Source organism: Diadema antillarum, unplaced genomic scaffold, assembly GCF_040938485.1.
Source record: "Diadema antillarum isolate AM-2024a unplaced genomic scaffold, OU_Dant_1.0 scf00000086, whole genome shotgun sequence".
Taxonomy (NCBI): Eukaryota; Metazoa; Echinodermata; class Echinoidea; order Diadematoida; family Diadematidae; genus Diadema; species Diadema antillarum.
This window is the reverse complement of record NW_027270975.1, coordinates 2,892,417-2,964,505: the sequence shown is the minus strand read 5'-3', so window position 1 is coordinate 2,964,505 and position 72,089 is coordinate 2,892,417. Positions and strand designations below refer to the sequence as shown.

General features: G+C 39.0%; 1 protein-coding gene and 1 long non-coding RNA gene across 2 annotated transcripts in view; both read right to left on the bottom strand.

Moving 5' to 3' along the window:
* Positions 1-7,081, bottom strand: part of LOC139717996 (uncharacterized) — a 12,491-nt gene extending 5,410 nt beyond the window's left edge. Inside the window, exons 1-2 of the long non-coding RNA XR_011710016.1 lie at positions 6,840-7,081; positions 2,602-2,911 (exon numbers count right to left, since the gene is read on the bottom strand). This is a non-coding gene — a long non-coding RNA (uncharacterized lncRNA). The remainder of the gene's footprint in view (positions 1-2,601; positions 2,912-6,839) is intronic.
* Positions 7,082-12,544: 5,463 nt separating this feature from the next.
* LOC139717944 (laminin subunit gamma-1-like) lies at positions 12,545-66,857 on the bottom strand. Its single transcript, XM_071629428.1, has 6 exons — positions 66,662-66,857; positions 63,893-64,027; positions 59,184-59,348; positions 21,287-21,436; positions 13,534-13,686; positions 12,545-12,612 (listed from the first exon to the last, which is right to left on the bottom strand). The coding sequence occupies exons 1-6, from the start codon at positions 66,855-66,857 to the stop codon at positions 12,545-12,547; spliced, it is 867 nt and encodes a 288-aa protein (XP_071485529.1).
* Positions 66,858-72,089: the final 5,232 nt, after the last annotated feature.

The window sequence follows — 72,089 nt, the reverse complement described above, 5'->3', positions numbered from 1 at the left end:
TTGTTTTCATAGAAACACTGTATTTTGATCATTATGAGAGCCAATTTGCATACTATGCAAGTGAGGCCCAGATTATATACATGGAAATGTTTGCATCGCACTAACTGACATCGTAAACATAGATTTCAGAATTTTCGGTGTTCCAGTCTCAATCCTAGAAGCATCGTTTTCATGGAAACACTGTATTTTTATCATTAGGCCTATGGGAGCTAATTTGCATATTATGCAAATGAGGCCCAGACTATGTTTCATGGTGAATGTTTGCATCGCACTAACTGACATTGTAAACATAGGTTTCAACACTTCCGGTGTTCCAATCTAAAATCTAGAAGTATAGTTTTCATGGAAACACTGTATTTTTATCATGATGGGAGCTAATTTGCATATTATGGAAATTTAGCCACTTTGCCCCACTGGATTTCTTGGGACTTGAGTAAGGTATTTAGGAGCCCATAGCAAGTAGCACTGCAGTGGAATTTCCTACTGCAATTAGTAGCGGGTGAAACCCTATTTTGACTGGACTAATGTGATCTATGACAAAATGTGTATCCAGTTTCTGTTAACAGTGCTTCATTTCTTTCAGAAGTACAGTATTTGTTGTAGTAGTCCATCGAGTATAATGAGCTTGCTTTCAGTTGGTATCATACAGAAGTCCATGCAAGACCCGTTTCACCAACATTGATTTCATTGAGATCAGTGTCAATTAGTGTTTTCAGTTTCACTTAGCAAGTCCTAGTGACTGAAACATACCAATCAGAAAAGTGAGATAGCGAGAATGAAACCAGTGAAGTGAAAATGAAACCAATGAGAAGTTTGTTGAAACACCCTACAGGACTGCAAGAAAGGAACAGCCATGAACTAACCATTTTTATTGGGAGTGGGGGCTGAGGTGGAGGAGGGTCTCATCTTATGAGAAATTGACTTAATCTATGTTCTATGCCTAATTGGCTTGAACGAAAAGTCAGCTTGTCTTATGATTGTGCCAAATGCAAAACGAAAAACAACAAAAAAATCCAGCTACTGAGATGGAATATACATAATACACCACTAATAACGAAAATTGTGATATCTGGACAGCTGTTATATACAGGCAAGTTTGAGTGTAACCATGGTAGCTATGGTCTCTCACAGGTTAGGTCTCAACTCCAGTCAATTAAATTTACATACTTAAATTTAAAATGGTGTTTATCGTTGAGAGGGTGTTGCATTTTTTGTTTGAGAAAAAAACAATGTTTTCAGTATAAAGTTGCCATAGAAATGACCTAATTTGGGCTCATATTTTTTGAAAAAGAGGTCACAAATGGGCCCAATTTTGCTTGAAGAAAGGCAGGAAATAAGAAATACATACACTGGCAACTTATCTCATGATTAATGTCAGTTGTATAGTGAACACTTGAGATATCCTAAAATTTCCATTCATTTTCCTGGTTTGGGGGTGGCCATACTGATGACGTCATTTGGGCATGTTCCGACGCAGAAATTCTGGGTAAATTTTACTGGTAAGTTTGTTAAGACATATACTTTCAAAAAATTACAAAATTTGTTTGTTATACGATAGTTGCCAGTTGACCCCCAAATTCAGGCTCAATCTGCTGGCCTAAAGGGGATGGGGGCTATTGAAACTATCCTCATTGTACTACAAATGCATTCACAATTTTCTCAACCAAGACATCTGTATTAAATAATAAATTGTTAGAATTTTTTCCTGGCCTTTGACCCTTGACCTTTGACCCTATGACCTTAAAATTCCCAAGAGATTCACTGTCAGGCAGAACATGCATAAATATTAGTTTCATGATGATACCTTAAGCCATTTCCGAGATATGGAGGGAGAAGTGAAATTTAGCACTTTCACTTGACCTTTGACCTTTTGGCCTTTGACCTTCTTGGCCAAAAACTTCTTAGAGACTCTCTATTGGGTAATACATGTGTACACCAAGTTTCAAGAAAAATCCTGCAGGCACTGCATAAATATGATGGAAAAAAGTGAAATTTAATGATTTGACCTTGACCTTTGACCCCCTGATCTTTGACCTCATGACCCAAAAATTCCCTAGATAATCACAACCAGTCAGTACATGCATATGCGCTATGTTCCATGGAGATACCTGGAACCAATTCCGAGATATGGAGGGGAAAAAAATATGAAATTTTAATATTTTATTTGACCTTTGAACTTTGACCTCATGACCTGAAACTCTTACTAGAAAATCTTAATTGGGTAATACATGTATGCACTAGGTTGCAAGAAAATACCTCCAGGCATTGCATAGATATGGGGGGAAATAGTGAAATTTTGAGCATTTGACCTTGACCTTTAACCTTAAGCATTTGGACCCAAAAGTTGATAGGCACAACTTCACCTCCTCATACATATACCTGCAAAAGTTTCATTAGGATAACTCAAACAATTTTTTTAGTTATGCTGACCACAAACTTGATTACGGACGGACAGAAGGACAGACGGACGAAAGAACGGACAACCTGAAAACATAATGCCTCTGGCGACACTTCGTGGCGGAGGCATGAAAACTGTGTTATCTTAATATTGGTTAGATATTAATATGAAAAATTATAAGATTTCTGATTAAATGAACTTACTTGCACACTTGGTTGCTGTTAGGGATGTATTGGACCTAGGTCCCGTCCCTCCTGGACCCTCCCTGACCGCTGCTACACTGACCTCATAGTCAGTGTCTGGTTCTAGACTAGTAAATTCAGCAGATGTCATTGAGGGTGCTACCATTTTGTCCATCATTCCAGTTTCCACCAGGAATCCTGTAATAGGTGATGTATTCTGTTACAGGTGGGTCTCCAATATCAGTCTGCTCATTCCAAGCCATCCACTCAATGGTAAAAGAGGTGGATGTTGATGCAGTCACTGTTGGGGCAGCTTCAAGTACAGGCAGCACTGTGAAAGACATATCACAGAAACATCAAAAAGGAATTAAACAAAAGAAACTGATCTTAAGATGTCTGTATGTAATTGTAGAAGGTACAATGAAAGGACGAAACTATAAAAATATCACTGAAGGTGATTAATACCCCCGCCCCGTGACGACAGTCTCACCCAAGGAAATTACAGCACTTGGTGAAAAACATGCATTGAAGACAGTATATGACATGGCACAAACACACACTGAGATAACTTATTTCAAAAAACAGAATACATGCAATAACAGAGGTTAATGTGTATTGGTACTCGTCAAAAAAGTTGTAATCTTACCAGAGTATTTGTGTGTGCCACATTTCATAAGCTTTTGTCAAAAAACTGAGGAATTAGTTCAATCCACAAGATCTTTCCTTGATCTTCCGCCATTCATATGCCCGTTACCATGGCAACGCAGCTTCCGACACGTCCAAAAAAATATGTCTTGCACATCTTCCACCAAGACCAATGTGTGTGCCACATTTCATGAGCTTCAGTCGAATACAGAGGAAGTAGTTCAATCCGCAAGATCTTTCCTTGATCTTCCGCCATTCATATGCCGTTACCATGGCAACGCAGCTTCCGACATGTCCAAAAAAATATGTCTTCCACATCTTCCCACCAAGATCAAGGTGTGTGTGCCACATTTTCATAAGCTTCGGTCAAAAAAACTGAGGAAGTAGTTAAATCCGCAAGATCTTTCCTTGATCTTCTGCCATTTAATATGCCGTTACCATGGCCAACGTACTTTCGGGTACTGTCGAAAAAATGCGTCTTGCACATCTACAACCAAAGGCACACATCTGTACCAAGTTTCATGGAAATTGGGCAAAAAACTGAGGAAGTAGTTTTGCAAACACAAAATTTTCCATCATTTTGGCTCATAATATGTGAGCTGTTACCATGGCAACATACTTTTTGTCACTGTCAAGAAATGTGTCATGCTGACCTATATCCTAAGACAAACATTCAATATGAATTCCATGAGAATTGGAAGAACACTGATGAAGCAGTTTTGCCATGAAGCATTTTGCCCTATATTTTACCAATAACAATGCCGTTACCATGGCAACGCACTTTTTGCCACTGCGGAAAAATATGTGTCTTGCACATTAACATATTCAGATGAACATCTGTACCTAATTTTTATAAAAATTGATCAAAAACTGTGGGAGGAGTTCGCGACGCAAGATTTGTACCCATTTTTTGCCCATAATATGCCGTTACCATGGCAACGTACTTTTGAGTACTGTCAAAAAATACGTCTTGCACATCTACAACCCAAGGCACACATCTGTGCCAAGTTTTATGGGAATTGGTTGAAAACTGAGCAAGTAGTTCGCGACGCAAGATTTGCAACGGACCGACCGCCCGACCGACCGCCCGACCGTCCGCTGATTTCTATATACCCCCTTCAAACTTCGTTTGGCGGGGGTATAAATATAAGACTATACTGGCTTTAACAGAATTTAACATTATACTTGGGACTCTGGTATCGAAAAGAAATCCTGAAAGAGTCACATGTTTGTATACACACATCTTATGATTTTCTTTTCCCTTCTGAGCTGGGAACTGAGTCAAAAGTTGGTTTGAATTCAGATGTATTCTTGTAGCATGCAAAATTCATGTACTGATCGTGACCATGAATCCAAAGAATAAAGCGTGAAAGGTTCTGAAGTTATCTTTTGAGTGTTCACTCTCACATATTTGCTCTTTTTTTCTTTTATGGGGGTCACACATAATGCTTCACGTATCCATTGCAGTCACAATAGCAATTTAATGTGATAATATTGTCTGTTTGTAAGAAAAAAAGAAACATAAAAAAAACCCCTGAAGAAATACATTGAGATAAAAAAGATACTGATAAGAATTACAAACAGTCAACGTTAAAAGCCTGCATAAATCATTCTTATTCATACATGAGTGATATTTGCCTGATTTGCCGTGTAACCAAATTTCAATTAACTTTCATAAATGTCAACTTTAATCAATATTTCATTCATAATTAGCATCAGATGTGTTGGTCAGTTAGTCCTGAAATCATCTGCATCATCTGTACCATGCACTTCAAGATTTCAAGAAATTAAATCCTGAGACACTGCAAATTAAGTAAACATTGTGCAGGTCTTGTGATTTGATATAAATGAAACATAAACAAAATAAGATATTCTAAGAATGCATCTTATTCTTATTCTGAGCACTACGGGGAAAACTCCAATGCCCCATGCAGTCTATTCACTGTAACAGCAAGAAGCGTTCACTGTTTTCCTACAGGATTTTTTTTTTCAGTGGCAGAAGTTTGCCCCAACCTTGTGACACTTACTGTGGCAGCCCCCTCTCCCCATCCCACTTTAGCTCCACCAATTTCCCTAGTTTCTGTTCCTAATATCTTTTAGGAAAGTATAGGCTCATGCCTGATAGACTAGGACTATCTTCTACCATAAGTTGGTAGGTTAGCACTGTCACTATGCTATGCAAGAAAAGGCCTCAGCATTACAGTGAGTACACAGATATGCAGGATTAAGCAGAACTTATGAATATTCATGAAATCTCAAGTGTTATGAATAGTTAGTCATGTCTTCATCTGCATCATTACTTTATATTATGACACTACACACGCAAGTCCGAATTTTGAAAGCACAATTTATACTTCTGATTTCCTCTTTACTCTACAGGCTTTTTAAACAGAACATGAAGAACATGAAGAAAGTTTGCTTCAAATTTGTTAGGCATGCAGCTGTTCAGCAAATCAAATGGGGGGGGGGGGGGGGATCATACATACTTATATTATACAGACAGAAGATCTACATAATGCATTTTCATTTCTTTACTGTCACCTCTTTTGTTTCCACTGCAGTTTTCAGAGGTCACTGGTCACCTTCCCCATTGGGCTTTTGAGGCTATTCTTCACCATCAATGAACAACTTTAGGTCCCATCCAAAAAAAGGAATATATCCCAAAGAACCTTAATTCAGCAGTTTGGAATCCACCATAACATTTGAAAGTCAGCAAATAATCTTCTTTGTTTATTGGAGGACACACTGGTCCCTGCAAATCTGTGTATTAAAACCATCTATTGACAATGAAGGATTCTTTCCAACTCTGACAAATATCATCTCTGGTTATATCTTTTGAAGAAGATAACCCCCAATAGTTTTGTTTTCTGGTGCCAATCCAAAATATTTAGACTAATCTTGGTAACCCTACAGGACACTTAATGGCACTTATATTTATGTCACCAAGATATCTACATATCTGGCTCTTGAGAAGGAGAATTTTGTATCTCAACTTATTACATGATATTGGGGGCCCTCCTTTGAGACCCTAATGGTTACAGTATCCAAATTGAAAAGTTGACATCACGTTCCAAATTTGGCTGAATTCTACCTAGATGCATACAAAAAATTGATGAGAAAGATTACAATTTTCTCTCCTCATTTTTCCTCACCTCTATCCTTTGGCCCCTCAGGGATGTGATATACATACACCGTGTACATTGTGAACACCCACAGCTTTTATGCTATACCAATCAGATCACTTGTGTGCTGCAAACTTATTCTTATCAGACTCTGGCTTACTAAAGCAGAAACAGTTGTAAAATTTGATTGTTTTTAATCAAGTCTATTGGCAGGTTATTATTCCATATGAAAAACTTGAAATATTTCTTCACTGGGGAGTGATTATGGAGTATGATTGAAACAGATATTTTTCTATGCAGAAGAAAATGATAAAGTTTCAAAGACTATAATAAATTATCGAGTAATGCAAGATGCATGACAATTGTATGGAGCACGATGAAGTGTAATTGTAACCTTTAGCAAGCATCAGGCTTGAGTGAGTTGCAAATGTCCTGTGTCACACATCTCATAATGGCTAAAAATGCTTGACACATTTTAAACATATGTCTTACCGTATGTCATTGCATCAGCTGTAAAGGTTGCTCGGTCTCCATATAGGGCACACTGATATTCTCCAGAGGCCACTTGATTAACTGTATAGACTATCATACGCTTAACTCCAGATGCATCCAAGGAACTCTGATTGTGACTGATGCCAAAACCATCCTGCCCACCATCCCTGAGTCGGTAGAAACTGATATCTCCTGCATCAGGTGGTGGGTCTCCTTCAACAATACAGGTGAAGGATGAAGGCTGGTTTGGATTCACTTTGACATTTATGGAGACACTAATAATTCCTGAAAGGAAAGAAAATAACAGGTGCGCTATAATACATAAGAACTACTCACTGTCTCACAGTTTAAACACACAATTTCTGCACAACCTGGCTCAAGTGATCCATTTCAGAGGTGATTAGATAACAATTTTACACAGCATCCCTGTATGCATTGTTTCTCATCTTCTTCCCATTACAACTTTATGAGCAAATTTTAAGCTGAACAGGGTGCATCGCTCTTAAACAAATATCAAGTTCATTTTTGGGGGGTAAAAAGTTGATGTTTTCACATTGTGTGACTGCTCAATTTTGTATCTATGAACCGAAGGCTATTTGTAACATTTTTATAATGTTAATCCATGAATACGTGCAAAAAGTCCTAACTACTCCCACTTCACTTTCAAATCATTTATAATAACACTGATGATAATAGAAATGGTAAAATAATGATGATGATGATAATGGAAGTCTGTCGGGTTCGGCAATGATGTCAGTGACGCCAAAGGCGGATGCGCAAACGCAGCCACATCACACAACAGCAGAAGAAGGGTCAGGGATCCTCTCTTTGTGCGCTTTTCACTTCTGGTCCAAGTTCTTGAGGTGCTTTTCCTCAAACAGTCTAACACCCTTTTGGACAGCTGGACGCCAGGTAGTGTGGTCGGAGGCAAGCAATTGACATCCATGGGCTGAAATGCTGCAGGCATCAAGGGAAGTTTTCAGGCTGTCCTTGTACCGCTTCAGTGGCCTTTCAAGGTTTCTTAATCCTAAAGGCAGCTCAGAGAAGAAGATCATCTTTGGTAGACCTGCATCATCCATTCGGACTACATCGACCCACCAGAGCTGGGCCTTCATGATGAGGGCTTCGATCCTGGGCATTTCAGCTCTGTGAAGCACCTCAGTGTTGGAGACTCTGTCCTGCCAGGGAATTCCCAGGATTGGAGGTGGAACTGGTCAAGTACGCAGATTTGGCTCCTATACTGCATCCACGTCTCACAGTCATAGAGCAGAGAGGTAATGAGTGCCTTGTAGACTGCCAGCTTGGTGGAGAATCTAATGCCTTGTTTGCCCCATATGTTTCCAAAGTCTGCAAACGAAGTTCCTGCTTTTGCAGGCCTCTTGGAGACTTCTTTGTCCATGCTGCAGTTTGAAGACAAGCAGCTTCCCAGGCCAGGTGCAGGCTGAAGCATCACTTCTGTTTTTCGCAGGCTAATGGTTAGTCCGAAGGCTTTTGCTGCTTCTGCAAAACAAGTGGCAAGTTTTTGCAGGTCTGGTTCACTCAAAGCTGTAAGCGCACAATCGTCTGCAAACAGGAAGTCTCTCACTAGGGCCTCAAGGACTTTGGTTTTTGCTTCAGACGTCTAAGGTCAAAGAATTAGCCGTCACATCTGTAGTGAATAGTGACACCAGCATCACACTTGGACAGGGCGCAAAAGAGCATAGTAGCAAAAATTAGGCTGAAGAGTGTGGGAGCCATAGCACAGTCTTGCCTCACGTCTAAGAGACCGAGAATGGGTCAGAGACATCTCCGTTTTTCACAATGCGAACCATCGAGCCATCATGAAATGACTGGATGATCCTTGCGAGCTTTGATGGGCAGCCTAGCTCGGTCAAGATAGCCCACAGGCCCTCTTGGCTGATAGTGTCAAAAGCCTAAGTTTGTCAGATCCACGAAAAGGATGTAGAGGTTCTGGTTTTGTTCTCGGCACTTCTCTTGTAGCTGCCGTACTGCGAAGACCATGTCTATTGTAGCCCTGTTGATCCTAAATCTACACTGGCTCTTAAAGACCACATGGTTCAGCAAGTGGTGTGTGATGTGGTTCAGAATAACATGGGCCATGATCTTCCCTGCGATGCTCAGCAGTGACATACCTTTGTGGTTGTCACATAAAGCTCTGTTCCCCCCCCCCCCCCCCCCCCCCCCCGTTCTTGTACAGATGCACGATGTTGGTGTCCTTGACCTAGAACTGCCGTACTAGCTCAGTCAGCTTTATGGCAATAGCTTCACCTCCCTCTTTGAAGATCTATGGGGGTATTCCGTCAGGACCAGGTGCTTCCCCCGCATGCAGTTGCTCAATGGCCCCCTTGGTTTCTGCCTATGTTGGGGGTCATCAAGCGAGGCTACGACTGGGCGCTGTGGCATATCTTGAATGGCCTGTTGGTCGATCTGGGAAGGTCTGTTTAGCAGCTAGCTGAATTGTTCACTGCAGGGATGTATGATGTTGCTCTTCTCAATAAGCAGGGTATCATTGGTAGAGCGAACATTGAACGCCATTGCATTCGGCATAGAGCCACACACGTCTTTCAGACCGGCACAGAATTTCTTGGAGTTGTGCTCATCTGCGTACTGCTGTAGTTCTCCAGCCTTGTTTTCCCATCACGTGTCTTTCATCTGTCGCAGCTCTGTCTGCACCTTTCCTCTGATGTTCTTGAGGCGATCATGCTTAGCTTGGAAGTCTTTGTCTTTGAGCCAGGCTCTGAAGGCTACTTTCTTCTCTTGGAGGAGGGTGGTGATCTCCCTGTTGTTGTTGTCAAACCAGTCTTGGTGTTTCCTTTCCATGTAGCTTAGGGTCAGACTGGCAGAGTCATACACTAAATCCCAGAAGTTGGCCCAGGCCTTCTCATAGTTTCCTTCTGCTGACAGATGTTGAAGATGGTTCGCAAAGTTGGTTATGAGGGTCTCATTTCTGTTTGGTTCATTGAGCTCCTGGACAACCAGTTTCTTTTTAATATCAGCTTTCTGGCATCCGTGTCTGCTGACAATGGAAAAGGATGGTATGCACCTCAGCAGCAGGTGGTCTGTCCAGCAGTCAGCTCCCCTCATTGCCCTCGTGATGCAAACATCCTGAATGTCACAGTGCTTGGTGATCACATAGTCAATCAGGTGCTAGTGCTTGGATCTTGGGTGCATCCAGGTAGCTCTGTGAATGTCCAGCAGTTGGAATAGGGTCTTGGTGATGGTGAGTCTATGTTCAGCGCAGAGAGCGAGTAGCAGCTTGTTGGCTGTTGGTGTTCTCATGGCTGATGCCATGTGGCCCAATGACATCTGGCCAAGACTGGGCATCTCTGCCTACACAGGTATTGAAGTCCTTTAGTATCAGCAGCTTGTCGTCTTTGGGAACTGACCATAGCACTTTGGTGAGGTTCTGATTCCTCTTGGGAGGGACTTCAGGTTCTTGACCAGGGCTGTGCAAATGGCAAAGCCAGCTCCTGCTTTCCTGCGTTCATCCAGTGCCTTCCCTGACCAGAAGAAAGTGTATCCAGCTCCAGCCTCAGTGATCTCCCCTGTGTCTACAAGGCATGTCTCATTGAGGGCAGCAACATCAATGCTGTATCTCAGCAGTTCTCGACCCACAAGTGCTGTTCGACTTTCTGGTCTATTGCAGTTTTGGTTATTCATGAGTGTCCTGATGTTCCAGGCTCCATCACATAAGTTGCTTTCCGGCGGGAGGATTTTGAGTTCATCTTTCGTATTTCTTGTGTTTCAACCGTGTGGTAGATGACCAGTCAGCTGCCATATTCTGACAGGATGAAAATGAGGCAAGCTTTCTTTAGGTCACCTTTTCTAGACCCTTCCCCCTGAAGGGGAAGCAGTGCTGTCCCTGAAGAGGGCTGCTCTGTTGTCAGAATGCCTGCTGAACTATGCGCTTGCCCCGGTAGGCTGTAGAACGATGATTCTCGTTCTGATCGCCTGAAAGCACGTCCATGGCTAGCAGCTCCCAGTGCCATCTTGCACCTGCCACATTCACCACTCGTGTATGGTCATCAGGACTTGGAAGAAGACAAGAGACCCGTGGGTCTAGCGCTCACCTGAGTATCGCAAGTTCACCTTTCATGCAGTCACTAATCTAAATTATTCACAGCTCTACTAAAATTTGACCAGGCATTCTCAAGTAGAAGATAAAAATGTATAATAAGGGCCCAAATTTTTTTAAGATTCCCTAATTTGGGGGGATTGGGGCCCCCTGGGGCCCTCTGGGTGGGGCATGGTGCCCATTTTGATAAATTGAGATCCTGACCCCCTAGGGATGCTACCTGCCAAGTTTGACGAAAATCCATCGTGAGGTTTTCAGGAAGAAGATGAAAATGTACAATTCAGGCCCCCATTTGGACCTTCCCAACCCCCAACCCCAATCAAAGACCGCATAGTGTGTGCATGGAGCTCTTGCGTTGTAATTACAGGGGGTGTGTGGAGGAGCGCGCATTGAGGGCACATTTGCGCGCGTGATCATCATTTTGGCTTCTAACAACGCGTCTGATTGGATGGAATAACAATTAGATGGGAGGAACCTAAGATAATTATAGGGGACTTAGTCATACCTTAATTACGTCCTCAGAATACCGATTTTGCCCATGATTAAGGGCCTATTAACTTCTCGACTTAATAACGAAGTTAATTACAGACTTAATTAAGACCTCAGAATACCACCCCAGCTTACAAGGTAGAAAACCAGGGTCAAAAGGGACATTGTGGGTAAAACAACCTGATAAGGATGAATGTACTAGGCTGGATTTGAACTAAAGTTCCTTCATGCAGATGTTAAAACTCCAGTCCTATCTACCAGACAAAAGTGCTCCCATCATTAGAAATTTTTATTATAAGTTGCATTCTCTACACTACCTGTTTGACAGTCCCTCTCCACCCAGTTTGGTAGACACTGTCCTGTACAGATTCCTGACACTTTGTCACAGGTGCTTTCATCACAGTGGCAAGGCTCTATACACCCAAGGCCATAGAATGCTCCAGGGCACTCTGGTGGATCGTGCAAAGAAACGACAATGGATTCACTGATGTCAGTTACTCATACAAAAGTGAAAGGTAGAAACTTTGCACAATCAGTCAATATCACAAGAATGATGGTTTGATAATGTTCATTACCATTTGGTAGAGTTTGGCATGTATCAAATGATTATTTGAGTATCACTAGGCATTGATAATAGTTTACATGATTTATTTCTGATTTCAAGAAAGCTATTTCAAAGGAACAGATGGGATACAAGACCATTATTAAGATGTATAGTCCGCCAGCAAAAACTAAGAAAAAAACAAACAGAAACGCAGGTCACACATACAGAATAAAACTAAAAGGCAATTAGAGCTAGTTTAACCAGATTTTGTTAACTTATACCAGATACAGACTAGAAATATCACTAAAGGTGATTAACACCCTTGCTTCAGCAACTGAGATGCCTATGAAAAAGAATTGAATCAGGGTTCCATCGTGTGTGTATGTGTGTGTGTGTGCGTGTAGTACCTTGTGAGTACCTTGTGAGTACCTTGTGGGTTTGACTGCTTCACAATTGTGGAAGTAGTTCACTCCTCAAGATTTACAAGAAAATATACTGTTACCATGGCAATGCCTTGCCGGGTACAAATGCAAAGTGTGTCATTGCATAACTATACCTTAAATCATTATACATACCAAATTAGAAAAAAAAAATAGCTTAAGCACTGTGGGAGTAGATTGCTCCACAAGGTTTGGGGAAAGTTGTGGTTTCCATGGCAATGCTGTCTCTGACAAACACACACAAAAAATATGTCTTGCACATCTACACCTCAATATCATTATGTACACCAAATTTGAGTTCAATAGCTTCAAAATTATGGAAGTAGTTCACTCCACAAGATTTTCAAGAAAATATGCTGTTACCATGACAATTTGCCTTGTTGGTACAAACACAAAGTGTGTTTTGCATAACTGCATTGTGTACATCTGTAAATCATTATACATACCAAATTTGAAATAAATTGCTTAAATTCTGTAGAAGTAGTTTATTCCACAAGGCTTGGGGAAAGATGTGGTTTCCATGGCAATGCTTTCTCTGACAAACATAAGAAAGATGGCCTGCACATTTACACCTCAGTGTCATCATGTACACCAAATTTTACTTCAATTGCTTCAAAATTGTGGAAGTAGTTCACTCCACAAGATTTTCATGAAAGTATACTGTTACCATGGTAACACTTTGTCGGTACAAACACAGTGTGTCTTGCATAACTACACCAGTCCTATAGATTAGTATACATACCAAATCTGAAATAAATTGCTTCAATACTGTGGAAGTAGTTTACTCCACAAGGTTTTGGGTAAATTGTGGTTACCATGTCAATGCTTTCTCTGACAAACACACAGAAGACATGTCTTGCACATCTACACCTCGATGTCATCATGCATCCCAAGTTTCTTCAAAATTGTTTCAAAACTGTAGGAGAAGTTCACGACGCAAGATTTACAACCAACTGCTTGACTGCCCAACCGAGCGACCACATGCTGATTCCTATATAACCCTTATTCACTTTGTGTATGCGGTGGTATAAAAAAACACAATGTCCCCACATACAGGTATGAAATGCTGATGGATGGGTTTCAGGAATGAATTCAGAAAAACTAGCAGGAAATTCACAAAATCATAAAAGCACGTTGTGCTATTACCTTGGCAGTTCACTCCATCATAGATGTTGAAGTAAGGAGCACACTCCCGATTTGGACACTCTCCTGTTATCTTGTCACATGGTGCATCATTTAAACAGTGGCATTTATCCGTGCAGTTTGGTCCATAGTAACCAACATCACAATCATTTGGGACTGGTAAAAGAATGAACAAATTGGACATAAAAGATATCAACTTTATTGATTGCACCCTTGCCTTTTTGCTAGATACAGAAGATGAGAGAAATCATCCACTGCAAAAATTGATACAATTGTGTACAATCTTTCCAGAAACACTATCGAAAAAAATCTTTAAAATCTATTACCCTTCTCTTTCTTAAGTACTGGTCAAGGTATATAAAAGATGTTCTTCTATCCTTTAATTAACTTCAAATTTTGTTTTCTTCTGCTGCCAAATTTTCACCATATCCTAAAAAAGTTACCACTACTTGCCATGCAAAAAACAACAGCTTTGTAAATGACACTTGTCAATAAAATAAAAAAAAATAATAATCTCACCTGGATGTCCTTTAAAGGAATCAATACTTAGTATATTTTTTTTCATGTTTCCTTCTTAATAACCATATGAATGGTTTTGAGAATAATGATCAGTAAATTTTTGCATGCAATGCATTTCATGGCCACACAGCCTTTTAGAAGTGTTTCATCCACAGGTTAATATTAAATATGTATATTTAACTGAAATTCAAGAAACTGACATTCAGAAAGTGGTATTGAGGGAGTGAATGAAATGCATCACAGCCCATGTGGGTTTAAAGAGGGATTGCAAGTTCAAATGCGATTTCAAATTGTTTCAATTTTTCGAAAGATAAATTCTCTAGATCCAATATAAAACATTTGTCTTCCACTACATATAATTATGAAGAAATAATAGCAGTTTCAGAGAGCGCTTCCTCGCCAAAATCGGAAAACAGCTCTTGATGTAATTTGTGATAAAGATATGCAGAGACATCATGAGTAGGAAACAGCACCGCTGGCCAGCATCGACTGAGCTAAATGTGTATACACTATCAATGAGAATCGCACATGACAGATGTTACTGGGAGGATTATTTTTTGGCAAATTAGTATGATACATGTGTATGTTCCAATTTCTATAGTAGGTTTAGGGAATTTTAGTTTTCGAAAGGTACCACCATGCCAATTTCATATGTTAAACCAGGAACAAGGAAGACAAATTTAGATGTGTTCTGACTGATTTTTGTTTCCCCAATTGACAGTGCAACCCGATGAGCGTGGCTGGATTTGTGTCATGCGGAATGCCAAGCTGCGTGTGGCCAAGCATTCTTTGATATGCTCAAACACCACACAGATGAATGTATTGATTAATCTGTGGCCATAAAGAGGAGATTTTTTCTTGTCGATATAAGTCAAAACTATTTTCAGTTACTAGTAAGTACATTAATCAACGAATTACAGCACCAACAATCGTACATTCTGGATGCTACAAACTCTTTTCATCTCCGAGCCCTGTTCTACTTTTAGTGTAGTAGGGCTGCAGTACGCCCTGGTAACAGCTCCATGCTCAACTGCAGCTGAGCCTGATGAGGCTGACTCTTAAACAAGAGCGTAAGTTCCAGTTTCACAGGAGCATATATCTCAAAAGAGAAAAAGCAAGGGTGTGTAGGCCTATACATTGATGGTAGCTGTGTCTTCTAATTGGGCTTCTAATCTAACGTTTGAATTGTAGAAACATGGCCAGCCTAGGATAGTAGAGACAAATCCTCTCTTTTCACTTGAGCACTGCGATTCTATAGTATGACCCGCTACATATCATGGCGGTCAGTAAATTTTCGGCAAAAAATGCCCTGAAAAGAGCATTTCAGCCTTACTGATTCAGCTCTAGTGGAAGATCTTGTTCTAATCTATTCCTGAATGATGTTTGGCTTACTGACTTCATGCATTAATAAAAAAAAAAACAAACAAAAACAAAACAAAACAAAAGAAACAAACAAGTGCTTCTCTTGCACAAGTCTCTCAGCTGTCTTCCAAAAGTACAGCAGACTTCAATTCAGGAGCTGCTGTGAACCTGGCTTGTAAACGTAGTGTTGGTGCTGTCAGCTAGCTGTGCATAATCATCCCCACACCGTGGCGCACGGTTGATAGCAGCTAGCAGCGGATATATGAATGTTGCTGTGTGTAATGTAGGCCTATAGGCGCAATGGCAGTGTGGCACACAGTGGTTGAATATTGAATGGTGCTGTGTTCTTGGAAGGCAGCTAAGAGACTGGTGTGTTACGGCACATTTTGGTAAATCGGCACATTTTGGTAAATTACCAAAATATGCAAGTTACCACAATGTGCCGTCACTATGTCACGGCACATTTTGGTAACTACACATTTTGGTAATTTACCAAAATGTGCCGATAGTGCACCTATACCTGACGGGATCAACTGTTACCAAAATGTGCAGTTAAAAGTGGATTTGCCTGCACATTTTGGACAATCTGCACATTTTGGCAACTGATCTCAGAACTAACTAGAAATGTCGCTTTGGCGACTGGTATGCCTCCGCCATAATGCATGATTTTCCCAATAGGTCTAGATAGTACATGTGGACAATGTGTGATTGCATTTTCACAAAATTGGCAAAATATTGAAATGACAAGTTTGTCACAAATGTGTTGAATGTTCACCTTCCTTGACCTAGGTTTAATTGGATGAATAGGAGAGCATGTATCTAGGGATTTAAGGACTTTAACTTGACTTTGACCCATTCATACATTTAGGCATTGAGTAATTTTCAAGGTACAGGTGTGGAGAAAAAGTGCAATTTCTGAATTGAATAGTAAATTGTTACCATTTTCATCTGGCCCTTGACCCTAAAATTCATAAGATAATCACTTTCAGGCAGAACATGCATAATATGTACTAGGTTTCAAGATAACTTGAGCTCCTTCCGGATATGAAGGAAAAAGTTAGTTCAGCACTTTCACTTGATCTTTGACCTTTTGACCTTTGAGGCAATAAAGAAGTTTAAAAAAAAAAACTTTCCAGATAATTTCTATTAGGTTACACATGCATACACCAAGTGTAAAAAAAACATTAACCCTGCTGGCATTGCATAAATATGAGGGAAATAGTAAAATTTTGAAGTGTTGCACTTGACCTTTGACCCCTAACCTTTGACCCCATGAACCCTACATTCTCTAGATAATCACTTCCAGTCAGTACATATATATACAGTACTATGTTCCATGAAGATACCTTGAACAATTTTCCAAGGTACGGAAAAAAAAAAGAAGTTTTAATATTTTTACTTGACCTTTTGACCTTTGACCTCATGACCCAAACTTTCACCAGAGAATCTTAATTGGGTAATACATGTATACACTAAGTGTCAAGAAAATATCTTTAGGCATTCAATAGATATGGTGAAAATAGTGAAATTTTATGTATTTGACCCTGACCTTTTGACCTTTGACCTTTGACCTCATGACCCAAACTTTCATCAGATAATTTTAATTGGGTAATACATGTATACACTAAGTTTCAAGAAAATATCTTCAGGCATTCAATAGATATGGTGGAAATAGTGAAATTTTATGTATTTGACCTTGACCTTTTGACCTTTGACCTTGACCATGTGCACCCAAAAGTTGATAGGCACAACTTCACCCCCTAATACACATACATGCCAAGTTTCATTAGGATACCTCAACAGGTTTTGATAGTTACCTTGTCCACAAAATTCATTACGGACGGACGGACGGACAACCCGAAAACATAATGCCTCCGGCACCACTTCGTGGCGGAGGCATAAAAACCTATGGATGGGCTTGAGATTTATAATACGGTCAAGGAGTTAAGGTGATATGGTCCTACAGTAAAGACAGGCAAGACACTTATTTAGCTAACCTGAGCTGAAGGCTTGAGTAAGCTATTGGGATTGCTTTTTCGTGCGGGTATGCTGTGTGACCTGCGTGCCAGGTGCGTGAGGCTGACAACTCAGTGAAGGAATTCCTCTGAAGGAATGGCAGAAGTACCACAGAATGTCATTAATTTGGCCGTATTCGGGGACTGCGAAATACATGCGTGGGAGTTGCCTGCGAGGTGCTGCCGCTAAGGGTCTCTTACTGGCGTTCTGCGTGTACCTCTGCGGGCAATTCCCACAACTCACCCGGAAAAAGTTTTGGTCATGCTGTAAACTTAGCTGCGGGTAAATCGGACTTGCGTGCGCACCTCCGGGCAAATACAGGCGAGATACGCGCTAGGTACTGTCAGGTGCGGACCAACTGCGAAGAGCTCCGGGTAGCAAATTTGCTTTGACCCGCAAGTCAAACTTCCCCAGATACAGTATGACAAGGCCTTGAGCATGTTCAAAATATGTTCCGAGTGAGTTGCGGGGGTACACGCAGAACACCAGCAGGAGACCCTTACCGGCAGCACCTTGCAGACAACTCCAACGCAGGTACTTCCCAGTACCCGTAAGTCACTCATAACAGAAAACGGATCGGTTTCAAAGTTCTCACGCAGGTAAAATGGAATACACGCAAGTAGAAGGTAAGTAGCACGCGTCTAGCAAATAAAACACAAGTGCGAAACTCGTAAACATTCTTGTCTGCCCGCAGAAAATATTCCTGTGTGCTGAAAAATCCCTACTCGCAACAAGCCCGCGTAGCTTGCCCAGAAAGGTGTTACATGGCCTTACAAGCTGCACAGGCCTTACAGGCCGTGTACTTCACATCTTTCTGGGCAAGCCTTGCGTGCGACTTGCGAAGAACAATTTTTACTGCCCGGAGGTCCCCGCAGGTGACCTGCACGTAACAGTACCTAGCACGTATCTCACCCGTAGTCTCCCGGAGGTGCGCACGCAAATCCTTTTTACCCGTAACCATGTTAAGGCCTTGTCACACCTTTCCGGGGAAGCTACACGGGCATGTTGCGTGTGAGGATTTTCCAGCTTACCGGACAATTTCTGAGGGCGGACAAGGATTTGGGCGAGTTGTGCATGTGTCTTACTTGCTGGATGTGTGCTACTTATGTTCTTCTTGCGGGTATTCTGTGTGACCTGAGTGCCAGGCGCGTGGGGGCTGACAACTCAGAAATTCATCTGAAGGAATGGCAGAAGTCCAACAGAAATGACAGAATGTCATTACCTTGGCCGCGCTGACCGCATACGGGGACTGCGAAGTACCTGCGTGGGAGTTGCCTGCGAGGTGCTGCTCAAAACTTGGCTGTGGGTAAATCGAACTTGCGTGCCCATCTCTGGGCAACTACGGGCGAGATAATTTTCCTGCATGCTGGAAAAACCTTACTCGCAACAAGCCCGCGTAGCTTGCCCGGAAAGGTGTGACAAGGCCTTTAGGCTGCCGAACTCATTCGGTGGGGACAAAAACCAACTGCACTTACAATTTGTTTTTGTGATGATTGTGGAGGAGCAGAAAGTTACCAAAATGTGCCGTCAATGTCCTGCACATTTTGGTAAATTTACCAAAATGTGCAGTTACCAAAATGTGCCGTAATATAGTTACGGCACATTTTGGTAACTGCAAATTACCAAAATGTGCAATTTACCAAAATGTGCTGTAACATGGTGCAAGAAAAGTATTTTTTCGGATTAAATCATAAAATCTGTAAGCCAAACATCAATTAGGAATTAAGGCTTAGATCTTCCACTAGAGCGATTCAGTAAGGCTGAAATGCTCTCTTTAGGACGTTTTTAGCTGAAAATTTACTGACCGGCGTAATAAGTAGTGGACCATAGGAGGCCTACAGTGGCAAATGGATACGATAGGATTTGTCTCTACTCTGGGCTTGCCATTAGGCCTACATTTACAATTCCAACGTTAGATTAGAAACCCAAATAGATGAGACAGATGAGACAATGTTGTGTGTAATCAAACCGTCCCCTCTTAGCAAGAGGCAAAACACTCTGTCCCTCGGAGTGGACATAAAATGGAGTTCCTGTGTATGAGAGAGTCGATCACAACTCATGCATGTAAAAGATCCCGCGTCATTCATTCATCGCAAAGAGCAGGGTGTTTAACCCGATGAAGTGGTCCCACCTCACATCCAACTGGACCCCATGGAAGACCAGCATAATGTAGCTGAATATGGGCTATCCAGCCATTTTCACAGATGGAAATTGAATAATAACAATAATAAGAATAAGAATAACAATAACAATACCATGGTTCTAAAAGCCTGCATATCCTTGCTTTTTGCTTTTCTGTTGGGATATGTGCTCCTCTGAAATCGGAACTTACGTTCTTGTTGAAGAGTCAGCCTCATCAGGCTCAGCTGCAGTTGTGGTGTAAAGCTGCACCAGAGCGTACTGCAGCATTCCACTACTATCGACCTACTCATACCAGATAGTTAGTAGCAGAACTGGGCTTTGCGATGAAAAGAATTTGTGTTGAACATGCGATTGTTGGTGCTTTAACTGATTGTCGTTACTGAAAATAGTTTAAACTTAAATCGACAAGGGAAACCCATTTCCTCTTCGTATGGTCACAGATTTATCAATACAGTCATAACGCTGATTGTACATTCATCTTTGAAGTATTCTGAGCATACCAAAGAATGTTTGGCCACACGCGGGTAATTGGCATTCTGCACAAAATGAACCCCGCCATGCACGTCGGGTTGCACTATCAATTGGGGAAACAAAAATCAGTCAGAACACATCTAAATTTTTCTTCCTTGTTCCTGGTTTAACATATGAAATTGGCATGGTGGTACCTTTCGAAAACTAAAATTCCCTAAACCTACTATAGAAATTGGAACATATCACTCTAAAACTTCATTAATTTGCCAGATAATAATCCTCCCAGTAACATCTTTTACGTGCAATTTCGCATGGATAGTGTATACTTTAGCTCTGTCAATGCGTGCCAGCTGTGTAGTTTCCTACTTATGGCATCTCTGCACAAAATTAGATCGGACGATTTTGGTGAGGAAGCGCTCTCTGAAAGTGCTATGCTTGTCATGTTATTTCTTCATAATTATGTACATATAGTGAAAGACAAAATTAAAAAATGTTTAATACTAGAACATTAGAAAAATTGCAACAGTTCAAAATTTCAAATATATTTGCAATACCTCTATAAATTTTCCATAGCATTCAACAGAGCTTTCTTTCTCTATTTCAATTTTCATGAGATGGTACTTTTGTTGGTTTCTTTGTTCCTTCCAACTAGAGAGCACTGCAATAAATTCAATACCTTGACCTTGATCTTCTGTCTGTCTTGAAAAGACCTTTACTTACTCCAATACTGTATATGGGCATCAGTGAAAGGAAGCAGATTTTAGCTGGTTGGGGGTGGGACAATAATGTGCAATACGTACACGTGTACAGTGTAAGTGCTATAACTTATGGATTATGATACTGATGTAGCTTGTATAAAGTATTCTTTTTTGAATGAAACATGATTTAGAATTTCTAGTTGATATATTTCTTATGAGTACTTGACTCTTTAAATCTATAGTTTTCTGTATATATATATATATATATATATATATATATATATATATATTGTGTGTGTGTGGGGTTTGCTACATAACACTGATTGAATATTTAGTTCCTTGTAATTTTTTTAGTATCCATTTGATGTTATATGTAATGTAATTTGTTGTTTATGTGCTGTCAAGATATGTCCATAGTGAATGTGACACAAAACCAAATGTCCATTCCATTTCTAAACAATTTACACAAATAGAGAATTGAAATGAAAAATGAAATAAATTCTGATAAGACTGGATACAAAAGGCATAGTAGGTTTCAATGTACTCACTCTGACAATTGTTCCCAGACCAGTTTGCCTTACAGGCTGCATTAGGTGTTCCAGAAGTATCTGTACAGACTCCATTATATCTGCTGCATATACCAGACTGACAGTTACATGTTTGACTGCATCCAACTCCATAATGCCCATTGGTACAAACTTTGATATCAAAGAGGTTGAAAACAAGAGAGTGAAATATTCTTGAGAGAAATGAAGAATTTATCAAAAACAAATACATCAAGTCATCTAAAATCCTTGTAAAGAGCTTGTGGTGAAATTCAGTATGGTCACTTCACTTTGTTTTATATACATCACATCTGAGCATGTCTGTTTCAGTACCCTGAAATGAGAAATACCAGTAGTCCTTGTCTATTCATCACATGCACTATCTTTCTTCACAAGATGTTTGGCACTGAACAAGCAGCAGTGCATAAGACTTAAATATTGCCATTTTGTGAAATTTTGTTATTTTCTACCCCTTTCTGTTAAGTGCTTCATCTCTCAATAAAGCAAGACATTAAATGCCCTTCATAGCAACTTTCAATACACAAAAGTGGAGTAGAATGTATTCACATGCAGAGTTACAGCAGTGCTTTGTAACTCCCTTCCAGCAAATGAATAGTGAAGGAAGCCTACACACTTCCCTATAGTTTTATGTCCACAGACAATGGCAGAAAGATAAAGTCAGCATTCATGACACCACTTGTCTTGTAGTCAGTTCTGATATTCATAAAGTTCATCTGCCACTTTGTGAATGCTACATGTAGTTTCTCCTTTAGCCATACAGAACTTGCAAATTAGGCCAGCAAAAGATTGTTATAAATGGCTTACAAATGACAAAAGTAGACAAGTGACAAAACTATTGTATAACAGTCACATTTCAAGTGTTTTCAAAAGCATAGGTCCTGACAGAATCCCATATGAACTCCACTGAAATTCTTCTTTATGAACTTGCCAGATAAAGTCATCAGAGGAGTTGCATATAAGTAGCTATATCACCTAAACTCTCGTCATACATCCCTCAACTTTGAAATTGTATTTTCAAATCTTCATTATTACAGTCAACTTCGGATACCTCGACGTCGGATAAGCCGAATATCACTTACCTCGGGGGCAAAATGAAAGTCCTGATTGTTCCTATGGAGTTTCCGTGTATTAAAATTCGCGTAGCTCGAAGAAAATAACTCGAAGTTCGGTTACCTCGAAGTGAAATCTACTGCCCCGTTCTTAATTAACTTATTGTTTTTCCCAGCATGTAGCTCGAATCGAAATTGCAAACATCACTCATCATCTCCGATTAAGCACGCGTGGACAGTGAAGACATGTCACAAATCTTTTCACACTCGACTGTAAATATTCCCGACCAGAACAATCGCGCGCCCAAAGAAATACTCGGTACACAGCTGACAAGAAAAATCCCCAACACCTACCTATACATACGTACACGGTATGCACATAGCACCCTTGCCAATGGAGTGCTTGTCAACAATAGCACTAGCGCTCTGCCTCATCTTCTTCTTTTCTTTAACCACTGTGTTTTAATTCTTGATCATGATAGTCATACCGTGCGCGTAGATTTCTTAACCGTCGTGGCGCACCTGTGTAAGTGTTGACATTTAATTTATATCTTTGGTATTAATCACGGTCCACTGTCCAAACATGAATCTCCTGCATAGTGCCTTTTTAAAACTTTTTTTTTTTGCCTTTCACGAAGTATGTTTCATTTATCCTTCCCCGAGAACGCTAGCACTGATTTTTTTTTTTTCAGCTATGCGATTACGAAAATATTGTGGAATATGATGTGGAAGTATAGGCCGAGCATAATAAAGAATAGAATAGACAGGGCTCCACACCAACTTTTATCAGGCCACCAGGTATAACTGATTTTTATTTTTTGGTGGTCGAATTTACTCGAAATTAAAATCTGGCGACACACACACACACACAAAAAAAATGGAGAAAAACATTAGAAAAACGAAATCGGTCCTACTAAACATAGAAAAATGAATATTAAGCATTATTAAAGTGATACACATGCCCATGTCTAAAACAAATGAATAGAAAATCCAATCATCTTATTCTGTTTTAAGATTTAGAAAAGAGGCGTGTAGATTATTATAAAAGTTGATGCCTATATATTTAGGAGGTCAAAATTTACGTTTTGAAATGAAAAGTAGGAGCATTTGCCGACATTTGTTAGCATCCGACATTTGTTTTGGCATTGTAAAGAGCTGAAAGTTAGCGTTATTCATTTTTTATGTAAGAGCAATCATCCAACATTTATTAGTCTGTTAGTACCTTATGGAGTCGAATATTACTGTTAATCATTTTTAAATGTAAAAGCAAACAACCGACATTCATTTTAGCGTCTTACGGAGCTGAATGCTATCCTTATCCATTTCCAAATGTGAAAGCAAACATCCGCTATTTGTTTCAGCATCTAACTGAGCGGATTAATACTGTTAATCATTTTCAAATGTAAAAGCAACAATCTGTCATTTATTTTTGCATCGTACGAAGCAGAATATTTACAGTTATTCATTTCAAACATACGACATTTATCTTATCATCGTACGGAGCCGAATGTTACTGCTGTCCACTTCCGAAAGTGAAATGAATCATCAGACAATTATTTTACCATCGTACGGAGTCGAATGTAACTGTTTTTCATTTTTGAACGTCGAAGCTGACATCAGATGTTTATTTTACCATCAAACGTAGCTGAATGTTACTGTTATTCATTTCGAAATGTAATAGCAAATATCCAACATTTTTTTAGCATCATATGGGGCAGAATGTTACTGCTATTCACTTCTAAACATGCCAAACGTAAAAGCAATCATTCGAGATATATTTTAGCATCTTCCGGAGATGAATGTTATTGCATTTACTTTTGAACATCAACATCAAACATTAATTTTACCATTGAATGCAGCTGAATGTTACCGTTATTCATTTCGAAATTTAAAAGCAAACATCAGACAGTTATTTTAGCATCGTATGGAGCAGAATATTACTGCAACTTCCGAACATAAAAGCAATCTTCTGACATTTATTTTAGCGTCTTCCGGAGCCGAATGTTATTGCTATTTCCTTTCGAAAGGATAAGGAAACATCCGACACTTGTCTAACCATCGTACGGAGTTGAATATCGTTTTTCATTTCCGAACGTCAAAGCAAATATTCGACATTTATTTCAATGTCTTCCGGAGCCGAATGTTATCCTTATTCATTTCCGAACGCAAAATCAAATATCTGACATTAGTTTTAGCACCATGCGGAGCTGAGTCTTATCGTTTTTCATTTCCAAAAGTACATTGTATGAGCAAACATCCGACATTCATTTTATCTTCCCGTAGCCGATTGTTACCCGCTGTTCATTTTCAAAAGTAAAGGCAAACATCTGACATTTTTTATGTGGCGCGATAGGGCCACCAAAATCTTAATTTCTGAAATTTTGATTTCAATTCCGATTTCCATTCAATTCATTCATATAAAAGTCGATTCAATTCCAATTGACAAGCATGTAAACAATCGGTAGGCACTATAACATCGATAAACGTCAGATAAGTCGAAGAAAATTCGACCTACGTACGCGTACCTCGAATTTCGCGTACCTCGAATTTCACGTACCTCGAACCATTTTCTTCAGTCCCGACGAATTCGAGGTATCCGAAGTTGACTGTATTTTTTTTTTAAAGTACTGATAGCATCACATATACATTGTCTTAGTACAACATTTTAGGAAACTTACGTCAAAGGGAGACACGGCCACACTCATATATAATGTAACAAGAAATATTTATTAGCCTTGCTCCTTGTAGCATACAAACACCGGACAGGAATCAAATAATGCACATCATAACTACACACTTTATATCACATCTTGCACAGAAGCTCCTGTCGATGGCGACCCGCTGGTCGGCTCGTCCGGCTGAGGAGGCCGAGGGGCGGGTGTATCGACTTGCGCCTGGTGTGGCGCTGCTGGTGTGGCGGCCTGGGGTGGTGGCCCTTCCAATTCTTTGTCCGACTGATTGTCAGCAGAAGTACGAACACGTAACTGAGCAATGGCGTCGTTTATCTTCTGAACATTCTCTTCCAAGGAGGAAGCAAGTAAATCGACTTTCTCCTCCAACACTGAAACCCTTTCCGCCATTAAGAAAACTCGGTCGTCCTGCCCGAGTGCTTGCACAGTACAGGAGTGCTTGCACAGTACAGGAGTGCTGAGCCAAGGCATACACGTGTATGCCTTGGCGGGAACGTGTCACGTTACCGGACGTGTGGGCGTGTCTCCCCAGACTACAGTCCTACATACCTTATTATATTTTCCTTTTCCCCTGAATTAGTGGTATGAAAGGGCATCAGCTCTCTTACTATTGCGGCATTATGCTTAAGCAGCACAAATAATGGAATATGCATTATTTTTGTTAAATATGAGACACCCTAGAATTATTGTGTTTTAATGTCTTGCTTGGGATATTGCATGGTGTCCTGTTACTTGCAGTCCTATCATAATCCATTAAAATTTTTAGATCCATAATCATATTACCAACACCACAGTAATGAGGTTGTTGCTGTGGTAAGCAAAGTGATTAAAAAAAAATCATGAGAAAAGTGCTGATCCTTTCTATATTAAAAGCCAGAAAAAACTAGAAATGTCGCTATGGCGACTTGTGCCTCCGCCATAATGCATGATTCTCCCAATAGGTGTATAGTACAATGTCTTCACAATGTGTGATGACAGTTTCACATAACTGGCAAAATACTGAAATGACAGGTTTGTCAGAAATATCTTGAATATGTTCACTTTCCTTGAACTGGGTTTGCTATAATTGTCTTAGAGTGCAGGTACACATATTTAGGGAATTGAGAATTTTTACTTGACTTCTGACGGACCCTTTTATAAGTTTAATGCATTGAGTAATTTCCAAGGTATGAAGAAAGAGTGTAATTACAGTACAAAATAGATTTTATTTATTTATTACCCACGCCGATGAAAAATCGGCAGGGGGTTATGTAAAGGGTTCCGTATGTTTGTTTGTTTGTTTGTTTGTTTGTTTGTTTGTTTGTGTACAAGATAACAAGAGGACGGGTAAACAGATTTGCACGAAATGTTCAGGGGATGTTTGGATAATGGCAGGAAAGAATCGATTAGATTTTGGTGATAATCGGTTGACCCTTGCAAATTCTGTGTGACCTTGAAGTTTTGACCCTATGGTATAGTGACCACTCCGAAAATTTCCGTTTCTCACTTTGCGATTTTCCGCTACCATACGAAAAACATAAACTCCCAAAACGATCCGACTTCGCTGCTCAAATGTTCGTAAGAATTCCGAAATTTACATTTAGGCCTGTTTGAGGGACTATGTCCTTTTAGATTTATGAAAGTTCGTTCTCCGTCGTCACAAACTGGCCCGTATTTTGATGATTTTTCAAATTAACATTGATTTTTTTTTTTTCGTTGGAGGAGCATTTGCTCGGTCGCAGTCACAACTGCACGATATGCGCGCTCAATGTCAATGCGTGTGCAAGGCCGCTGAAAATGCATCGCGCTCTACACTGTTGGTGCAAAATTGCATCGGGGACGTTGCGGCGCTCGTTGGTGACCGAATACTGGTGCAGTAGACATTTGCATTCAACCCTTGCATTGAATAATTTCCGTAGACACTAATCATAGGGGTAATTGCCTAGGGGGTACGTACATTTTGTTTTTCTTTTGCGCTTTTGTGGATACCATCAAAAATCGTACACTCATACGACCTTTGATATCATCACACTCTTGGCTTGCTATAATCAAAATATCCCGCAAGAAAACGGCGTATTTCTCGATTTTTAGCGTTTATCGGCGACCCGTCGCGTAGACAATACTCTTAAAACTGGACTTAATTCGCGCGCGCACTTGGAAAAGTTCCGATTCTGCACTTGACGGTGGAATTTGGGATTTTCGATGGATTTTGGGAGGAGACTAAAGGACTTTCCTGTTGTGAATGAGTGTTACCGTATGTGAAATGATGTGATTTGCGTGTGATGTGACTGTGAGAGAACCAAAGATCGTACACTGAAGTGTACGATCTTTGGTAGAACTCACTGGCTGGTGATAAAGCACACTAGCAATTAAGTGACCGAATGCACATTATGTTTACTCCGACTTTGTACTTAAGGCGTGGGTCTGCCGCCTTTGACGGCCCCTCTCTAGTTTATTATTTTTTTTTGGGGGGGGGGCATTGAAACCTGGCCTTTGACCCTTAACCTTTGACCTTTTACCTTCTGGCTGGAAATTTCCCGGAGAATCTCCATTAGGTAATGTATGTATATGTTAAGTTTTTAAACTAATAATGCAAGCATTGCATATACTAGTATATGAGGGAAATAGTAAAATTTTGAGGATTTGACCTTGACCTTTGACCCCCCTCACTATTGACCCATGACCCCTAAATTCCCTAGATAATCCCTGCCAGTCAGTACATGCATATGTACCAAGTTCCATGAAGATACATTGAACCATTTGCGAGAAAAGTGATATTGCAACATTTTCACCTAACCTCTGACCTTTTGACCTTTGACCTTATGACATGAAACTCTCTCTGGAGCATCTTAACGCAGTAGTACATGTCTACACTACGTTTCAAGAAAATACCTTTGGGCATTGCATAGATATGGAGGAAATAGCAACATTTTTAGCATTTGACCTTGACCTTTTGACCTTTGACCTCTTGCCAATGTCACTAAAATCTACTCAACTAATTGTCCCATCATACATCATCCTTGGACCAAGTTTGGTGAAAGATGCTTCATCAAGTTTTGAGTTATCACGTAAACAGATAAATTTTATGATTTGACCTTGATATTTGACCTTTGACCTCTGTCTGATTTCACTCAAAAACTAATCAAGTAATTGCCCCATCACACATCATCCTCCGACAAAGTTTGGTGAAATTTGCTTGATCCAGTCTTGAGTTATCGCGTAAACGGATACAATTTCATGATTTGACCTTGACCTTTGACCTTTGGCCGATTTCACCCAAAATCTAATCAAATAATTGCCCCATTATACTTTATACTTTGACCAAGTTTGGTAAAATTCCAGTCAATATTACTCAAGTTATCGCGTAAACGAAAGCGGACGGACATACGGACGTACGGACGGACGGATGGACAACCCGAAAACATAATGCCTCCGGCACCACTTCGTGGCGGAGGCATAAAATTGTGTTCAGTTTTTATTATCATATGCCCATTACAAATAGAAAATGAACTTAATATCTGAAGGATTTGAAGGTCACAGTCACGTCATATTTGTATGATTTCCATGACAACAGCTGCATGCAAACTTAGCAAGCCTTCCCCCTGCCTGCTCCCGCCCCACCCCCCCCCCCCGAAAAAAAGAAAGTGAAAATGAATGGGCAATTGTACCCTGACACATGCAGTCAATGTAGTTTACTTTCTCATTTAAATCTCAAAATATGAATAGAGATAAAATGAGTTATTTTATCTTTCACTCTATTTTCATGGCAAAGTATGAGTTTTGACAGTAGATTAAATTTTATTGATATATTCTTTTTTGTCCTATTTGTTTCATTATGAATATTGCCAGTATAGCAGAGATAAAAGAACAGATTGCTTGGTACTTGGAGCTCAGATTACTCCGTGTTATTGACTGGGCTGAATATGGTTCGACCATTCCCATAATTCTATACTTTAAAATGCATATTCCTTACAAGCCTGTTAATGAGCCAGTTCACAGTTCCAATCTGAGCATGTGCAGTTAAAGGTAATTGCAGACCTTCTCTTGAAATGGATTTGCAACTGAGGTATTCAAAACCTAGATAGGACTTCATGACAACTGCGTTATATGAACCAGGGCCCCGTTGCTAGAAACTTTGCGTTTAAACGCAACTTGCAACTGATTGTCACTGGCCAATCAAAATCATTGTTACATGCATGTCTTCTTAATAGGGCAGACCCTGAGCCAATCAGAATGGTTGTTTCAAAATTAGCAATTATTTGCAATTGATTGCAACTTTCTTGCAACGGGGCCCAGGTGTAGATTGGTATTTACAGGTGAATGTGCATTCTTTTCAGCAGCATTAACAAAAGTCATTCATGCAGCACTGACATGTAAATTACCACTTCCTGCATGGCTGTTTTCAACTGCTCTTCTTGAAGACTACTCCATGTATTGCAGAGTCTGTGGTTGGAGAGGTCATTGGGCCGAATGCATAAACGCTAGCAATTGCTTGTGCTAGCCTTTTACTCGAATCCGTATGCATAAAAACAAGTTATTGCTTGCAAGCAGAAGCTTTTGCTAGCAAGCACAAGCTATTGCTTGCTGCCGCAAGCAATTGCTTAGAGACCAAGCATTTACTGAAAAACGTATGCATAAAACATACCATTTGCTAGTTCTTGCTAGCAATTGCTTACGATTTTCCAAGCTCTGTAAAATGAGCTTGAGCTTTTGCTTAACCGGAACGTTCCTTTTAAGTATCATTTTCATATTTATGAAAGTAAGACCACACTTGTGAAGGAGTGGTATAAATCTACAAGAAATTACTCATAAGTAGTGTAAGCAACTTTTTCATTTCAAAAACGGGAATGTCCAGTGGTTAGCACGCAAAATGTAATGAAAAACAGGTAGGATGTCTGACTTCGGTGGAGAGCGAGGAGACCTCTCTCCACGTGCGATCTGGCAGATCTGGGCTGCTGTAAGCTGCAGTGATGGGAATCAGCCAGTAATACGTGATGTGTGTATAGATGTGTGTGTATGTGTCTGTGTGTGCATTTCATAGCTCTTCTGCTATGTCAGGAAATGTTTCCACACACACATGCCCTTTCAAATACATGCTGCCACACTCGCCTTTGTTCTTGTGTTCGCACAGGCGTGACATCCCTTTTGTTGAAAACGCAAGCAATTGCTTGTGCGGGGCAAGCAAAAGGTATTGGCATAAGCAAAAGATTATGCATATGGATTTAAGCAATTGCTTGAGCTACACCTTTGCTAGACGAGCTTGTGCTTTTGCTTGAAGCAATTGCTTACAAGCAATTGCTTGGTTTATGCATTCGGCCCATTGCAGACTAGTGATAACTGAACTGGCTTGGAATCAATATCTTTGTGTGTGTAGTAGAATACAGCAGTAAAATTTGAGGAAATCTGGGTCCTGTTTCATAAAGCTTGTCATCAGAAACAACTGCCACATTTCTATGACAAATTTGCTCTCAGCCAATCAGATGCAAGGATTTCAGTAGCTTATTATAACAACTATCATAACTTGTCATTAATAACAAGTTTTATGAAACGAGGCCTTGGACAATTTTTTACAGTTTTACAGTTACAGTTTTACAATTTGTACAGTTTCAGTAATATCATCTCTGAAACTTTTTTTTTTTTGTACTGTCAAAAGAACAAGGATATAGGGATTTGTACAAAACATGCTTTCATATAAAAAAAATTCTTTCATGTGATTGAAGTAATATAACTACCCTGCCTTCTGAAAGAGGTACATATTACATAAAGCCAAATGCTCTTTCATTATGCTAGAAAAATGAAAATATGTCTGTTGTTAGCAGGCAGTGTTGGTGTTAATATGATCAACCCCCACAAAAAAAAAAAAAAAAATCATTCATCCGCCCAAAGGGAACATTTTCCCACTAGACTCGGACAAAGATGCCTGGTTATTTTGTGTGTCATGGGGAAGGAGGAAAACATTTACGGTGTAGCTGCAATTTGGGCAAACTCAACATCCATGCTCCAAGAGTATGCCAAGATGGTTACAGCTTCTTCAACATCTTTGTGCCACAAAACACATAGCAATAATGTGGTGCTTCACACAGATCCCTCATGTTAGCAGACCGAGTACACTCTGCTTCCATTCCAACTTTTCTCATTGTCAGGTCACGCCTGCAAGCGGCCAGGAAATTTGATCTGGAGCATCATGTTAACATTTACATCTCACATGCACTAGGTACATGTAATGCATGACATGCTGCATTACGTACCTTCTAACACTCTGATTGTTAGAGTCATGATTTCTTCAGCACAAATCAAATTTACATCAGTGACAAAGATGAATGAATCAAGTCAGTCATAGTTCTTTGCCATATTTTTTTTTTTTTTTTACAAATTCAGATATTGCTTTTAAAAAGGCACATTTATGGTCAGAGTGATCGACACAGAGGGAGTTAAATGAAATGCTGGGAGGAGTGTAAGTTACTGTAAATGATTAAAGAGCATTAGTTGCTTTACTATTACTACTATTACGTACTTGTCAATGGTCCATGAGTGATCATGTAACCACTGATAGAGCATTGATGTTACCCTAGTTGCTAACAGAGGAAGTGATGAACTTAGGTAAACTACAAACTTTGCCCTCTCCTTCATATTTTAACGAAGTGATCCTAGTTTGTAATTACCTCCATCGAAGGAGGACATGTTTTCATTACCACTGGTTTGTTTGTTTGTTTGTTTGTTTTGTCCATGTGCAAAATAACTCAAAAAGTTGCACACAGATTTAAATGAAATTTTCAGGAAAGGTTGAGAATGACACAAGGTACAGACGATTAAATTTTGGTAGTGATCCGCTAATTTTTATGGATTTTATGAAGGATTTTTGATATTTTGGCAGGTAGGGTCAACGAACTTGGTAGTTCAAGCGGCACATTTTTTAGGTTTTCATACGCGCACTGAATAAAAGTGTGTGTTCTAGTTTCTGCTAGGCCGAGGCGTGCCGCACAACTCAGGGTTTATGATTAACAAGGCCTTTCTTTTTTGGGAAATTAGGCGATTTTTCAGCATGCATATGTATGGGTGAAAATCACTGATCTCTATGGAAGAGCAAGATCATTAGTGGAAAGCAGCTGCTCGGCAGAGATCTGCACTCTCAGAGTCTTTTTCCAGTTACATTTATTATCATGATTATCTATATTATTATTATTATTATTATCATTATTATTATTATTACTATTGTTATTGTTATCATTATGATTTTTATTATTATTATCATTACTACCCTCTGCCAAGGGAGGAGGTTATGTTTTCATTACTGTTGGTTAGTTTGTATGTTTGTCCATGTGCAAAATAACTCAAAAAGTTGTGAACGGATTTAGATGAAATTTGCAGGAGAGGTTAAGAATGACACAAGGAACAGATGATTAAATTTTGGTAGTGATTCAGAAATTGTTATGGATTTTATGAAGGATTTTTGAAATTGTGGCAAGTAGGCTCAATGAACTTGGGAGGTCAAGTTGTGCACTTTTTAGGTTTTCATACGCACACTAAAGTGCGCGCTCTAGTTTCTGCTAGGGCGAGGGCGCGCCGCGCAGCTGAGGGTTGATGACATAACAAAAGGCTTTTACATTGGGAAATCGGGCGATTGTCAGCATGCATATTGGGTAGAAATCACTGAGATCTATGGAAGAACAAGATCATTGGAGAAAACTAGCTGCTTGGCGGAGGTCTGCGCTCTCAGAGTGCTTCCCTAGTTGTTTCCATGTTTTATCACATGATTTCACACTTACACAGTGCTATACAGTAGCTTCTGACCATTCGAGCATTGAGAACTAAGGGCTTCTGGGACAAACACTGAACTAGGGCTTTTTATAGCTCAGTCGGTAGAGAACCGGGCCAGCATCCAGAGGTCTTGGGTTCGAATCCCGATGGAATCCCATTTTCTTTGCTAAATTTTCCACTTATAAATTATTTCATCTAGTAATGTTTTTCTTTCTTATTGCATAAGCACAGTTTGTAATCTTTGAAGCCCTTTATCAGAAGTGTAAATTTTTAAAGACATGTATTATCATGATATATAATTGCTTTAATGTTTAAGAAAAGTATTTTCATTTTTTTTTTTTTTGGGGGGGGAGGTTGGAGCTAATTTGAAGCCCTTTATCAGAACTGTAAATCTTTAAAGACATGTATTATCATGATGTATAATTGCATTAATGTTTTAGCAAAGTATTTCATTTTTCAAATTTTTTCAAATTTCATTATCAACCACCAAAAACTGAAATCTAATAATTATTGTTGGCCCATTTTTTGATTTGGTGTTAAGTCTGGTATTCTATCTTTGCATATGCAAATAGCAAGCAACAGCCAGCCATATTTGCTGACCTGACAAGCACTACTACTAATCCTGTGGTGCTCTAGATAACTGAATAAGGCCCATTCTCAGTAAAAGCATTCAAATACGGAATTTTGGTGTCGCCGACCTTCCATGACAGTTTGCGGTTCCCTGAAACCTATTAGATACTATTTAAATGTTTATAATATATCACAAGGACTTTATTTGTTAAAAATAAACACGATCAAATGCGGTTGTCTGCCTTTTTGTATAAAATTTTGCTGTTAAACTTCGTTAAGACCCCCAAAATGCAGTGTCGCCAGCTATTTCAGAATTATGTTTTATTGCTCCTCTCCGTCCACAAACACACTTTCCAAATATCATTTTCATGGACGATGAGCATATCATATGTGCTCATCACAATACTCAAAAAGTTCTAAAATTTTCATTGACTTCTTTTTTATAGCCTTTTGAAACCTGTCGCCAAATTCACCACCAGATACGTTACCAGTTTCTTTAGTGTTACAGCATGGCGAAAATAACAAGACTATGCAATGACCCTGTGTATATGAAACCCTGAGGATATACTTCATACATTGCAAGTACTTAGATTTTTTGTGCAACAGCTCTTTATTGAGAATCCGGTACAATGTTTGAAATATCGGTTTTCTACATTTTTATTTGGATAGATACGTTACATACATTTCACGCCACCCACTGCGACAGATATTGCAATGTCAGACAAATTGTATATTATACATTACTCCTCGGAATGATGCATCGATTCAACATTAAAGTTTAGTACAAGTGAGAAACATTTGGTAGATATCGCTCTCATAATAACATGATCGATCATATACGTTACCACAGATACGTGACTGAATTTTGCTCATTGGTCTTGTGCTTTCTGGGGATCCAATCTGGTCAAAATTCATCCCTACACACTACATGCTTCGTTTTGTTGGACCTCAGGATTATATTCTTACATCAAAAGGACAGAGAGGTGAAAAAGAGCAACACTTCAACATGATTTTTCTTTCTGCGTCAGTGTCTCACAACTTAATGCCAAGTTTTCCGACAGATACGTTACCACATAATCAAAATGCTGAAAAAAAAATGTAAATGTTTTTACAAACAAATCGTGTGCTCACAAACTCCAAAGTTCTATTCTATAAAACCCAGCCACTTTCATATTCTATGCAACAACTTTGAACGTTTATTTTACAAGATGAAGCTGTGATTCAGCATATCAGTTTTTTGCTTTTCAGATTTAGCAGATACGTTACGTATAATTCAGGGCACCCACGGTGACAAATAATGTTATGTAAAACAAAGTGTTCATAAAACAATTCTGCATAGAATGACGCTTCCATAAAAAAATTTAAGTTATGTTCAAATGAAGAATATTCAGTAGAAATTGCTCTGTAACTTCACGGACAGATTCATTTACGGTACGCCAGATACGTTACCAAACTTTGAAAGAGTAAAAATTAGTTTATGAAACGCTTCCGAGAAAAGTTTCAGTGTTCTGTTGCATATTTATTCTAGTGTTTTTCAACATATGAAAAACTACTCAAGATTCATTGATAAGTTGAACAATCATTTATTCATTTTCATTAAAAGGGGTGAGCCAAATATGCTACCATAGGTCAAACAACTTTTTAGTATATCGAGTTCATAGAGACTGCACCTACTTCCTTGTAAGTGCCTGCAAAAATATATTTTTTAAACCTTGTTTGCATTATCCATCAAAACTTAATGAATATTTATAGTCAGATGGATAAATACATTCAGACGTATAGATGAGAATATTCTGTGAATGAAGACCTCAGCTTTCACATTTAGGGCTCTTTTCCACTACATTTCATAGTTTAGATATTATGTACAATGTTTAAAATGGTTAATTTGGGCTTACATCATTCATTTTTACATCAATTCATAAGGTAAATAATTAAACAGGTGATATTTATTAATTCATACACAACTAAAATTATTACTTATAATTTACCAGATACGTTACCAAAGGTGATTCTTTACCAGATACGTTACCAAAGGTGATTCGATGTTTTTTCAATAGTTATTTTCCCAGGAAAGCAATTCATATTTGTTTCCTGTGGAAATTCCAGATCAGATCGTTCCCTTTGCATGATTTGTGGGATTCGAAACTTTATTTGTAAGCGAAATTTGCTAAAAATACAAAGTGAATCTCAAGGTTATATTTCATTTCAGCAAAAAAACATACTTCAGCCTACCACACAGAAATAATTTCTACCAATTAGCAAGGGATGACAACATCTTTACCTCTTGAAAAACCCCAATATCTTTGGGGGAACAGATGTCTTTTCCTGAACAGAAATTGGATCAAAACAATAAATTTAATTTTAAGTTAGGAGTCCATTACAACATGTTAAATTTGCGGTAACGTATCTGATTGGTAATCAAAAATCATATATGATGCTCTATTTCAATTCATTTTTACTCAATGAATGACCATCATTTAGAATGTTCCACTTTTTGTTTCGTATTTGACCAGTTTTGAAGTTAACAAAAACACATCTTTGAATGTATTACTTTGTGGTTGATTTTTCGGTTTTACTCACATGGAATTGAACACTTAATCTGAGAATGGCCCATAAGATGAATCCCTGATACATTCTGTGACAACTTCTACACACTCAAAGCCCAATAACATGGCTACCACTAAAACCCTTACATTCATCTAAGGCCAAAAAAAAAAAATTGTTGCATTGGCGTAACCCGCCCGACCCTAAAAATTCCGCCGACCCCATGTTTTTTTATTATTTTTTTTTGCTATCGATATCAAATATCTTGTTGATTGCGATCGCGATCGCACAAACCCGGAGGTGGAAACGGCTCTCTGGGGATATCGGATGTACGAGGGAGAGATCTAGTGCCTCGCATAAGCCTTCCTCTTGATCAGTACGTCATCTGTTTCCAACACGGACACGTACTCTAACAAGATTTATTCAGTGTATACGTAGCATTCAGACTGCGATGTATTGTGCACAGTTTTGCCATAGGTTTCTTGTGTGGAGAACTTACACGAATCTGTATATGTGGGACTGTAATAGAGATCGCCGTGTGCGATGAAAAGATCGTACATATGGGTCAATTTGCATCTATCTTATCTAAGTCAAGATAGTAAAATATGAAGTGAAAACATTCAGGATAGGGATTTCAACATCTTTAAATTCTGTGAAGGGGTATAATTCCAGTAATATCGGCCTCATAAATGATTTGTAGAATAGATGAACACAGCACATTCGGTGCAGCAGTTGTAACTGTTTACTGAGCTGAGCACGAGTTTTACACGTAAAATGCAGGTAGCAAAAAAAAAAAAAATAAAATAAAATAAATCCGCCCGACCGACCCTATTTGAAAATCTCATGTTACGCCAATGCAACAATTTTTTTTTTTTTGGCCTAACATCAGACTCACAATAATACACAGTAAAGTGGAAGTTACTTCTCACATACATATATGGTCAAATCTGCCTAGAGTGGCACCCTGTCTATAGGGGCCACCTGCCATATACAGAGACTAAAAAATAAACTAGACTCGAGAATTTGTCAAGACTGACAAATCAGGTGATCGGATGTATCCTTGAGTGTTATGAGCCTCCACCACAATTCAGATAACTGCATATGTTATGTGCGATTGAGGAAGAATGGCCATGTGATTTCTGAGTTTCTCATTGAAGAAAAAGGAATCAAACCTGTCATGCCTACAGGTTGGAAATGGCAATTAAGGGCATATTATGCTAACAAAGAGACAAAAATGAAAATTTTCCATCTTTGAACCTCATTAAAATATACAAGATGGCGTCTGAGGAAAAAGCCGTTATTTTATGAAATGATCCTCTTGACAAGGTCTCTATGTGTGCAATATACAGGGGCAATACTGAGTATGTCATATATTTACCAAGATGCGTACAGGACGATATGTTTCTGATTCTTGACCCTACTTTACACCGCAAAGATGGCATCTGATTATATAAATGTAATATATCAAATGGAAGAGTGTTGTTGCTGCAAACCCAAGCTTCAACCACTACAGACATGAGGGAAAACTCCTTCATTGTTATTCTCAGAATTTTGTCCAACCCGACTGGTCATCACATCCTGTGGTCAGTCTACACACCCTACCTCCCTAGGAGCCTAACCTCTCCCATAAACATTTCTGGATAACTTGTCTCCCCATTGTCTACCAGTGATAAGTTTCTCCCTCATCATCCCCATCATGTAATATGTGAGTCATTGGTGTCAGTGACCCATGGATTGACAGTGGTCACTATTAACCTACACCTTTGTTTTATCATAATTTGAATCCCTCTATTTTGAATATTTGAATATTGTAGATTAAGCCCCTCCTTCTAGTATACATGTATTATAAAAGTGACCATGTGCTTTGGTCAAGAGTTCTCTCTTTCACCCTCTTCGGGTAAAGACACATAAAGCGTCGGTCTCCATTGCCATCCCTCTTTAGGGGCAATATATGGCCGTCGGATAGGGAGCACCTATTATACCAAATATTGAATCTTGTATCCTCGCCTGGAATATTATTCCTGTGACTAAATAAAGAGCACAGAATTGTATTCTTTATAATATGAACTGGTCTCTTGGTCTCTTCTGTGTGCTGTCGAGAAACGTTACCAATGTAACACCGCCAATACGCCATCGAACATCACCACTAAACAAAAGGTGTTACATAAAGTTGTTATTTGATTGAACGATCGACATGGCATGGGTTAATTATGTGCAAAATATGGGAGCGATAGGGCATGTAATTACCAAGATATAGTATGAAGTAATCTTGACCCTTAACCTTACATTGCAGAGCCAATAAGATAGCGTCTGAGTAAAAAGTCGCTATTTTATATAATGATCCAGGTAACATGGTCCATATATGTGCAAAATCTGGCCCCTGTTGAGCATACTAACCAAAATACAAAATAAAAATGTTTTGACCTTTGAACCTCACTTGCACATTCAAAATGGTGTTTGACCATAGCGACGTTATTTTACAAAATGATTCATCTATTGACTGAGGTCCATGTGCGTGCAAAATATTGAAGTCATACCATATACACTAACGAAGATGCAGAGTGAAGTATATTTGACCTTTGACCCCACTTTGTACAGCCAAGATGGCACGTGAGCAAAAAGTTGTTATTTTGTGAAATGATTCTTGCAACATGGTCCTTACATATACTATGTGCAAAATATGGAAAAGAAAGGACATGTATTCATGAAGATACATGATACAGCATTCATGACCTTTGACCCTAACTTACCTACCCAAAATGGTGTCTGATGAAGTAGCTATTATTTCATAAAATGATGTTCGTAAAATGAACTAAACATGTGCAAAATATTGGCGTGATAGGGCCTGTTGTTTTTGAGTTATGTTGCACAGAAAGTGGAAGAAAAGAAGAAAAATAAAGAAACTAGACTTGGAATTTGTCAACACTGACAAATTAGGTGATCCGATCTATTTGGAAATCAATGATTTGAGTCCTGATCCCAATAGGCATGACTATACAGGTTTCATCTGTGTTTAGGGACATTGGCTGTGTGATGTTTGGAATTTCATTCAGAAAAAGGAGTCAGAAATGCCATCTTTGGTACCGAATTCAGTATACACTAACGAAGATACAGAATCAAGTATATTTAACTTTTTGGCCCCACTTTGCACACCCAAGATGGCATCTGAACAAAAAGTGGTTATTTTGTGAAATGATTCTTGTGACACTGTCTATACGTGTACAAAACATGGCAAAGATAGAACAGGTATTCACCAAGATACAGGATGAAACATTTATGACCTTTGACCCTAATTCACATACCCAAGATGGTGTCCGATCAAGTAGTTGTTATTTCATGAAATAATGTACGTGACATGAACTAAACATGTGCAAAATATGGGGGTGATAGGGGCTGTTTTTCTTGAGTTATTACAAAGAAAGTGGCAGAAAGAAAGAAATATCTCAATATATTGAAGATAAGCTTTAATTTCAACCAAGTTTTTTGATGTGATCCCGACATCGTATGAAAAAACGAAGGGCACAATTATGATAGCGCAGAGTCTCAGCTACAACATATTAAAATCTGGGAGAAATTCACCGAAGGGGTAAGTGAGCTAGTATACAATGATGCACAGGATAGAGCCACGAAATAATCCTGTGCATCATTTGTTTTATAAAATGGGTCAAAAATTCGAAAACTAACAGCATTTTTCAGCGTTTTTCACGTACCTTTGTGGGTCAAGACGTCCGAAGATGTTCGTCCCAAACATTTACGCACGTCGCACTTGGAACTAGCTCCCGCACATATAAGTATGATGGGGGGTTGGGTTTCCGGACACGTAAGTTCCCGCATGAAAACTTACTTATTTTACATAGAATATGCACCCTTTACCTTAAAGACTTGATATAAACTCCTCATAGACAGGGCAGAGCCAGGCAAAAACTGCCTTTTTTTCCAGTCAAGGTTTTCTCACTTGATTCTGGTACTTTAGACCATACTTAACAAAATAAGCTTCTGCGCCATCTTGAAATCTGTCCCAAATCCAAGATGGCCGCCAAATATCCAAAATGGCCGCCCGAGGACCTAAAAAGTGCCTGCTGTGGTTACGATTTGTCTGGGGATGGGTTTTTTTTACTCTATTTGATGATAAATGGTAGAGGAATAAGATTCAGTGAATTAGAATTAAAATCAGTTTCTTTTTTCTTGCGAAAATCCAACATGGCCGCCAGACGCAGCTCCCGAAATTAATAAATGCCGTAATAACCGGAGGGCCAAACCCTAAAAACTTGCTTACTTAACAAGTGAGTTCCACTCTCTCTACAAACTAAGTAGACCATGCTTATTTTCACATGTTTATTGTAACAAACAACATTCCACTGGTCTACCTCAAAAAATTTGTTGCGAAAGCCTCCAAATCCAAAATGGCGTCCAAGATGGCCGCCATATTTACTGAATTTGCTATTTGAAAGATAGAATTTGATAGAAACATCAGATTTCAACAAATGTGATGTCATATGAAAGAGAATAAAATTTTCTACAAGTTAATACCATTTTTGTGGGCGATTGTGATAACTGAATTGAGATATAAAGGAAAAACACTCATTTTTTGATATTTTTCTGAAAAAAAGGAAAATCATGAAAATGCTTGATCCAGCATTAATCAGAAAAAGACTGAAGGATTATCTTGAAACATTTTTAAGAATTTTGTTTAACATATAATTAATATTTGGAGAAAATTAGGGGTCAGTACCATTTGCGGTTCAGGAGTTATAATGTCTCAAAACTTGAAAACTCACTATGTAAAAATTTCCACTTTAGCTGTGACAAGACCTTGTTGGTCGTTAAGAGAGTCTGCACGCGCCAAGACTACTACACGCACCACTGGCACTGACGCTTGCAGCAGTGCCAGTGGTGCGTGTAGTAGTCTTGGTGCGCGCAGACTTTTTTTGACAAACAAGAGTTTGTGCCTGCAAACTAACTTTTCATACCAAGTGGTAGCTCAGGTGACGCTGTTATTATTTCAAAGTAGATTGTTCTGATATGTTTTTATGCCTCCGCCAACGAAGTGGCGGGAGGCATCATGTTTTCGGGTCGTCCGTCCGTCCGTCCGTCCGTCCGTACGTCCGGACGTCCGTCCTGATTTGTTTTTGTCGATATCTCAAGAACCGTGTGGTGGTTTTACATCAAACTTGGTATGAGGGTATATCCTGGGGGATAATACTTTGTTTGGATTTTAGGGTCATGGGGTCAAAGGTCAAAGGTCACAGGTTATTTTGTGAAAAAAGGTTGAAATTTCATGTTTTTCTCCATATCTCGCAAATGGTTAAAGGTATCTTCATGGAACTTAGTGTATATACACGCTTGTACCGATGGGCAGTGATTATCTAGGAAAGTTGGGGGTCATGGGTCAAAGGTCAGGGGGGTCAAAGGTCAAGGTCAACTCCTCAAAATATCACTACTTATATTTATGCAATACCTGAAGGTTTGTTTTTTTAACTTGATGTATGCATGTATTACCAAATATATATTCTGTGGGAAGTTTTTGCCAAAAGGTCAAAAGTCAAAAGGTCAAAGGTCAAGTGAAAGTGCTTAATTGCACTTTTTCCTCCATATCTCGAAAGTAACTCAAGGTATCATCATGAAACTTAGATATTTATGCATGTTCTACCTGACAGTGATTCTCTTTGGAACTGTGAGGTCAAAGGTCAAAGGCCAGGTTTAGATAATGCTATTTTACCATTTGATACTGAAATTATACTTTTTCTCAATACCTTGAAAATTACTCAATGCATAAACTTATAAAAGGGTCAAAAGTCAAGTAAAAATCATCAGTTCCCCAAATACCTGCACTCTGACGTTTTAATCATTCATCCAATTGAAGCTAGTTCTAGGAAAGTGAACATTCAGCACATTTGTGGCAAACCTGTCATTTTAATATTTTGCCAATTGTGTGAAACTGTCATCACACATTGTCAAGACATTGTACTATAGACCTATTAGGAGAACCATACATTATGGCGGAGGCATACCAGTCGCCGTAGTGACATTTCTAGTTTTTTATACTAAGCTGTCAACAGTTATCAATGTTATGGTTTCTTGAAAAGAAATGGTGATATCTCCGTATGTTTTAGGCTTCATTATATATATATATATATATATATATATATATATATTTTTTTTTTTTTTACATGGTAGAATGTTTTGTGATACAACTAACCTGCACATATAAATCGAATGTGATATCTCTTCCAATGGTAAACGATACCTTTAGTGTGTTGCGTCAGAGTCAAATCTTGATTGATAATTTGATATATTTTTAGAATTTCTTGTATTGCTGTCTATCATATATATTGTCCTTGTTTAAACCATATTGAGGGTTTATTTATTTATTTATTTTTTTTTATTTTTTATTTTTTATTTTTTATTTTTTTTTGGGGGGGGTTGGAGCTCATTTTAGTGTTTGGGTAAGGCCCGATCTTTGATATAAAAAAAGAAATGCTTCTGTATCAAAGATATGCTTTAGTACTTGTATGTTACTCTGCTGTTGTAGAAACGTGAATGATGATGGCATATATGTGTAATAATATCTGATCCGTACATGTCCTTGAAAGCCCTTCTGATCCGAGCACCCCCCCCCCCCCGAAAAATCCGACATGGCGGCTATTTCTCAAAGTTGCTTTTAAATGTGTTGTGCAAAATTACTTTTCAGTATATTGTTCAAATAACACTGTCCAAAATGACTATTCATGCTGTATATTCACATTTCTGAGGGGCCCACATTCTACAAGACTTGTCTTTTTAGTGGGTCCCTCCATTTTTCGAATTATCCACAATGTTTACTTACTTCAAATCACTCGAGTTTTATGATAATCTGTAATGATTGTAAGGTGCTACAATTATTGTATTCTTTTCATCCTACATAGTTTTGAGCACCTGATATTCTGTTACCAAAAATGAAGAAGTGATGTTTATATGTTCTTGTCGAAAAATGAAATAAAACATTGAATTGAATTGAATTGAATTGAATTGAATTTACAAATAAGCATGCTGAAAGTGTATTCACTGTGAATAGATTTTTCTTACATCGTTTTAGGCTGATTTCATGTGGGTTATAGTGTCAAAATTGAATTGAACTAATGCCATTGGTAGATGCTTTCACATTTTAGATATCAGGATCACTCGAGAGTGGAAATGTTCATTTTCATTCCTTTTAGAGTGATCTCAGGGATCACTCAAAGAGTGACAAGTGATCCCTAAGGTCACTCTAAAATGAGTGAAAATGACAATTTTCACTCAAAATTCACTCCAATTTTACTTTGAATTTACTGATTTCCATTATTAACTCCTTCAAAAATGAAACTTCCACTCGATTTTTTTCTTTTTCGGAGTAGAATATCACTGGTTTTAAAAATATCTCCATAAAAACCCATGACGGTTTGAAATAGCACTACAATGTTCAAAATATATAAAAACTATAAATAGATAGCACAACAGACAAAATTGTACCAAAATTAAAATAATACATTTAATTTGGCGCAATAAACTATGTCAGCTTTGATGGCCTGCAATCTTGAAGTTTTTGAGTGATTGATCCAAATTTTGTTTTAAACTTTCTATAGCATGGTTGTTTCAAGCTTCTACCTCTATTTGAAAGACATTTTTTGCTTCATCTCATCTGCTCCAGAACAATCTACTTTGAAATGATAGCGATCGGCGTCACCTGAGCTACCACTTGGTATGAAAAGTTAGTTTGCAGGCACAAACTCTTGTTTGTCAAAAAAAAGTCTGCGCGCACCAAGACTACTACACGCACCACTGGCACTGCTGCAAGCGTCAGTGCCAGTGGTGCGTGTAGTAGTCTTGGCGCGTGCAGACTCTCTTTACGACCAACAAGGTCTTGTCACAGCTAAAGTGGAAATTTTAACATAGTGAGTTTTCAAGTTTGAGACATTATAACTCCTGAACCGCATATGGTACTGACCCCTAATTTTCTCCAAATATTGATTATATGTTGAACAGAATTCTTAAAAATGTTTCAAGATAATCCTTCAGTCTTTTTCTGATTTATGCTGAATCAAGCATTTTCATGATTTTCCTTTTTTCAGAAAAATATCAAAAAATGAGTATTTTTCCTTAAAATCTCAACCCAGTTATCACAATCTCCCACAAAAATGGTATCAACTTGTAGGAAATTTTATTTTCTTTCATATGATATCACATTTGTTGAAATCTGATGTTTCTATCAAATTCTATCTTTCAAATAGCAAATTCAGTAAATATGGCGGCCATCTTGGACGCCATTTTGGATTTGGAGGCTTTCGCAACAAATTTTTTTGAGGTAGACCAGTGGTATGTTGTTTGTTACAATAGAAATTTGAAAATAAGCATGGTCTACTTAGTTTGTAGATAGAGTGGAACTCACTCGTTAAGTAAGCGAGTTTTTAGGGTTTGGCCCTCCGGTTATTATGACATTTATTCATTTCGGGAGCTGCGTCTGGCGGCCATGTTGGATTTTTGCAATAAAAAAGAAACTGATTTTAATTCTAATCCACTGAATCTTATTTCTCTTACCATTTATCATCAAATAGAGTAAAAAAAAAATCCCCAGATAAATCTTAACCACAGAAGGCACTTTTTAGGTCCTCTGGCGGCCATTTTGGATTTTTGGTGGCCATCTTGGATTCGGGACAGATTTCAAGATGGCGCAGAAGCTTATTTTGTTAAGTATGGTCTAAAGTACCAGAATCAAGTGAGAAAACCTTGACTGGAAAAAAAGGCAGTTTTTGCCTGGCTCTGCCCTGTCTATCATATAGGCCTACTAGACAACAAACGCTGAAAACGGTGTGAGAATTAACCTGCTAAATCGTTGGATTTGCCCTTCAAAGTGACTCAATGTACGCGTCCGGTCCCACAACGCTTGGTCTACTGTACACTGTACGTATGATACGTACGCCACACATGTTATGCACAAGGGAAGAAAGGCCGGCCGGCCGGCAGCCCGAACTAGAAGTCGTTTACAGGATTGAACAGCGCGTATGCATGCAATTCAAAGGAGCCGCCGCGTGCACAGACGATCGGCAATAGGATTTAACACGCAGTGCAATGGGACTGAGTAACCAAAGCACATGTGACTCATTTCAGCGCTTCCTATTGGCTACATTCTTGAACCCATTTTATAATGCTCTATAAAGACAATCATGTCAATTTTCACATCTACAAAAATTCCCTCCCATAGAGATAACACGTCATAACGAAGATACAGAAAGAAGTACATATGACCTTTGACCCCACTTTGCACAGACAAGATGGCATCTGAGCAAAAAGTGGTTATTTTGTGAAATGATTATTGTAACATGGTCTTTGCTTGTGCAAAATATGGGAAAGATAGGACATGTATTCACCAAGATACAGGGCTCACACCCGTAAATACAATGGAATGTCCCAGACCCCTACACAAATTTGTACCAAAGATACCAAAATAAATGAAGAAAAAAATTTATTAAAAATCAATGATGTAGTTTGGCAAAAAAGTGAATAGCTGTAGATACTGAGTATGAATTCCTCTACAAATTGCATTTTGGTTGGAAGATGAAAGCTTTTCTGGTGGAATTTGAGGGGACTATATTTCATTGGGTACATGTAGGGAAAATGGGTGATTTTTTGAGTGACAAGAACTCGTAGTCTGGCTTTGCGGATCCCTGGACAGAATTTGAACTGAAGAATCCACCCTGAAAATTTGATGGATGAAAGGGTATATCTAACTTATCCAGGTAAGTGAAGCTGAAACACCTCATTTCTCCCAGGTATTTTACAGAATTTTTTGAAATTTGATTTTTAACACACATCCCTATGGGGAAATATTTATGGGTGTGAGCCCTACAGGATGAGACATTTATAACCTTTGACCCTAATTCACATACCCTAGATGGTGTCTGATCAAGTAGTTGTTATTTTATGAAATAATGTACGTGACATGAACTAAACATGTGCAAAATATGGAGGTGATAAGGGCTGTTTTTCTTGAGTTATTGCAAAGAAAGTTGCAGAAAGAAAGAAATATCTCAATACATCGAAGATAAGCATTAATTTCAACCAAGTTTTTTGACGTGATCCCGACATCGTATGGAAAAACGAAGGGCACATTACGATAGCCCAAAGTCTCAGCTACAACATATTAAAATCTGGGAGAAATTCACCAAAGGGTAAGTGAGCTAGTGCTCGATAAAAATAGTAATGTCAATTTTCTTTTCCGGAAAAACTGCACTCCCATAGAGATAACACGTAAACTGGTCAAATTTGACAAGGTTACTTTCAATCTATTTTTACGAGGTGATGCCGTCATCCAATCAAAATTTTGCAAGTACATTGTTGAAAGAGCATTTAATAAGCTTCAACATACTGAAATTTGGATGAAAATCGGCAACGGTAAAGTGAGATACGCTCGAGTGAACTTGAAATTTGATGACGTCATTTTGAAAATTTACTTTTTTATTTTATTAAGAAATTTGATATCTTTAAATCATTTTTCCAGCATTGCCAACCCATGAAATGACATGTACAACTCATCAGCTTTCAGAATATGTAAGGAAAATGGGGGGTCACAGTCCATCCTGACGAGTAAAATCAGATTTAAAATTGGCGTTTTTTTTGCATAGTTGCACTGTATATCGCCATTGACGCGCGCGCGGAATTTCAACTTTGACGGGCCCGTACGACGTCATATTGAGTCGGATTGACTTGAAACTTGGTAGAAATATTCCTTGACATTTCAGACATGCGATCCATGTGAAAAAACGGGAAATTTCTATTGCATATGAGCTGTGCGTACGTATATGTGTGCGCGCGTACGCGTCCATCCAATTTTTTCAATTTTTTGAAAAATGCTCCAAATGGTCTGAAACGTGTGCAAAAAAATTTTGAGCTCGATTGGAGCATGTAAATATTTTAATGCGCGTGTACGCACACATTTTAAGGGTAGATATGAATTTTGAGAATATGAGTAGAATGCGCTTGACTTGAAATATATGTGACATAAATTTCATTGAAAAATTCCATTACATTAATGAGATATGAATGAGAATGTGTTTTCATATAATGACATCATAGTGACGTCACGGTCGACTGATCACTATGATTTTATTAGATCTGTCGTCTTTAGAACATGATACATATATGGTATAATTTTGAAAGTGATAGGCGTAAGACTTTTTGAAGTTAATCTCTGTACAAGATATGAGGAGAAAGAAATAAAGAAGAAGAATAAATAAAGAAAGAATCAGTACAGATATAGAAGGTGATCCAAGAGGATACTTGGATCACCAAATAAGTTAACGTATTGTATAGAAACTTGAATAAGGAAAATAAAAGGATAAGAAAAAGATAGGTAGGGAGGGAGAATAAGACCTACCTATAAGAAATAGCAAAATGTAAGGGTTATAAAAACAGCAAAAGAAAAGAAAATGGCAAGCACGAGTATCGAACACCCAATCCTTAGATTCCTACTCCAACGTGCCATCCACTGAGAACCCGTTCTATTCAAGAAATAGACTTTCTACACTAGTCTAAAAAATTGCACTGTTTTTTGCTGAAAACTATTGATCAAAAAATGGGAAATTCAGTCTATTAATGGTAGAAATTTGACATCTTAATCTGAAATTGTGTTGCAGGGTTCGGCATAAACAAAACTGAATCTAGAAATTTATCTCTCATTTCTTTCGAAAATGCCTCAATCATAGCTGAATATGTCTATGTTGGTCTTTCGGCAAACCAGCCAAGCTTTCCAGGTTCGGCTTTTGACGAACCTGCCGAGCTTCCCAGGTTGGCAGCTCGGCAGGTTCGTCAAAAGCCGAACCTGGGCAGCTCAGCAGGTTTGTCAAAAGCTGAACCTTGGCAGCTCGGCAGGTTCGTCAAAAGCCGAACCTTGGAAAGCTCGGCAGGTTCGTCAAAAGCCGAACCTGGGCAGCTCGGCAGGTTCGTCAAAAGCCGAACCTGGGAAGCTTGGCTGGTTTGCCGAAAGACCAACATACACATATTCAGCTATGATTGAGTCATTTTCGAAAGAAATGACAGATAAATTTCTAGATTCAGTTTTGTTTATGCCGAACCCTGCAACACAATTTCAGATTAAGATGTCAAATTTCTACCATTAATAGACTGAATTTCCCATTTTTTGATCAATAGTTTTCAGCAAAAACAGTGCAATTTTTTAGACTAGTGTAGAAAGTCTATTTCTTGAATAGAACGGGTTTGAGCTATTTCACCTCCCATAGGCACTGTGTATTAAGCAATATCACTCTATTTCGAAGCCAAGGGTAAATTTCAACTACAGTGTAAGTTTTTGGGTGTGATCCTGATGTCCAATAAAAACTGAAGGGCACATTTCTGATAGACCAAAGTCTCAGCTACAACATACTGAAACCTCAGAGAAATTCACGAAAGGATAAGTGAGCTGGTGCTCAATAAAGACAGTCATGTCAAGTTTCATTTCCAAAAAAAATGCACTCCCATAGAGATAACATGTAAACTGGTCAAATTTCACAAGGTTACTTTCAATCGATTTTTCTAGGTGATGAAATTATCTAATCTAAAATTTGAGGTCATGTAAAATGTCATGAAAATCGGCCAAGGATAAGTGAGATATGCTCGAGTGAACTTGAAATTTGATGACATCAAATTGAAAAACCCTTTTATTTCATAGAGGAATGTGTTTCCTTTTAATCATTTTGCCAGAATCGGCCACCCATGAAATATCTACAACTCATCAGCTTTCAGAATATGCAAGATTATTTCTTGCTGTCTTAGACATTTGATCTATGTGAAACTAGAAATGTCGCTATAGTATGGCAACTGGTATGCCTCCGCCATAATGCATGATTCTCCTAGCACACGTCTTAACAATGTGTGATGACGGTTTTACATAATCTCTATTGTGTAATACATGTATACACTAAGTTTCAAGAAAATTCCTGCTGGTATTGCATAAATATGAGGGGAAAAAGTACATTTTGAGGAGTTAACCTTGACCTTTGACCTCTGACCCCATGACCCCCAAATTCCCTAGATAATCACTGCCAGTCACTACATACATATGTATGCACTAAGTTCCGTGAAGATACCTTGAATCACTTCCGAGATATGGGAATTCAAAATGAAATTTTAACATTTTCACCTGATCTTTGACCTCATGACCTAATACTCTGCCTAGAGAATCTTCATTTGGTAGTACATGTACACACTGAGTTTCAGGAAAATAACTTCAGACATTGCATAGATATGGGGGAAATAGTGTAATTCTTTGAGCATTTGACCTTGACCTTTGACCTTGAGCATGTGCACTCAAAAGTTGATAGGCACAACTTCGCCCACTCATACATACACATGCCAAGTTTCATTAGGATACCTCAAACGTTCTTTTAGTTACGCTGTCCACAAAATGGATCATGGACGGACTGAAGGATGGACAACCCGAAAACATAATGCCTCCGGCGACACTTTGTGGTGGAGGCACAAAAACAGGAAATTTCTATTGCATATGAACTGCGTGTGCGTATATGTGCATGCGTGTACGCGCCTGTCAATTTTTTGTCAAATGCTCCAAATGACCTGAAACGTGTGCAAAACAATTTTGAGCTCGATTGGAGCATGTTAAAAATTCAACATGCACACAAATGTATGTTTTTAGAGCAGAGATGAATATTGAGAACACGAATAGATAGACCTTGACTTGAACTATATGAGATGTAAATTTCATTTAGAAATTCCATTCCATTAATGAGATATGAATGAGAACATGATTTGAGAAAATGACATAATGACGTCACGGTTGACTGATCCAATGATACATTAGATCTCTCGTCCTTAGGACATGATACATACAAGTACATGGTATAAGTTTGAAATTGATAGTTGAAGAACTTGAGTTAACCGCTACAAAACATTTGAGAAACAAAGAATAAAGAAGAAGAAGAAGAAAGAATCTGTACAGATACAATAGGTGATCTGAGTGGATACTCGGATCACTTAAAAAAAAAAAAAAATCCCCCAGCGAGAAAAGTCATGTGAAAGACTGTGTCTATAGTGGCCACATGTTCAGAACGGCCTTTTTCTTAATTTCCCTTGGGTGGCCACTATAGACAGTTTTGACTGTATTTATGTCTGTGCATAGATTAGCAACTGAAAACAGCCTTCTGGATTCCCTCTTAGTGCAGTGGCATTAACTCTTTATGTGCCACGTTTGCACGTCTGACTAAGTCGACGGCATGCCAACTTCGCATATTCCGCTCAAATGCACAAACCCGCCCAACTCGATCGATAAAACACCAAATGCCACAGTACATTGAAAGCGTTTCACGCAATTCCGATCCTCTCGTCTATAGCTAGCATTTCATGTGTAGAATGACTAACAAGCAGTGTTTCATACTGGATTTGCATGCAAATTCTAAGTTTCTGTCACTGCTTTGTGTGCAAAAGTCATACATTTACAGTAATGTGTCAACTGGGCATTTGAAAGAAAAGCAACAAGGAAAAGCAGAAATTACGCGGTGCGTAATATATGTCCCCGCCGGAAGTAGCATTTTGTAGCAAAATGTAAAATATAGGTAAAAAAATCAAGGTCAAAGGTCAAAGAAGTCAAAGGTCAAAATTCTGTGCAGAAGTTTTGAAGCCCTCACCTAGTGCCATCACATAAAGCAAATGGAATCGAAATTGGGTTAGAAATGGCGAAGGAGTAGCATTTTGTAGCAAAATGTACAATACAGGTCAAAAATCAAGGTCAAAGGTCAAAGAAGTCAAAGGTCAAAATTCTGTGTAGCAGTTTTGAAGCCCTCACCTAGTGCCATCACATAAAGCAACTAGAAGCGGAATTTGTCAACACTGACAAATTAGGTGATCCAATCTCTTCGAAAATCAATGATTTGAGTCCTGATCCAAATATTCATGACCATACAGGTTTCATCTGTGTTGACGGGACATTGGCCGTGTGATGTTTGGATTCTCATTTAGAAAAGGGAGTGAGACCTGCCATCTTTGGTACCGAATTCCGTATACACTAACGGAAATACAGAATGAAGTATATTTGACCTTTGACCTCACTTTGCACACCCAAGATGGCGTCTAAGCAAAAAGTGATTATTTTATGAAATGACTCTTGTAACATGGTCTTTGCGTGTGCAAAATATGGGAAAGATAGGACATGTATTCACCAAGATACAGGATGAAACATTTATGACCTTTGACCCTAATTTACATACCAAAGATGGTGTCCCATCAAGTAGTTGTTATTTTATGAAATAATGTACGTGACATGTACTAAACATGTGCAAAATATGGGAATGATAGCCATTGTTGTTGTTCATCTATTGCACAGAAAGTAGTAGAAAGAAAGAAAAATAAAGAAAAAATTATGTTATTTTATAGAAATTTGAAGGAGAAGCATAAAAAAATCAGAAAAAGATAAAGTAAGGAAAGGGAGATTAAGATTAACTAAAGAAAAAGAAGAAAAAAGTGTTTAAAAAATTTAAAAAAAATATTGGCAGGAGTGAGCCTCGAACCAGGGACCTTAGGATTACGAGTCAGATGCGCTACGCAATGACCTATTTCATTCTCCATAGGCCCTGTGTATTAAGCAAAATGACGCTGCATCGAAGCCTCGTGCCATTTTCAACCAAGTTTTTCGACGTGATGCCGACGTCGGATGAAAAAATGGAGGGCACACTTACGATAGCCCAAAGTCTCAGCTACAACATTCTAAAATCTGGGAAAAATTCACCGAAGCATAAGTGAGCTCGTGCTCGAAAAAGAGAGTCATGTCAATTTTCACTGCCAGAAAAACTGCTCTCCCATAGAGATAACACGTAAACTGGTCAAATTTGACAATATTACTTTCAATCCATTTTTACGAGATGATGCCATCCTCCAATCAAAATGTTGTAATTATATTAATGAAAGATCATTTAATAAGCTACAACATACTGAAATTTGGGTGTAAATTGGCAAAGGATAAGTGAGATACGCTCGAGTGAACTTGAAATTTGATGACGTCATTTTGAAAATTTACTTTTTTTACTTTATTAAGAAATTTGATATCTTTTAATCCTTTTTTTAGCATCGCCAACCCATGAAATAACATATCCAACTCATAAGCTTTCAGAATATGTAAAGAAAATGGGAGGTTACCGTCCATCCTGACGAGTAAAATCGGATTTAAAATTGGCGTTTTTTTGGCATCGTTGCACTGTATATCGCCATTGACGCGCGCGCAAAATTTCAACTTTGACGGGCCCGTATGACGTCATATTGAGTCGGATTGACTTGAAACTTGGTAGAAATATTTCTTGACATTTTAGGCATCCGATAATGGTAAAAAAACGGGAAATTTCCATTGCATATGAGCTGTGTGTGCGAATATGTGCGCGCGCGTAAGCGTCCGTCCAATTTTTTCAATTTTTAAAAAAATGCTCCAAATGGTCTGAAACGTGTGCAAAAAAAATTTGAGCTCGATTTGAGCATACAAATATTTCAACGCGCGCGTACGCGCAAGTTTTAAGAGAAAATATGAATTTTGAGAATATGAGAAAAATGCGCATAACTTGAAATGTATGTGACGTAAATTTCATTGCAAAATTCCATTCCATTAATGAGATATGAATGAAAACGTGTTTTCATATAATGACGTCATAGTGACGTCAAGGTCGACTGATCACTATGATTTTACTTGATCTGCCGTCTTTGGGACATGATACATATATGGTATAAGTTTGACATTGAAAGGCAATGCACTTTCTGAGCTAACTGCTGCACAAATTTTGGTTAGAAATAAAGAAGAATAAAAAGAAGAACAAAGAATCAGTACAGATACAGAAGGTGATCCGAGAGGATACTCGGATCACCTAAACAGAATCAAAATCGGGTTAGAAATGGTGAAGGAGTAGCATTTTGTAGCCAATGTACAATATAGGTAAAAAATTAAGGTCAAATGTCAAAGAAGTCAAAGGTCAAAATTTTGTGTAGAAGTTTTGAAGCCCTCACCTAGTGCCATCACATAAAGCAAATGGAATAGAAATCGGGTTAGAAATGGCGAAGGAGTAGCATTTTGTAGCAGAATGTACAATACAGGTCAAAAATCAAGGTCAAAGGTCAAAGAAGTCAAAGGTCAAAATTCTGTGTAGAAGTTTTGAAGCCCTCACCTAGTGCCATCACATAAAGCAAACGGAATCGAAATCGGGTCAGAAATGGCGAAGGTGTAGCATTTTGTAGCAAAACGTAAATTATCGGTCAAAAATCAAGGTCAAAGGTCAAAGAAGTCAAAGGTCAAAATTCTGTGTAGAAATTTTGAAGCCCTCACCTAGTGCCATCCCATAGAGCAAACGGAATCGAAATCGGGTTAGAAATGGCGAAGGAGTAGCATTTTGTAGCATTTTGATCACACACGGACGCACGCACACACGGACGCACGGACGGACACACACACGGACACACACACGTACGGAGCCCGTTTCATAGTCCCCTGCTTGAACTCGTTCGGCGGGGACAATTATAGATTTGTCACAGAATTCACATCAATGCAAAGCTTTGCATTTTCTCTACAACTTTCCTAACTTTGTCTACAATTTAACAAAAATTCATAAATGTTATATTGATTTGAAAAAACTCTGCTGTTGTCTGGTCCCAAGCCCAGAATGAGAAAGGAGGAGGGTTGAGCATTGGGCTAGCAACCCAACCTCGTAAAAAAACAAGACGCTACAGAAACGGTAACAGCAAAAGGAACTTCATTGAAAACCCGGCGAAGAGATGACAACTCACTCTTAGGAGTGTCAATGACGGAAGCTGACCAAAGCCGAAAGGAAGTCAACTCCTCAAGAAGTTTGATTCTCTCTGTCAAAACATCTACTAAGATTGGCACATGGAATGTAAGAACGCTTTTCCAGTGTGGCAAACTAGATCAAGTCTTAAATGAAATGGACAATTATGGACTTGAAATACTAGGCATTAGTGAAATGAGATGGACAGGAAAGGGGAAGATGACTAAAGGAAAAAGAGACCTCTATTCCGGGAATGAGAATATCCATACACATGGAGTAGGCATTATATTAGGGAAAAAAGCTAGTATAGCCCTAATAGAATGGACTCCAGTAGACCATAGAATCATTACTGCAAGGTTATGTAGCAGACATGGGAAAACTACCGTCATACAAGCATATGCACCAACAGAGAATTCTGAGGATGATGAAAAAGATGAATTTTACGGAAAAATGCAAGATGTTATAGACCACACCCCCAGCTATGTAAAACTCCTTATCGGAGATTTTAATGCTCAAATCAGCATGGAGAGGAAGGGCTTGGAACAAACCATCCGTCCACATGGAACAGCATCTACCCACAGTGACAATGGTGAACGCTTCATATCATTCTGCACTACAAATGGCCTCAGCATTGGAAACACATACTTCCAGCACAAGCTCATCCACAAGAAGACTTGGTGGGCGCCAGGAGGAAAAACCCTCAATGAAATTGATTACATATGCATCAACAGTAGATGGAGGTCATCTTTATCTGATGTGAAAGTAAGGAGAGGTTGTGATGTGGGATCAGATCACTACCTACTGGTCGGAACACTGCGTCTTCGACTCAAGCGCAGGAAGGAGGGAAACACTGCCATTTTAAGACCCATTGCTGTGGAAAACCGTGCAAATACGGAGGTTGCTACAAAGTTCCAACTAGAACCCACCAACCGCTCTGCAGTACTTCAACACTCCGAAGATATTGAGGAAGAGTGGCACCAGACAAAGACTTGCATTAACGAGGCTGCTGAAAAGATTATTGGCAAAAGAAGGGGGACAAGAAGATAACAGTGGATCAGCCAGGACACCTGGAAACTCATAGATGAAAGAAAGCAAGTTAAAAGCCAAAGAGATCAGACAAAGACAGAGCAAGAAAGGAACCAACAAGCACAAGTATACTCAGATTTAGATGTTAAGGTGAAACAAGAGACCCGCGGGTCTAGCGCTCACCTGAGTATCGCAAGTTCACCTTTCACGCAGTCACTAATCTAAATTATTCACAGCTCTACCAAAATTTGACCAGGCATTCTGAAGTAGAAGATGAAAATGTACAATAAGGGCCCAAATTTTTAAAGATTCCTTAATTTGGGGAATTGGGGGCCCCCTGGGGCCCTCTGGGTGGGGCATGGTGCCCATTTTGATAAATTGAGATCCTGACCCCCTAAGGATGCTACCTGCCAAGTTTGACGAAAATCTATCATGAGGTTTTCAGGAAGAAGATGACAATGTACGATTCAGGCCCCCATTTGGACCTTCCTAACCAACCCCCCCCCCCCACCCCTGCCCCCAAGAGGGGCACCCCTGGATCTCCTATGAACAAACTCGAAACTACAGTCATTAATGTACTCACTCATAGTATTATCTTAGCTGTATAACTTCTGATTCTAGAGAAAATTTTTAACGATTCCTTCATTTGGGGGGTTTGGGCCCCCCTGGGGGCCCCCTGGGTGGGACATGGTGCCCATTTTAACAAATTGAGATCCTAACCCCTTAGGGATGCTACCTACCAAGTTTGGTGAAAATGGGTCATGGGGTTCTAAAAAAGAAGATAAAAATGTACAATTTAGGCCCCATTTTACCCCTCCTCACCTCCCTCCCCTGGGTCCCAAGGGGGGCACCCCTGATTCTGCCATGAACAAACTTGAAACTGCAGTCATCAATGTACTAACTCATAGTATTAACTTAGCTCCATCACTTCTGGTTCTAGAGAAGAAGATTTTTAAAGATTCCTTAATTTGGGGGGATTTGGGCCCCCTGGGGGCCCCCTGGGGGCCCACTGGGGGCCCCCTGGGTGGGGCATGGTGCCCATTTTAACAAATTGAGTTCCTAACCCCCTAGGGATGCTACCTGCCAAGTTTGGTGAAAATGGGTCATGGGGTTCTCAAGAAGAAGATGAAAATGTACAATTTAGGCCCCATTAGAACCCCTCCCCACCCCCCTCCCCTGGGTCCCAAGGGGGGCATCCCTGATTCTGCCATGAACAAACTTGAAACTGCAGTCATCAATGTACTAACTCATAGTATTAACTTAGCTCTATCACTTCTGGTTCTAGAGAAGAAGATTTTTAAAGATTCCTTAATTTTGGGGGTTTGGGCCCCCCTGGGGGCCCCCTGGGTGGGTCATGGTGCCCATTTTAACAAATTGAGTTCCTAACCCCCTAGGGATGCTACCTGCCAAGTTTGATGAAAATCGGTCTTGGGGTTTTCAAGAAGAAGATGAAAATGTAAAAAGTTTACGCACGACGGACGACGGACGACGGACGACGCACGACGGACGACGCACGACGCACGACGGACGCCGGACGAAGGGCGATCGCAATAGCTCACTTGAACCTTTGGCTCAGGTGAGCTAAAAACAGTGCAAGAGGGACAAAAAAAGCATGGTTACAGAGAAAAGCACAAGAGGCCCAAAGAGCAGCCAACAGAAATGACTCAAGAACTTTGTACAGAATTGTGAAAGAGCTGAGCGGCACTGGTAACACAAACTCAATCCCAATCAAGAACAAAGAGGGCAAAACCCTTGCTTCAGAAGAAGAGCAGAATGCCAGATGGGTGGAACATTTCCAAGAGGTCCTCAACCAACCAGACCTACCATCACTCATAGACTTCAGTGAGGAAGATGTCATGGAATCATTAGACCTAGACACTGGTCAGATAACAGAAGCCGAAGTACTTAGAGCTATCAAAGCACTTAAGAATGGCAAAGCTGCAGGAATAGACAATATCTCCCCCGAGCTGCTGAAATATAGCCAGCAAGATACAACAAAACAGCTCACCCACCTACTCAGTAAAATTTGGACTACAGAACAAGTGCCCCGAGGACTGGAGCAAAGGGGAAATAGTCAAGCTACCAAAGAAAGGTGACTGAAGCAATTGCAACAATTGGAGAGGTGTCACACTTTTATCAGTCCCAGGCAAAGTCTTCTGCTCAGTATTATTAAACAGGCTAAAAGACTCTGTAGACACAATGCTGAGGGAGGAACAAGCAGGCTTTTGAAATGGGAAATCATGTTCTGAGCAGATCTTAACCCTGAGAAACATCATCGAGCAGAGCCATGAATTTAATATGGAGCTACATATCAACTTTGTGGATTTTAAGGCGGCCTTTGATAGCGTACACAGAGAGACAGTCTGGAATATTGCAAGAATATATGGAATCCCACAGAAATTCATCAACATCTTCAAAAGTCTGTTAACTCTCGCTGTTGCATCAGAACAAGCAACAGTTACACTGAACACCTTCAACATCTTCTCAGGAGTTCGGCAGGGCTGTATTCTATCGCCCCTGCTTTTTCTCCTCACTATCAACTTCGTGATGTGGAAAGTCATGAACAAAGCAACCTTTGGAGTCAAGTGGAATGACAACCGCCTAACAGATTTGGACTTCGCAGATGATTTGGCTCTTCTGGGAGATACAACCCAATCCCTACAAGAGATGACAGATAGCCTCACAGAGACCGCAGCCAAGGTGGGCCTCAGAGTTAGCTCAGAAAAAACCAAGGTCATGTCAATCCATCATGAACGTCCTATGAATCTGCAGGTGAACCATCAAACCGCAGAAGAGGTTTCCAGCTTCACCTACCTAGGCAGCATCATATCCAAGAATGGGGATACAGAACTGGACATCACATGTAGGTTGGGCAAAGCAAGATCTGTTTTTCCAGAGGCTCAAGAAGGTGTGGGGATCAAAACATATCACATTGGACAGCAAAATCACACTTTATAGCTCCCTTGTTACTCCAGTGGCAGTCTATGCAAGTGAAACATGGAAAATAACAGCAAGGCAAGCCAAGTTATTAGATGTATTCCACCAAAGATGTCTGAGAAAAATTCTAAACATCACATGGAAGGACAAAATCACAAATGAAGAAGTATGGAGATGTAATCAAAAAGACCTCAGCATTATTATAATGGGAAAAAAGACTGAAGATGCTAGGACACACCCTGAGAATGAAAGATGAAAGACACGTCAAAACGTCATTAGAATGGATGCCTGCAAGCAGAAAAAGGAGAAGGGGAAGGCCCACAAACACCTGGAAAAGAACAGTACTTAAGGATCTACAAACAATGGGAGTAAGCTGGGATGAAGCAAAGGATATTGCAACAAACCAGGCAGAATGGAGGACCACTATTACCGCCCAATGCTCCACAAGGAACAGGAGGAACTAAGTCTACCATAATCAAAGTAAGATTTGAAAAACAGATTGTTTTCGTATGACTACGTTATCTCAGAATAATGTGGCACACGGGGGGGGGGGGGGGGGGGGGTTTCCACCATTGCACATAAAGAGTTAAAAAGTATCCATGAGTCATGTAAACATCAATTTTAAGTAACAGCTCAAACAAGGAACCCATGTGATGCAATTATATCATTCCTCAATGGCTGATTACAAATTCTGAACATACATGTATGTACTGTTAGTGTCACACACATATCTAGCTATTATAAAATGGGCTTTAGAATCTCTGCAATTTGATTGGTCAATTATCATGCATTGATTTTTACTGATCTACACAGAGCCATGTGTCTGGTAAAATCTGAATGCATGGATCAAGTCTTGTATAGTGTAGTAGGTGTACCGGACGCATGATGGGGAAAATGGTTGTATTTCATGAATTTATGGGCCCATTTTTTTACACAAAAGATGCACAGGCCTATTTTGTAGATCAGTGAGAATTGGATACTCTCATTTAACTTTGGAACAGTCTAAAACCTACAATTAACAGTTAAACTCGCACATCCAATTCTCACCAATCCACTCTGTCCTGTGCATCATTTGTATACTAATACAAAGTAAGGCTATTCGGCAATTCAGGAATGTATTAACAAAAACAAAAACAAAACAATACAAAAAAGATAACAGTAAAATACAGATAAGCATGAAGTAAAACTGATCCTATGATATGTAATATTTTCATTGTGACATCTTGCATGTACATAAAAAAAAAAAAAAATGACCATTTCACAACTGTGTGTCTGAATGGCTAACAGGGAAGGTTGGTACCAGTTGAAGCAGTTTCCATGTGCTCTTGGCATACAGTAGCCTACAGGGACAGGTGACTATAAACTTTATGAATGTTCGGTACATATGGTACTCTTTTGATGTATTAGACTCTTTTTACAGACACTTGCATTGTACCAGTTTGTTATAGATTCACTCTCATGTACATACTGCAGTCATCACAGTGGGGAAACCAATAAATCCAAGTACTGATGACAGCTTTGTACTCACATGAGAATGTCTCATTACCTGTATTACAGTTGATTCCTCGTCTTCCTGTGTCACAAGAACATCCAAATGGATCAGGCAGGCAGAACTGAAAAGGACTACAGGTGTCAGCTGGATCATTGTTATTGTATGTACATCTGAACTCACAGTTCGGTCCAAATCGATTCCCACCATCGGACTTGCAGACTATAAGAAGAAATAAATTACACTTAATACAGTTTGTAATTATTTCAAACACTTTGCCAAACATTCATGATTCAATTAATATTGGTTGAAAAAAAAAAACCTGTCATTGAACAACTCTGCCATCATTGGTGTTAATTCTGTGTGCCTTGTGTATGTAAACAAGCATTCATTGAACTGTGGTGATGTCATCTATGTGCAATTTGTGCATATGTATGTGCATTCTTGAGTCAGTCTTAGGCAAGATCATTGAATACCGCCGACAGTGTACCTGCAGTTTCCACATACTGCTTTTGTAATTCCAGTACTCAGAATACTATCCTAGCTCTTAGGCAGTCTAAGCATTGAATAAGATAGTATGATACAATCATTAAATAGATTAACGTGCACATCTGGACCAACAGTTTACCAAAGTCACTGTGAATGCAGAATGGAACTTATTAACAGTGCTTCTCATGAATTAAGCCAACTGAACACAGTCTTGATAGCACTGGTTCAGTTGCTTGAGAACCTGTGACCAACACTTATGCAGTGAAAAACATTTGAATGTTACAAAAAGTTATTCTGCAGATGTTGTTGGACAGTCAGTAAATTTGTTTGTGTGGATGTACAATGCATTGTAATTTAAAGGACAAGTTCACCTTCATTAAGATAAGGATTGAGAGAATGCAGCAATATTAGTAGAACACGTCAGTGAAAGTTTGAGGAAAATTGGACAATCGATGCAAAAGTTATGAATTTTTAAAACTTTTGTGTTGGAACTGCTGGATGAGGAGACTACTAAGGCTTGTGATGTCATATGAGTACAACAGTATAAAGAAAATGTAAAGAAAATTCAACATATTTTCACTTTTTTCGCATAATAAAAGAACACTTGACTTGCCTCTTTCTAAAGGCAATGGGAATAATATTACCCATAACATATGTCAGTAACGAGTCAAGGGAGGTAGGTAGTGTAGCGCACGCGTGCAGACGTGAATTTTGCCCTGGCAAATGCACCTTGGAAAATTATTGGTTTGTGATTGTCCATTGTTATTTTTTGGATCAAATCCTACTTGGAAAACCTGTTTGGAATCATTTATCATTGTCATATATGCCATATTTGGAAGATTATTACAGTTTCTGGAGGGATTTCAATCATGTCTCAACTTCCAAGATGGCCGCCTCTGCTTAGCACATATGAAGCCCAGTCCCATATGTGCTATTTTTGGTGCTGTGCCAGTGCACCCTCAGCTGCACTCTCAGCTGTATGTAAGTCTTCAATCAAATTCTACATGTAGACTACAGTCTCCAGATTTGGATACCGGTATCTAATTCACACCCTCCTTCACCATTCTACTAGTTTGACTATATACATTGCAAGCTGAAGTAAACAATGGGAACCGTGCTTCCTATTAGTAACTTTCTATTGCTGCTGTTCATCTTTGCTGCACTTGCAACTAGGCTGTCAATAATCGATACAGTACCCCTACATCATGAAGTTTACAATGTGGATTCCACTGGTTTTCAAATTAAGACTCTCTTTCGAGCTCTTAAAGCTGGTCTTGCAGTGTGTGTGCTTGCAGACACATAAGAGTCCCTTTCAAATAGCCACTATTTCAACACAAAGGCATAGGAGGGCATTACGTCTGTGACAAGGGTATTGTCAACAAAATAACAACCGGTGTAACAGTTCAAGTAAGAGAATCTCACAAACAATACAAAAGCTACTATGTTTCATATGATTTTGTCACACAGTAATTTCAGTAACAATTATATTTTCAAGCGACAAAGAGTAACAATATCACCCCATCATGACCTTTCATTAAATATTCTAAACTCATTATAAATATCAGTGATTCACTACTGTACACATGGTCTCTTCAGAGTTGGCACTACTACACCACCATAATTCTGAAATTAATTGGCAGATGTGAATATAGTCTCTTTTATCTTAACCATTATGTCAATGCTTGATTGACATAATGCTTAATGATTGATTGATTGATTGATTGATTGAATGCTCTTTTATCTTAATCATGATGTCAAGAAAGACTACAAATGTTGCTATAGTGGTAATGCATCTGCCATAATGCATTATTCCCCTAATAGGTCTATAGTACATATGTGACCCTGCACCTCAAAACAAACAAAAAGTCGCCAGACATGAGTTTTTAGTTAAGACCATATTCTGAAAGAGCAGACTTTAAGCTTTAAAATGATGTATAACTCAAATCAAATGGACACTCCTAACCTATCTAAATATTGGAAAGAAAACACAAACTCAGGAAAAGTGTGAACTGAGAAAAGAGGCTGTGAAGTACAGTGTCCATTCAAGCGCTTAATCTTTACCAAACAGGGCTGGCTGTGCGATGAATGGGACAAAAAACAGGACGTAAACCACCAGAGTAACAACAATGAAGGGATTATCAAATTAAACTGAAATTAAGCATGCCCCATGAACACATTCTGTCCATAATTAGTGCCAACTTTCAAAGCAGTAGCACTATCCTTTCAAAAGTTATTAGAGTTGAAAGTGAAGAGTGTGTACAAGGCTTTTCAGAAATGAAAAAGGGAATCTAAAGACACACCTAATCACACTATTCTACCAAAAATGTTCAAGATAAACTGCTAAAAAAAACACACTTTCCTGCCCGTTTTATAATACCAAATTTTAACATAATGTAAAAGAAGACCCGCTCTTTCAGAAAATATGAAAAAGTCAAGTTCGGCTAGGTTGACCCATTTCACTTATTTTCAGTCCTCACGCAAAATCAGTGTGTGCGACTTTATGTTCATTTTGAGGTGCACGGTCACATATGGACAATGTGTGATGACAGTTTCACATAATTGGCAAAATGTTAAATTAATGACACATTTTTCACAAATGTGTTGAATGTTCACCTTCCTTGACCTAGGTTTAATTAGATGAATGGGAGAGCATGTATTTGGGAATTTGAGGACTTTAACTTGACTTTGACCCTTTTAAAAGTTAATGCATTGAGAAATTTTCAATGTATGGAGAAAAAGAGCAATTTCTGTATTGAACAGTAAATTGTTACCATTTTCACTTAGCCTTTGACCCTTGACATTTGACCCTACAATCATAGGAGAATCATTGTCAGGCAGAACATGCATTAATATGTACTAACTTATAAGATAACTTGAGCCACTTCCAGGAAATGGAGGAAGAAGCTAAGTTCAGCACTTCCACCTGATCGTTGACCTTTGACCTTTTTGGCAAACTTCCCAGAGAATCACTATTGGGTAATACATGTATACACCAAGTTTGAAAAAGAAAACATCCTGCAGGCATTTCATAAATGAGGGAAATAGTACTATTTAGAAGAGCTGACCTTGACCTTTGACCCCATGACCCCCAAAATCCCTTAGATAATCACTGCCAGTCAGTACATGCATAGTACGTTCCATGAAGATACCTTGAACCATTTCCAAGATATGGAGAAAAAACTGAAATTTTAACATTTTCACTTGACCTTTGAACTTGGCCTTATGACCTGAAACTCTCACTACACAATCCTAACTGGGTCGTACATATAGACTAAGTTTAAGAAAATATCTTCAGGCATTGCATAGAAATGGGGGAAATAGTGAAATTTTGAGCATTTGACCTTGACCTTTTGACCTTGAGCATGTGCACCCAAAAGTTGACAACTTCACCCCCTCACACACATACATGCCAAGTTTCATTAGAATACCTCAAAGGTTTTTTAGTTATATGCAGTCCAAAAACAATTGATTACGGAAGGACGGACAACCTGAAGACATAATGCCTCTGGCACCACTTCCAGGCCGAGGCATAAAAAAGTCTGTGAGATATTTGTGCAAGCAAAGATGATAAACGTCTTCATGACCTGTATCACTTTACTTAAAAAAACAAACAAACAAACAAACATGTAACTGTGCATGGTCGTGACTTTGCTACATTTATTTCTACTCATAAATATTAATAAATTAATTCTGTCATTTTCATTTTAGTATCAGCATGTCAAAGTATGCCTAAAGCTTCAAACTAAAGTCATGGCCTCCAGAACGGGGGTATTATTAATAAATCATTGCTTGTTTTGTCATTCTCATTTTAGTATTAGTACATCAAAGTATGCCTAAAGCTTCAAACTAAAGTCATGACTGACAGAATGGGGGGGGGGGGGGGAACTTTTTGTGCACCATACAAAGGAATATGTAAGGTGTCATCACTTTGGCAGTCCCCAACCCGGAAGTATGCAAGTGGCATTTAAAAAAAAAAAAAAAAAAAAATAGATAGAGATCTTGAAGTGTGAGTGTGGTATGGTTATGTTCTGAAGACCACTTTTTTTCGTTTTCTTTGGTTTTTTTGCTTGTCAGCTGAAGAAACCAAGAAGTGGAATGGGAGAGATGAGCTGAGGACCTTTATTTTTTTTTTTGGTTGTTACCTCATGAAACCCGGAAGTCCCCCCCCCCCCCCCCCCCCACTTTTTAAAACGCTCTGCCGGCCCTGAAAAGCCAAATCTTACTTGAAGTAATATATATCTTTTCTACTTAAAATAGGGTGTATACAATGTACTTACTCTCCAAACAATTTGGTCCTCTGAAATTGTTCGGACAAATACACCTGCCAGTCTCATCATCACATACTCCACCATTGTAACATTTGTCACAGATCCTGGAGCAGTTAGGGGGGCCCCATTTACCAGCTGGACAATCTATGAATAAGAGAAAATAGAATCATGCAAATTGCAGCTAAATTTAACTTTGTTCTACAGAACTACATAAGACATTCATAGTCTGTGTAATTGTGTAAATGATTAATCTGAAGTTCAGTCTATCCTTTGTTCTTTGATTCCTTGATGAATGCCAACATTGTGGCTATAATATCCTCACTACAGTAATAAACATATGGAAGTTCAATAATGCCATCAAATGTTCTCACTGCAATTTAATTACTGATCTTTGACATCTGATCTGGAAAACATTAGTATAGAGTCAAACAGGCTGATTTCCTTTTCTGGTTTTATCTATTTGTTTTCTTCATTTTTTTTCCAATTCTGTTGAATCTTATGGAATGCTAATCAATGCAATGTTTCACATGCAAACCTTGTCCCTTTACCATAATCTAGTGACCTTTTACTTTCACCTCTGTGAGCCAAGATCTAATCAATCAATCACTCTGAGGTCACAGAAAAATGTCCAGAAGTATAATATATGTGACCCGCGACAACGGTTTCAGGCAAAAGTCGCAAGAGCAAATTCCCTCCTAGGCGGGGTACAAAGATTTTGACCATTATTTTTGTCGATTTAGGTTTTTTGCAGAAATCGAATCTTTGATAATAATGTTATCTACATCTACACTGAATTTCGTAGCATAAGACTAAGTTTTTCCTATTGAAAATAGAATTTTAAGCACCCTATGTTAGATCGCACTCGTCAGTTTTCGAGCTTCTTTCGAACGCCGCGCCAATATCCTCAGCGTTGCTACGGCGCAGGGTCTCGCATGCGATTGGCTGGTGCGTCGCATACATTTACATAATTCGGCTTTCGGAGACACCAGTTGCAGCGTTTGGGGAATGCTTTGTATGTCCAGGCGTGCACGATTACATGCCCCATTGTTCTTGCTACAGTGGTTTATAACGCTCGCTCTGTAGTGCGTGCTCTTCGTTTGGCTTTCTGTCCAAACTATTCTACTGCAATGTTCGACAACGGAAGTGAAACAAAACTCATGTAGCATGACATAATCGGGTCAAATTTGTCTACTTGTACATGTAGTAAACATTATGACAGCAGACTGACTCAACGGAAGGTAGATGAGAGGAAAGGAGCAGTCATATAATGTAACCAATTATATTCAAGTACTACACGTCAAGATCGCACCAAACTAACGAGTCGTGTTTGTTTGTTTGTTTTAATTTAATGAGCACCACCGAACAAAGCAACATATGCATGTCTTGTAAAAGCAAAACAAACAGGAAGCGTGACCCTTGCCAGCACTAGCAATTTTCTGCCTTCAAAAGGCACCACAATGAAAACGCGATTTGTAAATGTGTGGATTCGCCACCGCTCCTGTTACATGCACACGGCCATGGCATGTGGATGTCATTGCGTAATGCGTGCACCATACACATGTACATTGTACATACATGTACATTTACACCATACGTGCAATTATTGTATTCGCCATCTTGAAAGACGTACTGGTAAACAAACCCGAGCGAAATGCATTGTTTTTCGGCTCCCTACGCTCAGCTCCGAGGAAGGTGCCCGGGAAATTTGACTCTCTCAGTGAGCCAATCAGAAGGCGATGTGGTTGCTAGAGGCGGAGCTTAACATCGATTGGCACCATCGTACGGATGGGTGATTCTCCCCTCGCATCGCCGCTCGGACATTGTCTTTGAGAAAGAGGTGAATCTTCAAAGCCTGTTTTCTCGCAATTTTGTCAGGCTAACAACTTAAAAAGTGCATTTTATTTCTCTTTCTATGCCGACTTACGGTGCCGAAGATTACAAGTGTTTTATATCAATGCAAAGCTTAGGAAATGGGCAATGAGATTCAGTAAAAAAATGAATTTTCAAAATTCCCGACTTTTGCCTGAAACCGTTGTCGCCGGTCACATATCATGACACCTTCTACTCTTCCAAGGTTTTGTCTGTGGAATGTTTTATATTCCCATTGTTGAGTTCATATTTTTTTAACATTCTCAATACATGAGAGTGGCTGAGTGTGACGGCAGGTAGTGTACAAGGAGCAATGCCTGCCCTCTGTGAAATTTCATGCACATACATTGCACTGGTCAGAAGGTGCTCAGTATGCATGTTTCTAGTCTTTCCCTCTATCAGATGTCATATCCAAGATTTTCCCACCATCTCCCCATCCACCCACAACGGCATTCTCCTTGGATGAAATCAGTATTTAGTTATTTGAATGGAGTGATGTTGATTATTTTTTGTGTGTGTGTGTGATGCACAATGCCAATTAGAAAATGTATAGAATGACAATTTTGTTGATTAAAACTTAAAAGCCTGGTAAGTTATTTTAAATCATAAGCACAAAAAGACCTTATATGGGATCATATATATCATTTGATCAAGTTATATAATACACATCTTTGTAGGAGTATGAAATTTATGTTAAAGGACTATCATTACTGTAGAGGCCTAAATAACATCATTGTGGTGACATAGGATTTGGATCAATGGATTTTTTTCCCTCACAAATACAAGCTCATATATGTTCAACTCTGATACACAAGGAGAAAGATAAAGTAACATAAAAAGTTCCTAATTCCTTTCTGTTTTGCTACTTTACATTACTTCACGTCAAAGCCTAATGCTCAAATGACTTACCACGAACAATAAGTCTGTACAAGGCTCCCCTTCCTTGACCTCGCATGCCACTGTAGTGAATCTCATAGATGCCTTCATCCCCAGCCACAATTGGATTAGAGAATGTAAACGTGGTGGTCATCTGTCCTGACACAGGATCTCCTCCATCTTTTCTCCAGACAGGATCTCGAATGGTACATCTACCTGTGTTTCTCATTTCAATCACCACTCCTGTGTTACCTACATTCACTGTACGGGTGAATCTCCCATCCACAGGCTCAAAGCAAGCTAATGCATAGAAATGGAGTTTACAATGCATGGATCATCAATACATCATGTTTAGGCTTTTCTGACTACACGTCTAGGGTAGTATGCTCTTTCTCTACCATACTGTTTATCTGCCACTTAATCTTGGGTCAACTTTATATTACACCAAAAATCCCTTTAACCTCAACTGAACGTAATATTGGCATAAATACTACACTGTAGATAAAGCAGTCATTCATGGCTTACAGCTATGTTAAAGGGTGTGTACAGTTCTGGTTGAGGTGAGGATTTAGCTTTTAATGTTTTGCGAGATATTCAGAAACCACTCTATGAGATGTCACAGAGCATGCAATTCTAAGGGGTATCAAAAGTTTATTTGATGAAAATTGGTTTGGAAATGGCTGAGATATCCATAAACAAGGTGAAACAAAGAGATCTTAATAAAAGGCGTGGCCTGTTGCCTTTTATTAATAGCACTTTTTTTGGATATCTCAGCCATTTGAAAACCAATTTTCATCAATTAAACGTTGAATCCTTCTTAAAACAAGGAAAAGTAGAAATTACGCGGTGCGTAATATATGTCCCCGCTGGAAGTAGCATTTAGTAGCAAAATGTACAATATAGGTAAAAAGATGAAGTACAAAGGTCAAAGAAGTCAAAGGTGAAAATTCTATGTAGAAGTTTGAAGCCCTCACCTAGTGCTATCACATAAAGCAAACGGAATCGAAATCGGGTTAGAAATGGCGAAGGAGTAGCATTTTGTAGCCAATGTACAATATAGGTTAAAAAATCAAGGTCAAAGGTCAAAGAAGTCAAAGGTCAAAATTCTGTGTAGAAGTTTTGAAGCCCTCACCTAGTGCCATCACATAAAGCAAACGGAATCGAAATCGGGTTAGAAATGGCGGAGTAGCATTTGGTAGCAAAATGTACAATACAGGTCAAAAATCAAGGTCAAAGGTCAAAGAAGTCAAAGGTCAAAATTCTGTGTAGAAGTTTTGAAGCCCTCACCTAGTGCCATCACTTAAAGCAAACGGAATTGAAATCGGGTTACAAATGGCGAAGGAGTAGCATTTTGTAGCAAAATGTACAATATAGGTCAAAAATCAAGGTCAAAGGTCAAAGAAGTCAAAGGTCAAAATTCTGTGTACAAGTTTTGAAGCCTCACCTAGTGCCATCATATAAAGCAAACGGAATCAAAATCGGGTTAGAAATGGCGAAGGAGTAGCATTTTGAAGCAAAATGTACAATATAGGTCAAAGGTCAAGGTCAAAGGTCACAATTGAAATTCTGTATACAAGTTTCAAAGCTCCCATGTAGTGCTATCATATAAAGCAAACAGAATCAAAATCGGGTTAGAAATGCGAAGGAGTAGCATTTTGAACATTTTGATCACACACGGACGCACACACGGACGGACACACGGACACACGGACGGACACACGGACACACGGACGGACACACACACGTACGGAGCCCGTTTCATAGTCCCCTGCTCAAACTCGTTCGGCGGGGACAAAAAGAGTGAACTTTCACTCAATTTTCACTCCCCTTGGTACCGGTACGTCTAGGATAAACTAAGTACTGTAAAACCTGAAATTTTCGTCAATTTTGTGAGGAGCCAAAATATGTGAAAATAAAATGGAAGTGACAGTTTTGTTTACACTTAAACGGGCATTGTACCGGGTTTTTATTTTTTTATATGTTGTTCTTAATTCTAAAAGACCCAGAGGTGCAAACAGAATCAAAATTTCATAACGATTTAGCCCGTAACTTCATGTTGAAAATGGAACTTTTTTGGCGAGAATTATGCTAATGAGCTGACGAGCCCGGATGTTGTGATGTCACAGGTGCCAAATATATCTCTGATTACAAGCCCTCGCATACGCGTGCGTTAAATCGTGCCGAGTGGCAGACGACGCTTAGGCCCAACTTAGCTAGCAGGCGGCACTTGTGTACTGTCCTATCCATGCAGCTGTCTCAAATTTCGCTGAACCAAATCGCACCAAAATTACAGGATATACTTCTATGCATATTTCAAAATACTGCATTATATTTGAACGAAATCGGTAATCGAGAAGTATCAATATTGACGCCGACTTTCAAGTTGTCACAAAAAAATTCACTCTTCGCGAGAGATCTTGGTAAACACGACATGCAAAATCTAGAGCTGAAGTTATCAGACTAGTACTGTGCGAACGGGAATTTATGCGGGAACTAAACTAAAAAATGTCATGATTTTGGCGATTTGTGTGATTTACGAACTTTATTTTTCATTCAACTGAGCTCAAATAATTTATAAATTGATTTTTTGCTCCCGATTACTTGAAAGATTTGTGTCATGATATTAGATGGCTAACTTCAGTCTGTGCGATCACTCTTGTTTAGTCCTACAGAGCAGATTGTTTTTAGCGACGACAGGAAAGTCGACAACTTCACTTATGCTTCCGGACTTGCGATTTGGTTCCAATTAGCGTGAGCAAGTGGACATGAGTCATAAAATATTTCTTGTGATTTTGGTGCAATTTGGTTAAGTGAATTTTGAGATATCTACATGGATACGGAAGTACTCCAGCACTATGCCTATCGTTACACCAGCGCTTGGATCGCGAAGCGGCGGCACTGTTTGTATCTACGTGGTCAGGCCACTCTTCCGAGGTATGGGTCCTACTAAAACTAGATCTAAGTTAGTCCATGGTGTTAATACGACCACCATGAGATTTATCTCGACTACAAACACATTGAAAATCCATAAAGCAGATACCTTATCTGCAAAATTCAGCACAGAAACAACAGGGCCTGCAGGACAAGGGCCTAGATCTAGCGGCAACGCTAGACCTTGGAGTCTGGACTTTCGTCTGGACTTTCTTCAAGTTCTGGCAGCAGGGGTATGTATTGCATACTAAACGTTTACGCTGTGCCTATTGAGCGCTGTGCACGTACAGCTGTCGACGGGGCGGCAAGTAGAATCTTCTCGGTCCTTGACTGCTCACTAGTCCTAGTCCTAGTTCTAGTCTAGAGTCTATATGTACTGGGTGCTGTTTTCTTCTAACTAGGCGTAAACAGTGATTGCCGTTGACTATTTTTTAGATTTAGATTTTAAGAATCACTCAGTCCTCATCTTTGTTAGATAGTTTGAACTGTGATGTCAAACCATTATCGCTTATCATATATCATCAATGCATAGTTAGTGCAACGTTACTTACACACAGTTTTCTATGGGCAGCACGTTCGGACAATGATGCCAATTTCATTTTGCATATCTGGAATATTCCCCACGAATTTTATCTAAATACAAATCTTTTGAAGAGATTCCTTCTAAAAATTAATAAATGTTGTTTAACATGTTTATTTCAGCTCCATATTGCAATTTTACTAAATAACAGTTTTTGCAGTACTTCGTGTGAGATTTCATCAGTAAATTGACATGTGTAGTTCGTTTTGCTAAAGTCGGAGGTTGGCACCTGTGACATATGCCAAATTGTGTGGATCGTTCTTTGGCTTGCTCGTTTTCATTTTTTTTTAAAATCATTACAGGCTTATCCTGGGTTTTAGAATCCTCTCTTTCCAGTTGTAGGCATCAAAAAATGTAGATTAGAATTATCAGACAAGTAGAAAATGTCAGTACAGGTTTCTTTTAATAAGGGGATGCATTTAATCCCAATGGCAATTCAAGAAAATTCAATGCTGCGAAAAGGCTGTCAGCTCCAATTCACAAACATTTCAAACAAATATTTCAAGTTCTACAGTAGTCTTACAAATTTAAAGTGAACACTGTCAACTGTACACACTAGCTACCATCATAATACCATCACTTCTTTTGAAGAATGAAGATATTGTCTGGTCGTCAAATCCTTCTTGTGAACCGCGGCAGTAAAACGCTCCAAACCCCTGTTCTTCCCATTCAGAAGTGGGTAGAAATTGTATTCGTCTGACACCATTTACAAAATTCTGAGCGTCAGGTACAAGGTCTGGTGAAGTGTCACTGGGGATTGGTGCTGTCCTGCCAAAGTCACGGGAGGCAGTTGAAGATGGAGAGCTTCGATAGCACTGCAACTGGGAAGCTGCATTCTCAATATTTGAAAATCCAACTGAAAGCGTTGTGATGCTGACCCGTTCACCTAGATACAGACAAATCATATACGTAGGCTTTGAATCAGAAAAAAAATGGCAAAAGTTACATGTTTTGATATTATAAATAGGCAGTAACTTTCATGTCAATACTACATCTTGAAACTTGGCCTCTATCTTTTCTACAACATAGAGTTTGACATGTGAGCACACTAAATAACTCTAGGAATGCAATGGATATTCAAAGTTTCTGAATTAAAATGGAATGTGCATGGAAGGGAAAATTTATCTTTAATCATAATGGTATTAATTTCATGTAGTAGCAACTCAGTAAAGCTATGACAGACTGCTCAGCTAACTTATACACTATAAGTTATGACCATGCAAGCATCAGAAAGACCTAAACAACTAGAGCACTTGCAATCAAGCACATGTATCCCCCGAACCCGTCCCATACCCCATCTGGATTACTTTTCAGACCAGAATGTTGTATAAGACGGAACAAGCGAGGGTGCCACCACCAAAAACAATATAGCCATCTTCATTTCACTATAATGCACCTTTTTGCCAAATTTGAATAAAATCTGATAACAATTGTGGCTGATACAGCACACACAAGAAATGTGCACTGTCATCCAAGTCGGAACACTGAGGGCGCCGTCACCACAAACTGTTGTGTCCTTCATGTAGAATGACCACCCAATATACATCTCCTTTATAGCAAGTCTGAATAAAATCCATTGAGTAACAATCAAGTTATTGCATAAATAAGCACTTCTGCAAATTTTGACATGATCAGGTTGACCTTTGACCCTGTAAAAGGTGGAACAGTGAGGGCAGCCATTATCAATAGGTATAGGTGTATAGATTAGACTATGATACATTTACATACTCAGTACCAAATTTGAAAAAAAAAATTGGTCAAGAAACAAGGTCAGCATTGCACACACAAGCAGACCCTGTTAAGTTTACCTTTTCATGTATAAAGACGGAACAAGCGAGGACGCCATCGCCAAAAACAATAGGCTTCTTCGTCTTACCATAATACACCTTCATGCCAAATTTGAAGATGATCGAAGAAGAACTGCAGCCAGTAGAGCGCTCACAAGAAAAT

Excerpts from the sequence above, each read along its gene's own strand:
- LOC139717944 (XM_071629428.1), bottom strand. The coding sequence starts at position 66,857 with ATGAGAAACACAGGTAGATGTACCATTCGAGATCCTGTCTGGAGAAAA. Across the intron at positions 64,028-66,661 it reads GTACAGACTTATTGTTCGTG|ATTGTCCAGCTGGTAAATGG; the intron begins GTAAGTCATTTG and ends TCTTATTCATAG. Across the intron at positions 59,349-63,892 it reads AGGACCAAATTGTTTGGAGA|TCTGCAAGTCCGATGGTGGG; the intron begins GTAAGTACATTG and ends TTCTTCTTATAG.